The sequence below is a fragment of the Hypanus sabinus genome, chromosome 8 (genome assembly GCF_030144855.1).
Source record: "Hypanus sabinus isolate sHypSab1 chromosome 8, sHypSab1.hap1, whole genome shotgun sequence".
Classification (NCBI taxonomy): domain Eukaryota; kingdom Metazoa; phylum Chordata; class Chondrichthyes; order Myliobatiformes; family Dasyatidae; genus Hypanus; species Hypanus sabinus.
Genome location: NC_082713.1, coordinates 165,811,937 through 165,884,025, shown reverse-complemented (window position 1 = coordinate 165,884,025; position 72,089 = coordinate 165,811,937). Strand labels below are relative to the sequence as shown.

The 72,089-nt window shown below is 42.1% G+C and overlaps 1 protein-coding gene across 1 annotated transcript; it reads right to left on the bottom strand.

The window, feature by feature from the left end:
• Nucleotides 1-25,199: 25,199 nt before the first annotated feature.
• Nucleotides 25,200-61,921, bottom strand: LOC132398680 (tetraspanin-8-like). The gene is made up of 8 exons (XM_059978442.1): nt 61,763-61,921; nt 37,668-37,730; nt 34,108-34,242; nt 30,714-30,788; nt 30,514-30,609; nt 29,373-29,495; nt 27,361-27,444; nt 25,200-27,268 (listed from the first exon to the last, which is right to left on the bottom strand). The coding sequence occupies exons 1-8, from the start codon at nt 61,820-61,822 to the stop codon at nt 27,215-27,217; spliced, it is 690 nt and encodes a 229-aa protein (XP_059834425.1). The 5' UTR covers nt 61,823-61,921; the 3' UTR covers nt 25,200-27,214.
• Between the last annotated feature and the right edge of the window lie 10,168 nt (nt 61,922-72,089).

The window sequence follows — 72,089 nt, the reverse complement described above, 5'->3', positions numbered from 1 at the left end:
TTTGATATCACTGGCATATGCTGCGAAATTTGTTGTGGCGCAGCGGCAGTGCATTACGATACATAATAATAAAAACTGTAAATTTCAGTACATATATATTGAAAAGTTAAAATAAATATGTAGTGTAAAAAGAGAAAAACAAAGTAGTGAGCTGGTGTTCAAGGATTCAATTTCCATTCAGAAATCTGATGGCAGTGGGGAATAAGCTGTTCCTGAATCATTGAGGCTCCTGTACCTCCTTCCTGATGGTAGCAATGAGAAGAAGGCATGTCCTGGGTGATGGGTATCCTTAATGTTAGATGCTGTCTTTTGAAGTATCACTCCTTGAAGATGTCCTGGATGCTGAGGAGGCTCCATGATGGAGCTGACTGAATTTACAACCTTCTGCAGCTTGTTTCAATTCTGTGCAGTAGCACGCCTCCTCCATACCAGACAGTGATGTAGCTAGTTGGAATATTCTCAATGGTACATCTGTAGAAAGTTATGAGTGTCTTAGGTGACATATTTAAGCAAACTTCTAAGAAATTAGAGGTGCGTGGTGATGGCACGTGCGCTTTCATCCCAGGACAGAGCCTCTGATATGATAATGCCAAGGAATTTAAAGTTTGCAAAGTGACCATGAGACATTCTCTTATGCACCTGCCAAATGTAAGGCAATAGGGTTAATGACTGGTAGCCAATCATCACCTCTCAAATTATCGCACAAGGCTGATTCATTAAATGCTCCTGATTGTAAGTGGCAGCCCACTGACCAAACTGTTGACACTGGACACAACAGCAGATTATCAGACTTCTGGTGGCAATAGGTAACTCTAGGTGGCATTATCGGAAGTATATCCTATAGCTTGGGAGTTTGTATCTGTGGTAAGTGGGTGATTCAGAGAGTTAAAGCTATTTGCTGCTTTTAAGCAAGCTATTTTTCATCTTAAGTTTCATTAAGCAATAATCCAGGTTCCATATTATCCAGAAGCTTCAAAATAGCTTTTTAAACACTTAAATGTTAATATAGACCTCAACTGTAAAGTTACCAGCCAGTGACTTAACAGCTACAGGGAGTATGGTTACACCAAATTATTTTTATCGATTTAAATTTAAACAAATTTCCTGAAGCCAAGATTCAATTTGCATCAGCACTTACTCTAGACCAGCCCATCACAGCATTAGAGAAAATGGAAATTTTATGGTTGCTATGGTGACAATGTTGTGTGCTGATTAGGAGCCATTCATAATATATTTCCAGACAATGAAGTGGGAGGGGGCGGCGGACTAAATCAGTCTATCAATTGGTTTGCAGCAGTTCTGGAGGTGGGGGAAGAGTCTGAAACACGAGAAAGGCAAAGTTTGCCAAGGTAAGCACAGGCCCATTCAGAATGAGAATCAAGTTTAATATTATTGACATATGTCATGACCCAGTAGAGGTCTGACTCAGCCTGGGCACTGAACTGACTTCCCTGGAACTACACCAGCTTTGACTCTACCTCTCTAGAAGGGACGTCGAGGGCTGGTCTCGCCAGCTAACAGTAGGAATTTGTTTAGACCTGGCTTGTCCAATCTGCACTAGAGAACTTCATGGTCTTCTGGTCATAGAGAGTGTCAATTAGTAGATAATAACAAGGCACATTCTGTGCACATCCCAGCCAGTGAAACCCATGAGTCATGGCTGTTTCTTCATCACAACTCATTAACCAGAAGGTCAATTCTGCCAGGGATCTTGTCCTTGGTGAGCTGTTGATCACAAGTGGCTACAAGAGTTTCTCTGAAGCTACAAAGGTGGATGCTGTTCTACCTCAGGGGAACACAAACAAATGTAGTGAAGGCCACTGAGGATCAGAATCAGAATCAGGTTTAATATCACCGGCGTATATCATGAGATTTGTTGACTTTGCAACAGCAGTATGATACAATACACAATAAAGAAAAAACTGTGAATTACTGTAAATATATATAAAACAGTTAAATAAGTTGTGCCAAAATAGAAATTTTTAAAAAAGAAGTAAGGTAGTGTTCATGGATTCAATGTCCATTCAGAAATCGGATGGCAAAGAGGAAGAAGCTGTTCCTGAATCGTTGAGTGTGTGTCTTCAGGTTTCTGTACCTCCTTCCTGGTGGTAACAATGAGAACAAGGCATGTCCTGGGTGATGGGGATCCTTAATGATGGACACTACCTTTTTGAAGCATTACTCCTTGACGATCTCCTGGATACCATAGGAGCTGGTGCCCATGATGGAGCTGACGAAGTTTACTACTCCCTGCAGCTTTTTCTGATCCCGTGCAGTGCTTCCCCACCCCACCCCACTCCCTCCATATCAGATAGTGATGCAGCCAGTTACAATGCTCTCCATAGTACAGCTGTAGAGATTTGCCAGTGTCTTTACTGAAATACCAAATCTTCTCAAGGTCTTGATGAAATATAGCCGCTATCTTGCCTTATTTGTAACTGCATTGATATGTTGGGTCCAGGTTAGGTCCTCAGAGATATTGACATGCTGGAACTTGAAATTGCTCAGTCTTTCCACTTCTGATCCCTCTATGGGGACTGATGTGTGTTCCCTCGTCTTACACACAGGCTCCTTTTGAAATTAATAAAGGAGCCCCTGGAAAGATTAGCACATTTTGCCCTTTGGTAAGAAGTGATTGAGCTACCACTGTCTCTGGGTCTAAATCCCACATTGTAAGGGAGAGTGTTCCATGATTTAGATGCAGAGACAATGAAGGACTGATGATACATTTCCAAGCCAGGGTCATGTGCAGTTGCAGATGTTGTGTTTAGCGGTAGACATCAATGGCATGGGAAATATTGCAGGAGTAAACCAGGCAAAGTAAATGCATTGAGTTTTGTATGCAGAGAAGGAGTGCTTGAAGTTTAATCAGTCAAGGCCAGTACTTGTTGCCCCAGACATAAGAGGCACATTAAATGATCTTAAAAGAGGCCTCGGCAATTTTTTCATTAAGTTGTCTTTAAGGACTAAATGAGCAGGTAGCGGTTGAAACAAGATAGCAGAGGTGATCAGCATAGAATTTTGATGGGACATTGGTACCGTGTGAGAAGACAGTTTAGTTACCTGATAGCAATTGCCACGTCAAATTTCATACATCCGAGAGCTGTTCATTGTGATCTGCAGTTCAAGCATAATAGAGACAAAATGTGTGGCATAGGATCCTGAATTGTGAACTTTACTATGAAACGGCCTAATGAAATAGGGTTAAGAAACAGCCTTTATTATCAAACAAGCAGCTTCCACCCTGGGCTCAATTAGTGCTTCAGAACCACAAAAGATTCTTGAGCAACACAAACAAAAAGCTGGAAGAACTCAGCAGGTTGGCCTGAAACAACAACTGTTTATTCCCCTCAATAGATAACTATAAGACATAGGGTCATAAGACATGGGAGCTGAAATAGGCCATTCGGCCCATCGAGCCTGCCTCACCATTCAATAAGATCATGGCTGATCTGTCCGTAAACACAGCTCCATCAACCTGCCTTTTCCCCACAACCCTTAATTCCCCTACTATGTAAAAATCTATCTAACTGTATCTTAAATATATTTAGTAAAGAAGCCTCAACTGCTTCCATGCGCAGAGAATTCCACAGATTCACCAGTCTCTGGGAAAAACAGTTTCTCCTCATCTCCATCCTAAATCTTCTCCCCTAAATCTTGAAAGTTCAATCATTAATTTTCTCTCTCAACCCCATTCTCCTGCCACCTCCTCATAGCCTTGAGGCCCTTTCTAATCAAAAAGCTATTAAACTCCATTTTAAACATAAACAGTGAATGGCCTCCATAGTTGTCTGTGGCAATGAATTCCACAGATTCCCCTCCCTGACTACAGAATTTTTTTCTCATCTCTGGTCTAAAGGGACACCCTTCTATTCTGAAGCTGGGCTTTCTAGTCCTAGACTCCCCCACTATTGGAAACAACTTCTCCACATCCACCCTATCTATGTCCTTCAATATTTAATAGGTTTCAATGAGATCCCCTTAATTTTTCTAAATTCAACAAGTACAGGCCCAGAGCCTGTATGTTCCTCATACATGAACCCTTTCATTCCCAGGATCTTCCTTATAAACCTTCTCTAGGCCCTCTCTAATGCCAACTCACCCTTTCATAGTTAAAGGCCCCAAAACTGCTCACCATACTCCAAGTGCAGTATGATCAATGCCTTATAAAGCCTCAGCATTACATATTTGCTTTTATAGTACTATGCAAAAGTGCTCAACACATGTATGTAGTTAGGGTGCCTAAGACTTTTGTATGCGGTAATACTGTTAGCAATTTTATGTTTTGGGCTGTACCACTATCACAAAAAAAATGCATGAGTGTGTGAGTGATGGTAAACCTAATTCTGATATGGGTCTCTATTGTGGACTGAGAGTGGGAAGGGGGCAGGGAGAAGGGAATCACGATTGGGAAAACGGGAAGGGAGCAGGGGGAGCAGAAGGTATCAGAGAGACATTCTGTAATGATCAGTTGTTTGGAATTCAATTCAATGGGTGTGTCTGCACCTGCACTACATCCCCAACCCAACACTCCTTCTCTGCCACTTGTTCCACGACGCTCCACCCTCGCCACTTGCAACATCCTTTGCTCCCACCAGATTTACAAACTCACTCTCTGCTCCACATTGACAAATACAGTACCGTGCAAAAGTCATAGGCACCCTACCCATATATACTGTATGTGCCTCAGACTTTTGCACTGTATATTCTAGTCCTCTCAGAAATAAATGCTAACTTTGCATTTGCTTTCCTTACTACCAACTCAACCAGCAAGTTAACCTTTAGGGAATCCTGCACTAGAACGCATAGATGTTGCCTGACATGCTGAGTTCCTCCAGCATTTTGCGATTGTTTCAGAAAACATGTTTGGCATAAGTAGTGAAAGTGCAGCCAATGCTACTTTGTACTAAAGACACAGCCTTGGTTTTAACTAGCATCGTGCTCAAGTCCGAAGAAGTCTATTTATAGGATGGATGGTTACCTTCTGGCAAAAGTCTGGGTACCTCCCCTGACGTTACCTAGGTCACAGGAGGTTCTATGAAGCACAGACACACAGAATGGAGAAGAGCATTTATAGTTTTGGAAAGTTCCTGCTAAAGGTGTTTTCAAATATAAGCACATAATCTTTTTCCAGAGGTCAACATTGACCATAAAATCTGTTTCAATGGATATGCATTCAGCCAATCACCCAGAAAGTACCGCATAGGAGCAGTTGTTTGTGTGTGTCTTCCCTCATATGCATGGACAGAGATATTCCTTAACCTGTGCTCTCAAAACCAATAATACATTGACAGAATTATCTACCAGTTAACAAGTCTGAAGGACAAAATTCCTGAATTGTATGGTCATTTTAATTGATTAAGGATAAGTTATATCCATATGGAATGATATGTTTTATCAACAGTGCCAGAAACAAGGACCAATGTGTGAAATGGAACACAGGTGTATCCAGTAGGAGGGAAGCATTTTATAGGAATGGAGTTCTATCAAAGAGATCCAATTCCACATCAGGACTTCAGGGAAAAGTGACAGCTACAGAGACTGACTTGCTTTCAGAACAGTAATTATCTTACTGAAAATTATTTCAAGATGTAGATGCTTCAGAACTCATTACTTTTAAACAGCAGACTTAATAGCCAACAGATAATACTAAATTTATTCTTCTCTGTCATTGAGACGCATTGGCCCAGATTTTGTGGTAGAAGTGACCGGCAAGCTTTTTGATGTCTCCAATCTTTATTCCAAGAAACTCATGGCAATTCCCAGAGTTACAAACATGCAAACTTTAACACAGGAATCTCAACACTGCCATTAGTGATCTGGTGATCCCAGCCTGCTTTCCCACGGCTTTTTACTATAACTTTGCTGAATTATTTTATGCACTGGTCTCACTGTAAAGATCACTGAAAGTCTCAAGTTTTGTTGCACTGGATCAAAGCAACTGATTGTCTTCCTAACTGGAAGACCATATTCTTTGTGATCAGAAGCAACTGGTCCACCTCACTGGCAATTAACACTGGTGCACCCCAGGGATGTGTGCTTAGCCCACTGTTATACCCAAGACTGTGTGGCTAGGCAGAGTCAAATGCCATCTATAAATTTGCTGACGATACAACCATTGTTGGCAGAGTGTCAGATGGTACAGAGAGGGCACACAGGAATGAGATGTATCAGCTAGTTGAGTGTTGTTGTAACAACAATGTTGCACTCAACTTCAGTAAGACCAAAGAACTGATTGTGGGCTTCAGAAAGGAAGTCACTAGATATCGGAAGTGGAAAGAGTGAGCAATTTCCCGTTGCTGGTGTTACGAAATCCCATAACTGGTTCACTTACCAGCAAAGATAGAGAGGTCCGTTGAAGTCTGATGGGACTATTTTTAAAAGTATTTATTGTTAAAGGGCACAAAAATAAGATTAATGCAAACATACAGATAATATACGTCGTCAATACTAAATCTAAAGCGCGGGTATAATAATAACCAATAAGAAATAGCTCTATCGTTGTCTAGGGGATAATGTATTGTCCGATGGAAAGATAACAGTCACTATCAGTTCGTTCAAGCTGCAGCATTGTTGGGTTTAAGAGCGATGCGGTTTAAACTTGCCTGGTTCTTTTATGATGCCAATCCGTGGAGTCAGGGGAGCGGATTCCCCCGTTGTTAGCTACAAGCTGTTTTCCGTGGTTCCAGCCACCAATTCCAGCCACGGAATTGAATGCACGTGGCCTCCTTCAGATGACTTCCTGCTGTTACGTGGTCGCTTAACGTTTCTTCTGGTGCGTCTGAGGGGCTGTTCCCCAGACCCTCTTTTATCCTGACTCACAGGGTCGTAGATGTCAATCAGGTTGGAGTTGTGCACTCTCACCCTCAACAAGCCCACTTTGCCTGAGGGCATTCACGTAGTATAGTAGCTCAATCCACAAATTGGTCTCCAAGAGACAATGGCCATGTCCCGTAGCTTTACATCACCGGGGAAACGAGGCATTTTGCACGTCTCTTTCTCATTTCCTGGGTCCCTTGACCCAACCCAACAGTGATCTTGTGATTCTCACAAAGGAGGGGGCTACGGACGTAACACTGGGTACCAATATCTGTGAGGATAACATGGTCCCAACATATCGATGCAGCTACAAAGGTGAGAAGGCCTTGGCAGACAGGATTAAGGAAAACTCCAAGGCATTCTACAAGTATGTGAAGAGCAAAAGGATAAGACATGAGAGAATAGGACCAGTCAAGTGTGACAGTGGGAAACTGTGTATGGAACTGGAGGAGATAGTAGAGGTACTTAATGAGTCTTTGCTTCAGTATTCACTATGGAAAAGGATCTTGGCGATTGTAGGGATGACAAACAGCGGACTGAAAAGCTTGAGCATGTAGATATTAAGGAAGAGGATGTGCTGGAGCTTCTGGAAAACATCAAGTTGGATAAATCACCAGATGTACCGTAGGCTACTGTGGGAGGCGAGGGAGGAGATTGCTGAGCCTCTGGTGATGATCTTTGCATCATCAATGGGGATGGGAGAGGTTCCAAAGGATTGGAGGGTTGCGGATGTTGTTACCTTATTCAAGAAAGGGCATAGAGATAGCCCAGGAAATTATAGACCAGTGAGTCTTACTTCAATGGTTGGTAAATTGATGTAGAAGATCCTGAGAGGCAGGATTTATGAACACTTGGAGGGGTATAATATGATTAGGAATAGTCAGCATGGATTTGTCAAGGGCAGGTCGTGCCTTATGAGCCTGATTGAATTTTTTGAGGATGTGACTAAACACATTGATGAAGGTAGTACAGTAGATGTATTGTATATGGATTTTAGCAAGGCATTTGATAAGGTACCCTATGAAAGGCTTATTGAGAAAGCAAGGAGGCACGGGGTCTAAGGGGACATTGCTTTGTGGATCCAGAACTGGCCAGCACACAGAAGGCAAAGAGTGGTTTTAGACGGGTCATACTCTGCATAGAGGTTGGTGACCACTGGTGTGCCTCAGGGACCTGTTCTGGGACCCCCTACTCTTCATGATTTTTATAAATGACCTGGATGAGGAAGTGGAGGGATGGGTTAGTAAATTTGCTGATGACGCAAAGGCTGGGGATGTTGTGGATAGTGTGGAGGGCTGTCAGAGTTTACAGCAGGACATTGATAGGATGCAAAACTGGGCTGAGAAGTGGCAGATGGAGTTCAACCCAGATAAGTATGAGGTGGTTCATTTTGGTAGGTCAGAATTCATGGCAGAATATAGCATATAGAATATAGGATCAGAGGGATCTTGGGGTCCGAGTCCATAGGACACTCAAAGCTGCTGCACAGGTTGACTCTGTGGTTAAGTAGGCATACGGTGTATTGGCTTTCATCAACCGTAGGATTGAGTTTAGCAGCCAAGAGGTAATGCTGCAGTTATTTAGGACCCTGGTCAGATCCCACTTGGAGTACTGTGTTCAGTTCTGGTCACCTCACTACAGGAAGGATGTAGAAACCATAGAAAGGATGCAGAGGAGATTTACAAGGATGTTGTCTGGATTGGGGAGCATGCCTTACGAGAATAGGTTAAGTGAACTCGACCTTTTCTCCTTTGAGCGGCAAAGGATGAGAGGTGACCTGATAGAGGTATTTAAGATGATGGGAGACATTGATCATGTGAATAGACAGAGGCTTTTCCCCAGGGCTGAAATGGCTAACAAGAGAAGGCACCGTTTTAGGTGCTTGGAAGTAGGTACAGAGGAGATGTCAGGAGTAAGTTTTTTTTTTACACAGTGAGTGGTGAGTGCATGGAGTAAGCTGCCAGCGATAGTGGTGGAGGTCGAAACGATAGGGTCTTTTAAGAGACTCTTGGATAGGTACATGGAGCTTAGAAAAGTAGAGGGCTATGGATAACCCTAGGTAATTTCTAAGGTAAGGACATGTTTGGCACAGCTTTGTGTGACGAAGGGCCTGTATTGTGCTGTAGGTTTTCTATGTTTCTATGTTTCTAATTTACAGTGACCAATTAACCTACTAACTGGTACATCTTTGGACTGTGGGAGGAAACCGGAGCACTGGCAGGAAACCCACATAGTCATGGGGAGGATGTACAACCCTTTACAGGCAGTGGCGGGTATTGAACCCAGTTCGCCGGCACTGTGAAGCATTGTGCTAACCACTCTGCTACCGTGCTTTCCTAATATCTAATCACCACACTACCATGCCGCCGGAAGTTTATTATCCTCAACAAACATTTCTATGTGGCACAGTTGGTCTAGCAATAGTTGATCTAATGAAACATAACCAGACCCTAACCTGTATAAGCCCAGTAACATATCTCAGCACAAAATGCCTCTCAGTCCGTGTACACCCAGGATCTGTGCCAAGCCTGGAGCAGCCAGACACAAAGTTACTAAACTGATCTTGGGTAACTGTAGTGGGGAAAAGACTGCCAATGTGCATAAATGTGAATTTACAGGAAGCTGTGGTTTCTGGTGATATCACATCCTTCCTGCATGAACTAACTAAATATTTAAGTATTACCCTAGTAGTGAATTCTTTATAAATTCAATGAGCAATTCATTTCTTCAGAAGGTATTAGTTTACTTGTTCCATGATGTTTAATATCTTGCACATTTGTTTTGATCACTATCTATTGAAACTATCAATATGAGTCAGTTACAGAAGGCAGTTACAATCTCTCGTTGTCTTGGTGACTTCATTTATGTTGACATAATGTTTGACCTGTTCCCCATCTGATATGGTAGACAGGAGAGTACTTTGTAATCCAGGTCCCTCCTCTCAGTAACATACAACATTGCCATTTCATCCTTGTTATCAAAAAGATATTTTTATCAGTTTTAAATGAGAATTACTTGATGACACAGTGTATAACCACCTTCTGAATATTTGTGGAAGGGTCTATGACAGACGTACAAGGGCTGGACTGTAAAATTGTACTCTGGTGTAATTTATGCACTGATATGTCCATCTATTAAAACCACCCTTCTTCAAATTCAACCTTTTAACTTCGAATCAACATTGCATATGATTAATGCAAAATATTGAAATTTTTTTCATCACTGACTATTAGATAAAGACAGTTTGGTGCTCCTCTACGTTGCCGTGACTCATAAACTGGGGACTGCTTCAGTGAGCACCACTTCTCCAAAAGCAAAACTTTCCAGTGGCCAAACATTTTATTTCCAATTCCAGTTCCTGTTCTGACATATTGGTCCATGGGCATCCTCTTGTGCCACGGTGAGGCCAACCTCAGGCTGGAGGAGCAACGTCTTATGTTCCATCTGGGTAGCCTCCAACCTGATGGCATGAATAACAATTTCTCCTTTTGGTAAACCCCCCTCCCCCATTCTGACTTTTCACCTCTTCTCATCGACCTATCACTTCTCCCAGGTCCCCTCCTCCTTCCCTTCCTCCTTTGGTCCACTCTCCTCTCCTGTCACATTCCTTCTTCTTCAGCCCTTGACGTTTCCCACCAACCTGCCTTCATCTATCACCTTCTAGCTATCCTCCTTCCTCCACCCCCCCCCCCCACCTTTTTATTCTGGCACCTTCCCCTTTCCTTTCCAGTCCTGAAGAAGGGTCTTGGCCCGAAGTGTCGACTGTTTATTAATTTCCATAGATGCTGCCTGACCTGCTGAGTTCCTCCAGCATTTTGTGTGTGTTGTTTTGGATTTCCAGCATCTGCAGATGTTCTCGAGTTTAAATTAAAGGCATTTTCATAAAACTGATCCCCCTGAAGATTGGAATTGACACATACGTTGTGTGTGCAGCGTGATGACATAGCAGTTAGCAGAATGCTCTACGGCAGGACCTGTAAGATCAGGGTTAATAAATCAGCCGTGAAAAATCAGTAACTAATAAATCAGGCATGATGTAATGGTGGAGCAGACTTGATGGGCTGAATAGGCTGCCTCTCCTCTTATGTCTCAAGGTGTTATGGTTCAATTCCCTCCACTATCTGGTAGGTGTTCATAAGTTCTCCCATTAGCATGTGGATTTCAAAGTTCAAAGTCCATTTATTATCAAAGTATGTGTACCTTATACAACCTTGAGGTTCATCTCCTTACAGGCAGCCAAGAAACAAAAAAAATCCAAAAAGAACCTGTTTTAAAAGGCCGTCAAACAACTAATGTGCAGAGAGAGGGAAAAAACAAATTATGCAATTGATGAAAGTAAGTGAACAGCATTCAGAACTGAAGTTTTACAAAAGGCATGAAGCCAGGTATCACTGCAGCCAGAGCAGACCACAGCCTCAGTTCACTGAGTAAATGTCACAGAGCAGCAGGCTGCATGCTCCAGTTTCCTCACACAATCCAAAAACATACAGATTAGGGTTAGTGAGTTAAAGGACATGCTGCATTGTCACCAGAAATGTGGTGTTACTTGTGGGTTGCCCAGCACAATCCTTGTGATCTGATGCAAAACATTACATTTCTTGTTTCGATGTACATGTGACAAATAAAGTTAATCTTGAACCTACATTAATGCAACTTTTACACCCATTTTATGTTAAGTGCCTTCACTTATGTAAAAATACTCAAGTACAATGAAGAAGTAAAGCAATTTTAAATTATTACTATAATCTTTCTATGACATGACATGTGGACTAACCTTTAGGAGATGAGAATTATAACCAGATCTTCAGCTCTTTCATCAGAACACAGTGGTAAATACTAAAATAATTGATGAACTTTCTATCAGTTTAGCCTTTCCAATCCTTGTGGTAAGTAACAGAGAGCTGCAGTGCCTGCTCATGTATGTTCATTCCCAAGAAGAAAGCTATGGTTTATCTCGGGCATAAATGCTTCAAAGCCAGAGAAATTACATATGGCACCTGAGAACATGTGCATCCTCTAATTTGCTATATTTTATGCTGAGTGGACTCTGCACATTCTTGTAATGTTGATAAAATTCAATAGAGGAATACGAACAAAAGAGTGATTACTGAAAATCTTGCGCTGTCATTTGCCGATCTGATCTAAAAAAACAGGACTCTAATGACATATAATTAAATTTAGCACTGAATTTACCAATATTAGGCTGTCATTTACTGACAGCAGAACGAATGGCATAGCCAATGATAATTATGTTTGTATGACCTGTATAATACAAAATTTAATTGCCAGGTGATTTAAGACAAAACTGACACATAATTATAAACACAAGAGATTTCGCAGATGCAGGAAAGCTTGAGAAAAATACATAAAGTGCTGGAGGAATCTCAGCAAGTCAGGCAGCATTGATGGAGGAAAATAACTGTTCCTGATGGAGGATCTCGGTCTGAAACACCAACTGTTTATGCCCCTTCATTGCTGCTGCCTGACCTGCTGTGTTCCTCCAGCACTTGTGTATGTTGTTACACATAACTAACAAGGTGATCTGGTGTACAAATGTCACCAGTTCCTTTCTGTAACATTCCTCAGAAACCACTCAGTTCAGTTATTCCTGGGATCTGCTGATGTAGTTGTACAACAGCTCTGAATGTTAGTGCTTCAAATTAAAATTAAATAGATTTTACACTGGCAAAAGTCACCATCAGTGAGGCACCATGATTAAGTAAGTATCTATGCATTTACCCTTTAGCAGCTGTCAATTATAAAAACAGATGAGAAAATTTCAGCAACACGGGCATCACTTGATATACTTGGGGAAAAAACAAAAATAAGGCGAGGCCTTTTCCTGCCATAGCTGTAAACTAGTAAGATGTAGAAATCTGTCTCTTTTGAGGTGTACTTAGAGTTAGAATGCAGGAAACACAGTAACACACAAATAGGATGTATTGACAGCCAAATAATATGTCAACAACAAGTCAAGTCAAGTTGCTTTTTATTGTCATTTCAACCATAACTGCTGGTACAGTACACAGTAAAAATGAAACAACGTTCCTCCAGGAGCATGGTGCTACATGAAACAACACAAAACTACATTAGGCTACCTGAAATAACACAAAACTACACAAGACTGCCTAAAACAACACAAAACTACATTAGACTTCAGACCTAAACGGGACTACATAAAGTGCACAAAACAGTACAAGACAGTATAATAATTAATAAACAGGACAATAGGCACAGTAAAGAGCAAATTACAATATAATAATAAATGATGTAAAAGTAATTGTAAATGTAAATGTAAACAACGTAAACAATGTTTTAGCAGGAATTGAGAAAGAAATGAGCAAAAATTGCAAATGGAGTGGAGTTTAGGGTGTGTGTGTGTGTGTGTGTGTGTGTGTGTGTGTGTGTGTGTGTGTGTGTGTGTGTGTGTGTGTGTGTGTGTGTGTGTGTCTTAGCACAAATGACTGGGAGTTCTGAAAACTTGGCCTCATATCCTATATCTGAATCAGAAAGACAAGAAATAAAGCAGTCATTATAATGCAAATAACTTGGGCAACCAGTTCCCCTAATTTCACTGCAAGGGTTACTTGATGGTTAAACACCAAGAGATGTTTTCAAAAACCTTATTTGTATATCTCACCTAAAAGAGAGGAATCCCCAAAAGAACCCCAGTAAAAAGTGAGATTCCAATATGCTGTCAATCTTGGAGCAGAAAAAGAACTACACCTTTCTAAGGGGTACTGTAGCAAAGTGGCTTTATTACTGGAATGCTTAATATCCCTGGGTAATGAATAGGTTTCTTATTTAGATTCAAGATTGTTTTTCTTGTCATTCTTCAGTACATGACTGTAAAGGAGAATGAAATAATTCCTACTCCAGATCAGATGCCAATAAAAAACACAATAAAAATCACATTAAATATAATTACATAAGATTAGCTCACAGTATGTTGTTGATTGGAGTACTGCACAGATGCAACAGAAGCATTCCCCTGTGCAGGTCCAGCGAAGAGCTTTAAAAACCCAGTCTTTATAAGAGAGGTACAGCCTAGCAGAGCGGTCATCATGGGAGCTGTCATCGTCGGAGTAGTCTGAGTCAGAGTAGTAAGGCTTTGGCTCAACAGGGCTTCAGTGAGAAAAGCAAAGGCAAGGTAAATAACCATAAGACCATAAGACATAGCAGCAGAATTAGGCCATTCAGCCCATTGAGTTTGCTCTACCAGTCCATCAAGGCTGATCCTGGAGCTCGCTCAACCCCATACACCTGCCTTCTTGCCAAATGCTTTGATGCCCTGACTGATCAGGAAACATTCAACGTCCGCCTTAAATATACACGTTGACTTGGCCTCCACCAGAGTCTGTGGCAGGTCATTCCTTTTTTTTTCATGAGAGTATAGGGAAGAGTTGGTGTCAAACTAGACTCTGGGAATTGAGGAGTCTAATGGTTTGGGGGAAGAAACTGTTACTCATTCTGGTCGTGAGAGTCTGAATGCTTCGGTACCTTTTGCCAGATGGCAGGAGGGAGAAGAGTTTGTATGAGGGGTGCATGGGGTCCTTCACAATGCTGTTAGCTTTGTGGATGCAGTGTGTGGTGTAAATGTCTGTAAGGGCAGGAAGAGAGACCCCGGTGATCCCTTCAGCTGACTCACTATCCGCCGCAGGGTCTTACAATCTGAGACGGTGCAGTTTCCTAAACAGGCACTAATGCAGCTGCTCAGGATACTCTCGATACCTCCTCTGTAGAATGTGGTGAGGATGGAGGTGGGGGGGGGGGTGGGAGATGGACTTTTCTCAGCCTTCGCAGAAAATAGAGACGCTGCTGGGCTTTCTTGGCTATGGCTCTGGTGTTGAGGGACCAGGTGAGAAGCAGTATAGAGACTAAGAAATATTGTTAGTCAGGATCCCAAGATATCTCCCCTACTATTCCTTAAAAGTAGTGCCATGGGATCTTCTGAGTCCACTTATCAGAGGGAATGTGACCTCAATGTAGCATTAGTTTGCCATACTGCAACTCTCTGGCCCACTTGTCTTCACCTATCACCTTCTAGCTATCCTCCTTTCTCACCCCACCTTTTGACCCTGTCATCTTCCACCTTCCATTTCAGTCCTGAAAAAAGGGTCTTGGCCCAAAACGTTGAGTGCTTATTCACTTCCATCGACACTGCCTGACCTGTTGAGTTCCTCCGGCATGCTATCGGTGTTGCAATTAGTTCTCGACCACACTCTGCAAGCTCTACAACCTGAAAGGGGAGTGGGCAGCAAGGACAGAGGAACACTCTCTCTTGCAAGTTTTCCCTGCAAGTTGCATGCCACCCTAATCTGGATATAATCATTATTTTTATTAATACCATGCCTGAAACAGTCAACCAGCAAACTGGAATGCCTTTGCTGCAAGTATTGTGGCAAAAAAAAGCAGCTGCTGACTACCCAGAGGGCATTCAGTAAATGTAAAGGCCAAGATCCACCAGTGCAACTGAGCTTTATTGAGCAAAAACCTTTTTAAGTAGGGTCATAAAAGACAAAGCTTCATGCACAAACAGAACCTTGCACATGTGAAACAGAAATAAATTCACCTGTTTAAAAAAATCTAACAATGACTCAATGGAGTTATGAAGTTCAGAGTATAAAGGGCTTATTGAATTGTGTGCTAAGTCATAGTATTATTTACCCAATCATGTTGTAATCTTTGGCAAAAATCTGGCAACACGTCAAAAGACGGACAAACAAAGGAAATCATTCGTCCACTGAGTGTACAGAACTGATTATATCTGATAATAAATCTAACCATCGTACCAGGCACGGATGTACAAACTGGGAAAGAGCAGAATGTTGCATTGTACCAGAAGTTTCGAAATGAGCAAACAGCATTCAAATAACAAACAAATGTGCGCAAAAAAAAAAGAGCTGGAGACTGCAACGCATCACACTTCCATTTGAAATTTGATCTTCTTCCACTTGTGCAAATCTTAAGTATTACCTAAGGAGTAGATTGTAAAAAATGCACTTAGTGCCCACTTTATTTGGTATACCTGTACACCTGCTTGTTAGCGCAATCAGCTAATCAACCGATTTCTGAATGGACATTGAACCCTGACTACTTTTTTACTTCTATTTTTGTGCTACTTACTTAAGTTAACTACTTTATAAATATATACCTACTGTAATTCTTTTTTCATATTAATAAATATATTAATATGTATTGTATTGTACTGTTGCCACAAAATTTATAAATTTCATGACATATACTGGTGATATTAAACCTGTTTATTCCTTTCCATAGATGCTGCCTGACCTGCTGGGACTGTCCAGAGTTTTATGTATGTTGCCTTGGATTTCCAGCATCTGCAAATTTTCTCTTGTTTGGAAAACCTGAGTCTGATTCTGATGGGGCAGCAACTCAATGCACCAAAGCATGTAGACAAGGTCAAGAGGTTCAGTTGTTGTTCGGATCAAACACCAGAATGCAGAAGAAATGTGATCTAAGTGACTGGTCGTGGAATGATTGTTGGTGCCAGACTGGGTGGTTTGGGTGTCTCAAAAACTGCTGATCTCTTGGGATTTTCATGCACCAAAGTCACTAGATCAGGGGTTCCCAGCCTGGGGTCCACAGACCTCTTGCTTAATGTTAATGCTCCATGGTATAAAAATGGTTGGGAACCTCTGCTCTGGGGTTTATAGAGAATGATGAGGAAAAATTAAAAAAAAAGACCATTCAGTAAGTGGTACTTCCGTGGACAAAAATGCCTTGCTAATGAGAGAGGTCTGAAGAGAATGGTCAGGCTAGTTCAAGCTGACATGAAGGTGACACAAATAGCCACACATTACAACAGCGGTGTGCAGAAGAGCATCTCTGAACGCACAACATGTCGAACCTTGAAGTGGATGGGCTACAGAAGCAGAAGGTCACAAATGTGCAGAAATACCCTCTGTGGCTGCTTCATTAGGTAACTTTTGTACTTAATAAAGCGGCTACTTTACATTACAATGTAAATCTTCCATGAACCCAGGACCAGCTCTACAGTGAAAATGTTTCCAGACAATGAATTAGGGAAATTCAACATCACAAGGCCATTTTATCAATTACTTCTAAGTCAATGATCTTTATTCTAATTTCTTTCCCTAAATTTTAATAACGTTATCTAACCAGATTAAATCAGCTTCAGTCTATATAGTGTAACTTTATTCCCCAATATTTGTACAAATCACCTTTATTTATCAACTGGAGACTTAGATTTTCCTCTCCTCTCAGCTGAAATCAAACTTGTAAATTCCTCTCTCTTCCTCAACTCTACTCAGTACCTCGCCACTTGAATGATGCTCATCTCTCTCTAATAGCCTGGTGCCACTTGACTTTAACAGCATGGGCTTTCAACCATTAATTTTTATAATAACAAACAAACATTGTCAATTACATTTAGAGCGTTGGAACTTCTGTCAATAGGGCATTTGACCCGTCAGTGCTGTCCCACTCTGAAGCATATTCCTCTGAAACCCGTTGCCACGTGCTCATCAATTCCACAAAGAGGTTTTCCACCATTATCCACCACAGGGGTGTGATTTACAGCTAACAGAGCAATGTCAGAGACAAGTGGAGGACACGATGTGAGCCTATTGCTGGTGAAAAAGAACTACTGTGCACAAATCAGTGAATTTGAATGAATCAAGGACAGTGGAGGCAGCCAGACCAATTGCCTTTGTTCTTGCCGTGGGGGACTGATGCACCATCAATAACTCTCTGAGACGTGAGGCGAGATATCGGCTTTTATTGACTGGAAGAAAGAACAAGCAGCAATTGACCACCATACTACATCCTGGAGACTGAGAGGCAGGGCTCAGGCCCCAATCACCTTTATACCGGGGTCTGTGGGAGGAGCCTTGATCAGTCAGCGGGGGGGTGGGGGGCGAGTCCAGATAGGTATATGTAGTTCACCACAGGGAGGAGATGGAGGCTGCCATTTTATGCAGAGTCTGTCTGTTCTCCATTTTGTCAGTTAAAGTTGCTTGACTTGATCAGTGTTTTAAAGTCAACACAATGATGCACTGGATAATCTGCTGAACTAGGGTTCATTTCCAACTAAGAAGTTATTTGTGAGGTGTTCTTTGAATGGATGTAACTTCAAGACTTTTGGAGGCTGTGTCTGTTCTGTGTGGTTCAAGCTGTTTGCTGATTGAGAACAAAAGAGCCATAAATTACCTATTCTCACTTGCTGGGAAGAGGGCAATAAATGGATACTGACCTGGAGCAGAGCCAATAAAAAGATGTTAAAAGTCAGGCACATGACCTTTAGCCAATGACACTGGAATGTAACATTACAATTGGTAAGGACTGAACATAAAAACCGATGCTTCTAGTGTGCTGTCTCTTCAGAGGGTAAGCATTGCGGATGAGGAGGACCCCATGGACACATGGAGATCCAAACTGAAACTAGGAGCAACTTGTGGCCAGCAGCAGAAACTCCTCTTTAACTGGCATTGTCTTTTCTATTCTTTGACTGTTTATGTAAGGTCAGGGAAACTTAGTAGGTGAGCGCAGGTTGCGTAAATTCATGTGTTCTTCCATTGAGACAATAAATGACAGATTCTCTCTGTGCTTCCCTGATCATTATTACAAAGAGTGATTCTTGTGACATGACAGAGGTGGGGTGCAGATGTTCTGCTGTGTAGAACCTACTCTCTCATTGGCAGTATAGGGACTGCAAAGAAAAGAGCATCAAGAACTCCACAAAGGCTGCTAAGCAAGGGGTGACCCATGGATTAATGGTGCTGGGACACAAGCCGGGGCCTGATCAACCCTGGCTGCGTCGCCTGGGCAACGGTGTCTGATGTTGAAAAACCCGAAACAATGACCCCTAAGTTACATCATTGATGATGTGTCCCAGCGCATCCTAGGATGTACCTCAGCATCATAACTAGCCAACCCACCAACCAGCACGTCTTAGGGATGCTGGAGCACATATAGCAAATCCAGAGAGACACCCATTCAGATAGGACTAAAGACAAAGGCCACCCCCAAGTCAATGCAGCTGTGAAGCATCATCACTAGCTTCTGCACCACTGTGCTCACACTAAACCGAGAGTGTGAAGCTCACAAGCTATGTCCAAGTGGGAATAACTTTTATAGTCAAGTCAAGTCACTTTCTATTGTCATTTTGACCATAACTGCTGGTGCAGTACACAGTAAAAATGAGACAACTTTTTTCAGGACCATGATGCTACATGAAACAATACTACAACTACACAGAACTACGTAAAAACAACACAGAAAAAACTACACTAGACTACAGACCTACACAGGACTGCATAAAATGCACAAAACAATAAATAATAAATAAGACAATAGGCACAGTAGAGGGCAGTAAGTTGGTGTCAGTCCAGTCTCTGGGTATTGAGGAGTCTGATGGCTTGGGGGAAGAAACTGTTACATAGTCTGGTCGTGAGAGCCTGAATGCATTGGTGCCTTTTCCCAGATGGCAGGAAGGAGAAGAGTTTGCATGAGGGGTGCGTGGGGTCCTTCATAATGCTGTTTGCTTTGCAGATGCAGTGTGTGGTGTAAATGTCTGTAATAGCGGGAAGAGAGACCCCAATGATCTTCTCAGCTGACCTCACTATCCGCTGCAGGGCATTGCGATCCGAGATGGTGCAATTTCCGAACCAGGCAGTGATGCAGCTGCTCAGGATGCTCTCAATACAACCCCTGTAGAATGTGGTGAGGATGGGGGGGGGGGGGGGGGTGGCAAATGAACTTTCCTCAGCCTTCGCAGAAAGTAGAGACGCTGCTGGGCTTTCTTTGCTATGGAGCTGGTGTTGAGGGACCAGGTGAGATTCTCCACCAGGTGAACACCAAGAAATTTGGTGCCCTTAATGATTTCTACCAAGGAGAGGAGGACTTATGCATTGCTTTAAATGAGACACAATATAGGTTGGCAGTGTGGAGATATGTCTCTACCAAAGGAGGTTTAAGGCACTCCTTCCCTCCGCTAGGCTGCAAGTCACCCTTGGGACTTGCTTAGCTCCCTGATCAGGGTCACATGAAGCCATGAGAGCAGCTGGTGCATATCACAAGTCCTAGTTATGCAACCACTGGCGCCAGGTAGACAATCTCTGAAGAGTATTGATAATAGCTGGGGTCACCCATCTTGTAAAGACACTGCCCAGAAGAAGACAATAGCAAACCAATTCTGTATAAAAAATTGCCAAGAACAATCATGGTCAAAAGACCATGATCGCCCATGTCATATGAAACAACACCTAATGATGACAATATACCAAAATAAAATTCACTCCAAGTTACCACCAATGTGTAAATTCAAGGTATGAAGATTCAGGTCCACCCTGGCTGTTAGAGTGAGGTAAAAGACAAAATAAGGTGGCTTGGAATTCAGGTGGGCTCATTAGCAAAATTGACATCAGAAGGACAGGGAGATGCTTTTGAATAAGGCAAAAGCCATGAGTATGAAGATAAACTCAGAGTCCTCCCTATGATCCTCACAATAAAATTGTTAAGAAGACAATGAAGCAAGCAGATGAAGAGTGGCCCAGCACACTTTGGTGTAAATAATGTTCCTGAAGTGTTCAGATACTGGGGTCACCTGTTGTATCTGGTACTCTCAATGCAGCCTCCTCTACAGTGGTGACACTTGTCACAAATTGGGGGACTGTTTCATCAAGCACCTCTGCTCCAGCTGCCAAAAGTGGAACTTTTCAGTGGCCAATATTTTAATTCAGATTCCTATTCCTGTTCTGACATGTCAGTCCAGGGTCTTCTCTTGTGCCAAGGTGAGGCCACCCTTAGGGTGGAGGAGCAACACCTTATATTCCGTCTGGGTAGCCTCCTACCTGATGGTATGAATGTTAATTTTTCCTTCCGGAGAAAAAATTCCCTCCCCCTCCCCTCCTCTTCTGTTCTCCACTTCAGCCTTTTACCACTTCTCACCTCCCTATCACTTCCCCCGGGTCCTCCTTCCTTTTCTCTTACGGTCCACTCTCATCTCCCATCAGATTCCTTCTTCTCCAGCCTTTACCTTTCCTACCCACCTGACTTCACCAATCACCTTCTAGCTATTCTCCTTCTCATCCTCCCACCATCTTCCCCCTCCGTTTTTGGTCCAATTGTTTATTCATTTCCATAGATGCTGCCTGGCTATCTGAGTCCCACGGAAGGCTGCTGGACCAGACAATATTCCTGGTAGAGTGCTTAGAGGATGTGCAGACCAGCTAGCAGATGTTCTCACTGACATCTTCAACATCTCCCCGAGCAGCGCCACCGTTCCAACGTGCTTCAAGGCCGCCACCATCGTCCCTGTACCGAAGAAGTCTTCAGTGTCCTGCCTCAGTAACTACTGTCCTGTTGCACTCACATCCATCATCGTGAAGTGTTTCAAGAGGCTCGTCATGAGGCATATCAAGACCCTGCTGCCCCCCTCACTGGACCCCCTGCAGTTTGTGTACCGTCCCAACCGCTCAACAGACAACGCCATTGCCATCACCCTCCACCTGGCCCTAACCCACCTGGACAATAAAGACACGTACGTTTGGATGCTGTTCATAGACTTCAGTTCAGCATTCAACACAATCATCCCTCAGAAACTGATTGGAAAGCTGAGCCTACTGGGCCTGAACACCTCCCTCTGCAACTGGATCTAGACTTCCTGACTGGGAAACCTCAGTCAGTCCGGATTGGGAGCAGCATCTCCAACACCATCACACTGAGCACGGGGCCCCCCAGGGCTGTGTGCTCAGTCCACTGCTGTTCACTCTGCTGACCCGTGACTGCTGCAACACACAACTTGAACCACCTCATCAAGTTCGCCGATGACACGACCGTGGTGAGTCTCATCAGCAAGAACGACGAGTCAGCTTACAGAGAGGAGGTGCAGCGGCTAACAGACTGGTGCAGAGACGACAACCTGTCTCTGAATGTGAACAAAAGAATGGTTGTTGACTTCAGGAGGGCAAGGAGTGACCACTCCCTGCTGAACACTGACGGCTCCTCAGTAGAGATCGTTAACAGCACCAAATTTCTAGGTGCTCACCTGGTGGAGAATCTCACCTGGTCCCTCAACACTAGCTCCATAGCAAAGAAAGCCCAGCGGCCTCTCTACTTTCTGTGAAATCTGAGGAAAGTCCATCCCCCACCCACCCATCCTCATCACATTCTACAGGGGTTGTATTGAGAGCATCCTGAGCAGCTGCATCACTGCCTGGTTCGGAAATTGCACCATCTTGGATCGCAAGACCCTGCAGACATTTACATCACACGCTGCATCCACAAAGCAAACAGCATTACGAAGGGCCCCATGCACCCCTCATACAATCTCTTCTCCCTCCTGCCATCTGGGAAAAGGCACCGAAGCATTCAGGCTCTCACGACCAGACGATGTAAGTTTCTGCCCCCAAGCTATCAGACTCCTCAATACTCAGAGTTTGGACTGACACCAACTTACTGCCCTCTATTGTGCCTGTTGTCCTGTTTATTATTTATTGCAATGCCTGCATTGTTTTGTGCACTTTATGCAGTCCTGGGTAGGTCTGTAGTCTAGTGTAGTTTTTTTTGTGTTGTTTTACATAGATCAGTCTCGTTTTTACTGTGCACTGTACCAGCAGTTATGGTCAAAATGAGAATAAAAAGTGACAACTTGATTTTGCATGCATTGCTCTGGATTTCTGATATCAGCAGTCTTTCTGATGTTTAGGTACTTGATGCTTTCAGATAAAAAATATTCATTTTAATATCAAAAATGGGTTTACTGAATGATACGCACTTCCGTTGAGACAAAACCAGAAGCATTAAATAACTGAGTCTGGTTACAATGATATCCAGCAGTTATGGGACCAGATGGTAGAACCTGCATCTTTCTGCAAGTGACAAGCGTCACAGATCAAGCACTCCAGCACATCTGCACTGTCCTTCCACAATATAATGCTGGATCTGGATCAACCACTTTCTCCCCTCCCCCCTGCAGCCCCTCCCTGGGCCAGAATTGGAAGGAAAAACTTTCAGGCTCTGGATTCCAGTGACAAAGTGCCAAAGCACTATTCCTAACAGAAGGGAAGCTGGGGACAGAGTTTTGTCTTCTGTCAGAGTTGCTTCTGAATTCAGGTCTTTAAACACCCCAGCTTAATCAGTCAAGTAGAAATAAACACAGGAAAGACTCAGGGACACTTTACAAGATGAAAAAAACATTGGTTTTAAAGTAAAAACCACACAGCTAAGGGACCAGATATACAAGTATTTGGACTGATTAAGGATAGTTAGCATGGCTTCATGCATGATAGGCCATGTCTAACCATTATGTTTTCAAGGGAGTTACCAAGAAAATGGATGTTGCCTATATGGATTTCAGCAAGGCACTTGACAAGGTCCCGCATGGGATCAAGAAGGTTCAGTCACTCGGTGTTCAAGACGAGTTAGTAAATTGGATTAGATGTTGGGTTTGTGGGAGAAGTTGGAGAGTGGTGGTAAATGGTTGCCTCTTTGACTGAAGCCTGTGACTAGTGGAGTGCTGCAGGGTGGTGCTGGGTCCTTTGTTGTCATCTAAATCAATGATCTGGATGATGATGATTTGGTTAACCAGTTCAGCAAATTTACAGATGGCACCAAAATTGGTGTTGTAGTGGACACTGAGGTAGGCTGTCATGGCCTGCAGAGGGTTCTGCATCTGCTGGAAAAATAGCAGTTGGAATTTAATGTGGACAGTGCAAGGTCTTGTACTGCAGTAACCAACCAGGGTAAGTCTTACACAGACAACCGAGGAGCTCTGAGAAGTGTGTAGAACAACATGATCTAGGAATACAGATCGATAATTCATTGAAAGTAGCGACACAGATAGATAGGGTCATAAAGAAAGCTTTTGGCACATTGGCATTCATAGATCAATATACTGAACAAAGGAGTTGCAATGTTATGATGTGGTTGTAAAAGACATTGGTGAGGCCTAATTTGGAGTCATATCTGCAGTTTTGATCACTTACCTATAGGAAAGATGTAAATAAGGTTGAAAGGATACCGAGAAAGTTTACAAGGATGTTGCTGGGTCTGGAGAACCTGAGATACAAGGAAGGATTGAACAGGTTAGGACTGTATTCCTTAGAATGTAGAAGATTGAGAGGAGATTTGATAGAGGTATACAAAATTATGAGGGCTATAGATAGGGAAAATGCAAGTAGACTTTTCCATGAGGTTGGGTGAGGCTACGACCAGAGGTCATGGGTTAAGGGGGAGAGGTGAAATGTTTAAGCAGAACCTGAGGGGAATCGTCTTCACTCAGAGGGTCACAAGAGCGTGGGATGAGCTGCCAGCACAAGTGGTGCATGCGAGCCCAATTTCAAAGTTTAGTGGAAGCTTGGATAGGTACGTGGGTGGTGCAGGTCGATCGGAGGTGACAGTTTACAAGGTTTCAGCATGGACTAGATGGGCTGAAGGCCCTGCTTCCCTATGACTACTGTTACGTTCCCGTGACATGTGACAGTGGTGTTGAAGCTATACTGCACTGAAGGTAGTGGTCTTGTGATGGTGGAGTGACGTCATTTTCCCGCCAGTAGAGGTCATGTGACGGGTTGTTTTTTTTTAGATAAAAGGAGGACCCCTCCCTGTGAGGAGGGGCAGTTTGTGGCTGGATTTGCCGGTTTGACTCCATGCCATTGCGTGGTTCAATACTATGATGCAGTTTGGTTGAAAGATGGAGTTTTATTTAATGCCTAAAGTTTAAAAGGTCATTGCCGGCAGTTTCTTTATAATACTGCCAGTTAAAGAACAGTGGAGAGTGAAGATCGGAGTTTGGGAGTTAAAAGATCGAGGAAAGTCGATTTCAACGGTGAAACAGGTTCAACCTTGTTTGATCCTCATTCGGAAGGAATTCATTGGCTGTCCCCCTGGTAACCCCTGTGATTAGCAGAAAGGGTTTGGGTACAGTTTTGTCAAGGAAAGGTCAGTGCCTTTAAGCCGTTACATTTTCATCTTCATAACTTCTCTGTGGAAAAAGTATAGTTCGACTGGGAACCGCAGCGACAGGATGTGAAAGAGAATTTGAATCGTCTAAAAAGTCTCTCCTTTAATGGACTGTAAGCATTTTGAACTTTTGCAGTACTACTTTGAAGAACTGTTTTTGCAACATCGCTTTAAGAACTGTTTAAGCTTCATTGCTTTAAGAACTGTTTAAGCTGCCGCACAGCAGCTGACTTCCGGTTACATGTTAGTGGTTTGTTCACTTTTGGGGGGGTTTGTTTTTCAGTGTTTAATAAATGTTTTATTTGTTATAAAAACCCCTGCCTCACTTATATATTTATTGTTGCTGAATCCGTAACACTACTGTATCTTTCAAATGGCATATTATACCAGAATAAAAAGCAACACACACTTTTAAATTTTTCATACAGCAGAACTCGCTCAGAAATATTAACTTTTTATTCATATAAACACAATGTAAAGCAAGTGTTTTAACTTCAGTTTTGAGATTACAAGCTCATTTAAATTACATGCATAACCCAAATTACCTGTAGAATACAACAGTCTTCAAAGAACCTGTACAATTAAACAGCCAGAACCAATCCACATCTGGAAACCATCTCTGTTTGCATTACCATACAATTCAACCCATTAGAGCCTAAATACTGGATTCATTATTAAATAGGGTTTTGTCATAACACCAACTTGGTCAGGAGCCAAATAAACACAATACCCTAGATGAAATTTCCTTGTTGTTAGGTCTAAAACTGAAAAGCTATTATCTTTCCCAAATTACCCAAACTTTTTCAAAAGATAATTTTTGTTTAACAAATACACAAGAAAATGTCAAATCTTATTAGCAAATTCCCAACATGATAAACTCAGTCATGACTGAAGTATTTTTGAAAACACTAATTCAATGGCAATTTAATTAGAGAGATACCCCCCCAAAAATATTGTTTCAAACACCATTTAGTTTCAGGTAACCCCAGGCACATGATCACTGACCAGGAATACAATCTGCACATTGATTCAGCACTTAGCCTATTGAATAAGAATAAAAAAAACTTTACTGATACACTTGGTTAAAAACAAATCGTAGTTTCAAGTAGTTAACGCAATATAAAATCATGAAAAGATTGTTTAATATTTTGAAATCTCCAACAGTAATTAAAGAACCTGATCCCACATCTGAAATTTTTAAAGTTTTAAGACTTAAAAAGTTAGAAGTTGTCTTCCACGTGAATGCACAAGACTTACATACATCTGACACCTTCAGGGAGAAATTATCACCAGCTACTCTGATCATTTTTGTATTTCAATGAGGAACATCCCAGAAAGGCAATAGCTAAAGAGTCAGGCAAAGCAAATGATAATTTCATTGTTTTTGTATATGCGGACACTGGATTTTGTCCAACTGACTTCTTCAGTTAATACATGTAGTGCAGCCCATCTATACTTCTTGCTGCAGAATCCAGGTCAGCATTAATCCAAGTCTGTAGCTCCAATAAACTGAACAGCTTCACTGTTTCAAGTCAGTGGGAGTTAAAATGGTCTGTAACATTGTACCTAGTGTACTGTCTGCCTATCTTCACACATTCAGTCCCTTTCCAGATAAAAGAGGGTGCTATTATCCTCTACTTCAGTCACTGGTCAATTACACCCCAGCTTCTTCAATGTGATCCTCTGAGAGGGCCATAACCTTGTCGCAGGGTTTGGAGGCTTGTGTGCCTCAATGACCCGCAGAGCTGCGTTGGCTGGAGTCAGGGCTTTTTGCCTTGCCTATTAGTAGGGTCACTCATGCCAAACAGGTCAAAGGTACAGGCCAGACTAAGAATGGTCCACTGGTCAACTAGCCTCCAGATTCAGGAGCTCAGCCCAGAGCCAACAACCCTGATTGATTAAACAAAATTAAGGAAACAGCAATGAAGAATCTTTCTACATCTGAGTGTGACAGTATTCCTGAGTCTCCACCCGGGACTTGCATGAGTGACAGGAGTGAAAACTGAGAGGAAGTTACTAAGATGATGAAGGAAGCTGTGAATACCATCAGAAATGAAGGACCTACACTGCTGCCCTAAATACCAGTGCCGTAATGGTCAGTAAGTCTTCAATACGATGGTCCCTATCGTTTGATCAATTACTTTTGACAAGTTTTATTTTACTTGATTTGAAGTGGCATTGCTTGCGAGATTAAGCAACCCATCACCTTCCTAATATTACGACAACCCTTTTCTTCTACTGTATATTTACACAGACATAAAGCAGATAACTTTAAACTGGAAGACTACTAATCAGCTGGAGTCAGGAGATGGAGTGTGACTGAACTACATTTCAAAAGTTTAATTAAAATGATTTGAAATAAAACTCTGTTTGGCTATAATTTACATGCCAGAAGATGCAGCATTATACATTTGCACTTAACAACTCCAGTTGTGGGAAGAGTCCTTTCTCATTTCTTGCCAATTTGGCAGTACAGGATCATGGAGAAGATTAGGCCAAACAGCTGCAGAAAATCAGAGCAGATTTAACATTAGAAAATAATGTCCTGAGAACTTTTTAAATACTTTTTTAAAAATGCACACAAATTTTACCTACCTCAATCACTGCCAGTCCAAAGGCAATGCCAACTATTATAAGAAGATTGGCTTTGAAGGCATCTGTCATCAAAACAACACATGACTGGAAGGGGTTGAGGGTAAACAAAACACAAGAATTAATGTTGGATATTTGAGCTCAATCAATTAACAAATCATAAAACATAGGAGTAGAATTAGGCTATTCAGCCCATCGAGTCTGCTCAAACGCTCTCATACAATAGCCTAATCATCCTTGGAACTGTTCTCATGAAGTTCCCCCAGACCTCTCCAATGCCAGCACATCCTTTCTTAGATATAAATATTGTCACAATACTCCACGTGAGGCCTCACCAGTGCCTATTAAAGCCTCAACATTACATCCCTGCTTTTATTTCTAATCCTCTTGAAATTAATGCTAACATCGTGTTTGTCTTCCTAACCACTGACTTAACCTTAAGATGATAAAATCCTCTGGCGTTACAGGAAAGATAACGGCGTGGATAGAGGAATGGCTGACAGGTAGGAGGCAGTGAGTGGGAATAAAGGGGGCCTTTTCTGGTGCTGCTGGTGATCAGTGGTGTTTATCAGGGGTCAGTATTGGACCACAATTTTTCACATTGTTTGTGAGTTAAATAATGGAACTGATGGCTTTATTGCAAAGTTTGCAGATGACAGGAAGATAGGTGGAGGGTTAGGTAGTGCTGAAGAAGCACTGTGATTGTGGCAGGACTTAGACAAATTGGAAGAATGGGCAAAAAGTGGCAGATGGAATATAGTGTTGGGAAATGTATGATAATGCATTTTGATAAAAGAAACAATAGTGCAGATTATCTAAATTATTATTATTATTATTCAAACATCAGAGGTACAGAGGGACTTAGGTGTCCTCATGCAAGGCTCCCAGAAGGTTAATTTACAGGTTGAGTCTCTTGTAACGGCAGCAAATGCAATGTTGGCATTTATTTCAAGGGGAGTAGAATATAAAAGCAAGGAAATAATGTTGAGGCTTTCTAAGACACATCAGGCTGCAGTTGGACTATTGCCAACAGTTATGGGCTCCATATCTCAAAGGATGTGTTGTCATTGAAGAGAATCCAGTGGAGGTTCACAGATGATTCCAGGAATGAGGGGGTTAACATATGAGGAATGTTCGACAGCTTTAGGCCTGTACTCATTGGAAATTAGGAAGGTGGGGTCTCTCAATGAAACATACTGAATGTTGAAAGGACTAGATAGGGTGGATGTGTAGAGGATGTGTCCTGCATTGGGGGTATCCAGAACCAGAGGGCACAGCCTCAAAATTGAGTGGCAACCGTTTAGAACAAAGGTAAGGAGGAATTTCTTTTAGCCAGAGAGTGGTGAATCTGTGGAATTCGTTACCATGTGCGCCTGTGGAGGCAAAGTCATTGGTATACTTCAGGCAGAGGTTGATAGATTCTTGATTAGTCAGGACATGAAGGGGTATGGGGAGAAGGCAGGAGATTGGGGCTGAGAGGGAAATGAATCAACCATGATGAAATGGCGTAGCAAACTTGATGGGCCAAATAACTTAATTCTGCTTCTAGATTTTATGGTCTTATGATTGGGGATTCCTTGCTTCCACTCCAGTCATGTCTCAATATTCCATCATCTATGTGTCTCAACTAAGAATTTCTTAACCCACCCTATTGCAGGGGTTTGCAACCCCTCGGTTAATGGTAGAGGCCTATGGCATAAAAAGCCATAGAACTCCTGCCCTAATATATCTGCCTCTACCACCACCCCTAGCAGGGAATTCCATGCACTTACCACTCTCCCTGTTAAAAATAACTTGCCTCTGGCATCACTCCTATACTTTCCTCAAATCACCTTATGCCTCCCCCTCCATTGGATTGGCAGGGGAAACCTTGTATTAGACCGAGGGCTCCAACCTGGGGCGCTTTACGGAAGCAGCCAAACTTCACAAGCAAAACGCAACATGCGTTCATTGTTTAGCACGTGACTACAGCTGAACCTCTCTACTGCTCAAAATGAAGGCAACAGTCGATTTACCTTGGCCCAAACCGATCTGCCACCTGCCATAGTACACTGAGATTTGTCCTGATCAGTACAGTCACAGGATGCTGGAATAGTTGTCCAATCTTGGTAGCCTTGCAGAAGACCACAACATTTATACTGTAAAAAGAAATTTTAAAAAGCAATTGCTTCAATCTTTGTCACGAATATTGTTTGAGAACAGATCAAAGGACATACAGTATTTTATACACAAACACGGAAAAGCCTGCGGATGCTGGAAGTCCAGAGCACACACACAAAATGCTGGAGGAACTCAGCTGACTAGGCAACACCCATGGAAAAGACTAATGACCAGTGCACACGCAGCATCATTAAAGACCCATCCCATCCCAGATGGGATCTCCTGACTTCTGGTAGGAGATGCAGAAACATCTTAACCAAGACAGTAAAAGAGTAGGGTGGCACAGTACCAGCGACCCGGGTTCAATTCCTGCCACTGCCTGTAAGGAGTTTGTATGCTCTCCGTATGGCCATGAGTATTACCTCTGGGTGCTCCAGTTTCCTCCCCGAGTCCAAAGACGTACCAGTTGATAGGTTAATTGGTCATTGTAAATTGTCCTGTGATTAGGCTGGGATTAAACTAGGGAATCACCGGGAGGCACAGTTTGAAGGACCAAAAAGGCCTACTAAGTGCTGTGTGTCAATCAATCAATAAATAAAATAATAAATCAATCACAAAATAAATAAATAAATAAATAAATAGATAAATGTTCTTGGCAAATTTTTTTCTCCAGAAGTGCTTTGCCATTACCTTCTTCTGGGCAGAGTCTTTTGAAGACAGGTGACCCCAGCCATTATCAATACTCTTCAGAGATTGTATGCCTGGCGTCAGTGGTCACATGACCAGGACTTGTGATATGCACCAGCAGCTCATATAGCCATCCACCATCTGCTACAATGGCTTCACCTGACCCCGATCCGGGGGGGAGGGGGGGCCTAAGCAGGTGCTACACCTTGCCCCAGGGTGAGCTGCAGGCTAGCAGAGGGAAGGACAGAATGTCTTACACCTCCTTTGGTAGAGATGTATCTCCATCCCACCAACCCACCAGACTTGAAATTTACCTCTCAAATGATTTTCTGTAGAAAAGAACTACTGCAAATTTAGGAACAGGTTTACCTGTTTCTGTAATGCTTCCATGTCTTTCTTGAAATCCTCTGATTGATTATCCAGCGGGCCTATCCCTTTAAACTTTTCCTTCAATGTTGATTCAATCTGGAAAAACAATATACCAAATATTTAATTAATCTTTACTACATCATACTGGAATCTATTCACACTGCAATTACTTTTTTTGAAATAAACAGAGAAAATATTACCTGTGATTTATACACCACACCTAAAACACCAGCAGCTATCTGAATGATCAGAATAAGGAGCAGTCCGATGAAGAACTAGAAAGTGAAAGAGAATGTTGGATAATATAAAATCAGAGTAACATTCATGGGCAAATGCAATCCAAACACTATATGTAACATTCATCACATAAATCATTGCTTTTGCCTGCTCCTGGTAGCATTTTCTCAGATCTTTTTCCAATTCCAGCATAATTTTACTGTCTAAAACTCCAGGAAGATAATTATTTGTTTTGAAAAATGTAAGCTTTATTAATTTTTCCAAATTACTCATCAACATTCACATCTTTTTTTTTGCCTGTGTCAGCATTTTAATTCTTAAATGAAATGTTGACAGCACTTTCCTGACTCTTAGCATGGCATCTGATCCAGCGCAGTGTGTGGTTTGGGCTGGCGCATCATAACTAAAGCCACGCTAGTGGCTATACTTTAGAACGAGTTTGAGGGGATTTAGTTTTTTTTTTAAAGTTATTGAGATACAGTGCAAAACAGGCCGTTCTGGCCCTTCGAGCTGCCCAACAGCAACCTCCCAATTTAATCCTGCTCTAATCACAGGGCCACTTACATTCACCAATTAACCTACCAAATCGTAGGTCTTTGGGCTGTGAGAGGAATCCGAGAACCCAGAGGAAACCCACGTGGTCACAAGTGTTATCAACTCCCTAACAGGCAGCGGAGGGAATTGAACCCTGGTGCTGTATTGTAAAGCGTAGTGCTAACTACCACACTGCTGTGCCACTCATCAAAGACCCGCAAATTTCTACAATGGTACCATGGAGAGCATTCTAACTGGTTGGTGCCACCATACTAGGCAGGGATTCAATGCATAAGATCAACAAGAGGTTGCAGAGGCTTGTAGACCCAGCCAGCTCCATCACAGGCACAAATTGAGGATATCTTCCAGTGACATGCCTCAAGAAGGCAGTATCCATCATTAAAAGCCCTCACCATCTGGGAGGTACCAATCGGGAAGTAGACGAGCCTGCAGACTGGCACTCAACTTTTCAGGATCAGCTTCTTCACCTCTCCCAGCCCGTGAACCTCTGATCAGTCCGTGAAGTTTACAATTCCTCTTTTGCACTTTTTCCCCCCTCTTTATTGTAACTTATAATAATTTGTTTTGCCTGCTCTGAAATGTGGCCACTAAACAACAAATTTCATAATGTTTGTCAATGATAATAAACCCTCTTCTCATTCTTTTTAGTGAATTGTGAACTTCTACTGGTTAAAAGTTCACACTGCACAATGAACAATTTTGCTCCATGGATACGAAGCACAAAGTAAAACTACTATCTTCTGCAAAGTAGTGGATTTGGCCCAGTCCATTACGGGTAAAGCCCTTCCAGCTGCTGAGCAGCATCCATCATCAGTGACCCTCACCACCCAGAACATGTTCTCTTCTCGTTGCTGCTGTTAAAAAGGTACAGAAGAATCAGGACCCACACCACCAGGTGCAGGAACAGTTGCTAACCCTCAAAGGGGATAACTTTGCTCAACTTCACTGAAACTTTCCCACAACCTATGGACACACATTCAAGGACTCTTCATTTCATGTTCTTGATACTTATTGCTTATTTATTTATTTATTATTATTGTTTCTCCTTTTTTCCTTTTTGCATTTGCACAATGTGTTGTCTTCTACACACCAGTTGAATGCCCTCATTAGGCAGCCTTTCACTGACTCCATCAAATATTCTATAGATCTGTTGAGTATGCCACAAGAAAATTAATCTCAGGGTTATATATGTTGATATCTATGTACTTTGATAAGATCTACTTTGGACTTCAATGTAAGCTGACAGCAGGGAGTTATACTACTGGTTCCATAACAATCTGTATGGCAATGCAAGGCTTCCTAATGTGCACAAATGGCACGTGATGCAGAGGTCTGCTCACTAGGATGCCACTGGCCAACATTTTTAAGTTAATGATGAGCTGTCAGCTCCATGCTCAAGTTCACAGAGCTACAACTCAGTGGCCTCTTTATTAGGTACAGAAGACCGATGTGGTCTTTGCTGCTTAAGCCTGGTGGGTCCAGGACAGGTTCAACATGGAGTGCACTCAGAGATGTTCATCTGCACACCACTGTTGTAATGTGTGGTTATTTGAATTACTGTAACCCTCCTGTCAGTTTGATCCAGTCTGACCATTCTCCCCTGACCTCTTCCATTAATCGTGTGGTATTTTCGCCCACAGAACTCCCTCCCACTCACTGGATTTTTACTTTTGTTTTTTCACACAATTCTCTGTAAACTCTAGCTACTGTTGAGCATGAAAATCCCAGGAGATCAGCAGCTTCTGAGATACTCAAACTACCCCTTCAGCAACTATCAGTCATTCCACAGTCAAAGTTACTTAGAACACATTTCTTCCCCAGTCTGATGTTTGGTCTGAACAACAACTTAATCTTCTGACCATATCTGCATGCTTTTATGCATGGAGTTGCTGAAACATGATCGGCTGATTAGATATTTTCATTAACGAGCCAAATAAAGTGGCCACTGCGTGTAAATCTTCAGAATTTAGAGAGTAGCTTTAGATTCTCAGTTACTGAATAATGAGGTTTTTTTTTTGCTTTCCAATTCAGTGAAAAGCCTGAACTCCACTCTGCATAGGATCAGTAACAACAGTCAGGAAATCCACTGTTGTAATGTGAACAAAGTCACCAGGGAGACCTGAAGCTAGTGGATGCAGAATTTTCTTTTCAACGAAAACAAGCAGCAGGCATCGTGTTGAGACACTTTTTGAGGAAGAAGCCTGTTTGACCCAATACTACATGACATTTGACATGCTGAAGATCAAAGGACAATTCCATAGTTACAATGTATCTACAATGCTTCCTTTGAAGTACATATAATTTCCATACCTCCTTCACGCACCCACACACCAGACACCCAAAATGAATATTACTCACCACTGTCTGGTTTTTCAATTAACTGCTGTCCACAGCTTCAGGAAACTGTTGTCCAGGGCTGCATTTTTAAATCTACAATCCATGTTCAGGTCTGAAGGTAGGTTAATGTTTGCTATATACCCCAATCCAGAATACGCCCTAACTCCGCCAAATACAGAAAAGTGTACACAAAGCAGAATACCGAGCATCGCTATAGTCCCATGGGTGTAGCGCATGTCAAAATATCTTCATATCAGCAGAGGTGATAGGGATAATTTTAACTGTAAAACATAGAACTAAATGGGCAATATCTGATCTAACACTTCCTATTGCATGTTACTATTGATATTGATTTAAATGATCAGTATTACTAACCTACTCTATCACACAAAATTGAAAATTATATCTGACACTTGCTTATACGTATTGTTAAGATTCACAGAAATAAAACCTGTAAATACTTACTAGGAGTAGCATGCACTGGCTTTCTCTGATGGCTCCACAGCACCCAAGAAATCCAAGCACCATGATGATCGCACCGACAGCAATCAAAACATTTACTGCAGTGTAAAACTCTGAAATATCCATCTCACCAATTTGCTGAGAAAAGACACGATGCAAAGTTATAAAATGTACATCAGACAGTTCAACAGTAAAACTTACTTTCACTACAGTTATGCTGTTGAGGCATATAATAGTTCACTGGACTGTATACTGTTTCTTAGTAATACAGCAGAAAAAATCTGAAATCTCAATAATAATGAAATCGTAAACTGCTTCTGGATTTAGCAGAGAGCTGCTAAACTTCAGAGCATCATTTTCAAAAGGTTACTTCACCTTGAGTCAATGTGTCACAGAATTTATTTCACCCATAATATCCTCCATCATGAAACAGGAAGATACCTTAAAGTGCCCCTTCCTGGGCAGGTCATTTTACCAAAAGTAAAAAAAAAATAAATTTAAATAGGTGCTCCAGAAACTGGTCTCCAGATCTAGAGCACCAGGTGATGGGAACAACATGTAGACCCAACAGTAGAGATCATGGGCTTTGATCTCCCTCAAAGATAATTAATTTCATCCACACAAGGATTGGAGAGTGCAATACCTGCTCCCAAAGTAGTACAAAGGTGGGGAGTTCAAGAAATGTGAAGTGGAAGTGTGGCTCCCAAACCATAGAACATGTTAGCTTAGTCTACTACTACAGAAACTATCTTACAAATCTATTCATCAACAAGAGTGGTAGTAACTATTACAATTATAATAGTAACTGAGTGTTACTATTTCAGAGGACCTGTCCTGGACCCAGCACGTAAATGCAATTACAAAGAAAGCAAGGCAGCACCTCTGCTTCCTTAGGAGTCTGCCGAGATATGGCATGACATCAAAAGCTTTGACAAACTTCTATAGATGTGACATGGATAGTGTATTGACTGGCTGTATCACGGTCTGGTATAAAAACACCTGTGCTTTTGAACAGAAAATCCTGCAGAAAAGTATTGGATTAGACCCAGTGCATCACAGGAAGAGCCCTCCCCACCATTAAGCAGACCTACATGAAACACTACTGTAGGAAAGCAGCACCCATCATCAGAGATCCCCACCACCCAGGCCGTGCTCTTTTCTCACTGCTGCCATCAGGTAGAAGGGTACAGGAGCCTCAGGACTCGCACCACCAGGTTCAAGAACAGTTACTACCCCACAACCATCAGGCCCTTGAACAAAAGGGGATAACCACACTCACTTGCTCATCCATTGAGATGTTCCCACAACCAATGATCACCCTTCAAGGACTCTTTATCTTGTTATCTCATGTTCTTGTTATTTATTGCTATTTATTTATATTTGCATTTACACAGTTTGTTGTCTTCTGCACTCTGGTTGATCTTTCACCAATCCTGTTATAGTTACTATTCTATGCTGAGTATGCCCGCAGTAAAATGAATCTCAGGGCTGTATGACGGGACATACATGTACTCTGTTAATAAATTTTACTTTGAACTTTTTTTTTTAAATGGATTGCTAAACTATGTATCCCATTACAAGCTTTCCCAGTTACACAATAGGAGTATAAAACAAATCAAACCACAACATATTCATGGATGATATACATCAATTGCCCTACATGCCGTAACGTTTTTGTTTACAACATTCAGTGAAGTGCAAGATGAGCCTTGCATGAATGCAATCAATAAAGAACAAACTATTGCCTTTCAGAACAAGATAATTTATTTTAAATTTGGGACACTGCACATTGGTCAATGCACTAACATTCTTAACGACTTCATGCATTAGTGTTAAACACAAGAAACACCGCATATGCAGGAAATAAAATCATAAAATGCTGCAGGAACTCAGCAGGTGAGGCAGTGTCTATGGAAGAGTAAACAGTCAACGTTTCGGGCCAAGACCCTTCTTCAGGACCAAGAAGGAAGGGGGAAGACACCAGAATAAAAAGATGAGGGGAGAAGAAACAGGCTCACTGGAAGGTGATAGGTCGAAGTCAAGTGGGTGGGAAAGGTCAAGGGCTGGAGAAGAAAGAATCTGATACGAGAGGAGAGTGCGCCAGAGGAGAAAGGGGAGGAGGGGACCCAGGGAAAAGTGATAGGCAGGTGAGATGTAAAAGGTCAGAGTGGGGAATAGAGGAAGGTGGGGGGGGGGGGGGGGGGGGCTAGGATTTGATCTCCGGAAGGAGAAATCGATACTCGTACCATCAGGTTGGAGGCTACCCAGATGGAATATGGCCAAGTCAGGGTCCAGAATTCAATCCAATTGAGAAATTGTGGCAGGACTTGAAAAGGGCTGTTCCCTCCTGATCCCCATACAATCTGACAGAGCTTGTGCAGTTTTGTACAGGATAGGAGAACACTGCAGTGTCCAGATGTGCAAAGCTGATAAAAACCTATCTACACAAACTCAACGCTGTAACTGCTATCACAGGTACATCTACTAAATACTGACTTGAAGGGGGTGAATACTTACGCATTTAATTATTTTGTGTTTTATATTTGTAATTAGTTTAGATCTCTTTGTAGTGATCTATTTTCACTTTGACACAATAATCCTCTTCCGTTGATCAATGTCAAAAAGCGCCAAATTAAAAATCCACTGTGATTCAATGTTGTAATACAATAAAAGGTGAGGACTTCCAAGGGGGTGGGGGTGAATAGTTTTTATAAGCACTGTATCCACTGTGTACATCACTAATTTTTCCCCAATATATAAATTGCAGCATCAGCTACTGCAGGGGTTCCCAAACTGGAATCCACGGACCTCTAGCTTAATGGTATTGGTCCAAGGTTTAAAAAATGGTTAAGGGCCTCTGGGATAAAAGGAGAGGTTGGACCAACTTGGGCTGTTTGCCCTGCAGCCTCAGAGACTGAGAAAAGATCAGATAAAAGTTTCTAAATTTATGAGAGACATACATAGATAGGGTTAGCAGCCAGAAATTTTCTCCTGGGCTAAATATGACAAATAGAAGAGGGTATAACTTTAGGCTTTGAGATGGAATTTAAAAGGAGATGTGAGGAGTAAGATTTTATTTATTTATTTTTACGCACACGAGTGTGGTAGATGCGTGGAATATGCTGTCAGGGTGGTGGCAGATAGTGGCATTTAAGAAGCCTTAAACTACATACATGAATATGTAGAGAATGGAGAGATATGCATCAGTTTAGTTTGGAATAATGTTTGGCACAGACAGCATGGGCTGAAGGAACTGGTCTTGTTTTGTCCTGATCTATGTTTTAAGGCCCCTCTTAGTCACTGCAAGTAAATATAAATGTATTCCAAATAGGAAATCTGACTAATCGTACCCTGTTGAACGTTTCCCTTCAAAACGGGAACAGTCCTGTTTATCATTAGCCGAGAACAATTAGAGAAAGTCGATAGAGAAAATAGCATCACCTCTTCAAAAGATAGCACAGCAACAACAGCAAAATGCAGCAGAACACTTAAGTACAATTTCATTCTTTTGGCTTACGTTATTATTCTTGAAATACTTTCAGCTAATGGCAAAATCTCATTACCTTCACAGCTTCTTTGCTCACCCGCAGCCATATTGACACTCCAAGTATAATCGAGCCACACAACTGAAAAATACAGATTGAACATCATTAAAATATATTTTTTTTAAAAAGCTTTCATGTTGGTCCTGTTTTAAGTTGGTGATGCGCAATCCAAGGTCTGCGGACTCGACCCTGTCAGCTGTATCACCACCGAAGACTCTCCCCTGACACACCCTTACCTGAAGCAGCACCTTAGCCCCAAAGAACAGTTACTGATTAGCAAAGTATTGCACAGTATACAGGTTTTGGGCTGAAATTAACTGCTCAATTTCAGATCGCATGCTGGGCCACACTCAACAGCCGTCATAAGACCTGGAATGTCTGTGAGCATCAAATATTCCAAGGCAAAAACTATTCAAAATCCCAACTTCAAAATAACCTAATTTCATAAGATAATTAAAACACAAAAAAAGCAGCAGAAGGAGCTAGAAAAGACGGCGCAGAGGTTTTTGCCAACCCGGGCCATTTCTTCCAGTCCGTCTGTGAAACAGCTTATTAATGTTTTCCTTTTCCTTTCCAGGTGGCTGGGGTCCTGTCAGAGTCTGCGATCTACAGCCGCAGCTGAAACTACGGTTCTCCACAAGCGGGTGCTCTGACTCTCCATGCGGCCTGGAAGACCTGCGCCATCGGGACATGGCCCGGTTTCCCGCTGATGTTGCTGACTGACGTCCCGAGAGAGACCGAACCAGAGAGACAGCAGGCGGTGTGCGTTGCTGCTCAAGATGGCGCCCGTACTCGAGTGATCTCTCTCTTTTTGATGGCACGTGAGAGCCCGTTGGTCCTCAATTCGGGGGGACTCAGAGAAGCGAAGCAGAAAATTGTGTCAGCAAAACAGCAAGCTGCTGGTCTCCCGCTCTCCTTATTGAGGGAGCGATGTCCCTTTCCCTCACAACTGACAGGGCCTGTTTGAGACACAGAAGTGTTGGGGTGGACTGTAGTTTTGATGGAATCTAAGTCATGGTCTCTTTGGGGGCTTTGCTATTGCTTGCACGTGAGGGGAAAGGGGGAGGGGATCAGTGTTTTTGCTGGTGCAGGTGGGGGGTGGAGGGTTGATGTGTTTGTTGCTGCTGGTATGTGGGCGAGGTCTCTGGAGTTCTGATGCTTCTGTCATTCATTCTTTGGGTTTTCTTCAGTTGCAGGATGTCTGCAAAGAGTAAGAATTTCAAGTTGTATGCTATGTTACGCCCGTGGCCACCTCCTTTTTGAGAATCGCAAGATCACTATTAAGTCAGGGCAGGAGACCCAGGAAATGAGAGAGAGACACACGCAGATTCCTCAATGTTTGGAATGTGTCCTGGGCCTCCGAGAGACCAAGCCACGGGAAGTGGCCATTGTCTCTTGGAGACGGAATTGTGTATTGAATCCTGTACGATTCATCAAAGCCCCCAGGCAATGAACCGGGGGGGGGGGGGGGGGGGGGGTTGGTGGAGGGATTGCATCATCCCAACCTGATTGACATCTGAGACCCTGTATCAGGGTAAAAGAGGGTCTGGGGAACTGCCCCTCAGACACACCAGAAGAAACACTAGAAATCCTGTAACAGTGTAATAGCGAAAGCCGGTGGAAAGCCACGTGCGTCCTTTTCCATTTGCCTCGGAACTGGTGGGCCTTGCCACAGAAGGACGGCTTTAGCTAACAAGAAAGGAGAAATCAGCCCCAACGACTCTTAAGGATTGGCATCATAAAAGGAATGGACAAGTTTTAATCCGTCTCTCTCTCCAACCAGAAGCTGCAGCTTGAATGAACCGAGTGAATTTTATATTTCCCTCGGACAATACATTATCCCCTAGACAACGATAGAGCTATTTCTTATTGATTATTATTATACCCGCGCTTTTAGATTTAGTATTGATGATGTATATTATCTGTATGTTTGCATTGATATTATTTTTGTGTATTATCATCAATAAATACCATTAAAAATAGTACCATCAGACTTCAACGGACTTCTGTATCTTTGCTGGTAAGTGACCCAGTTACAGGGTACGTAACAACTATGAGAGGTGATTGGTAAGTTCGTGGCCTAAGGTAGAAGGAGTCAATTTTAGAAAACCTAGTACATTTATTTTTCAACATAGTCCCCTCCTACATGTACACACTTAGTCCAGCGGTCGTGGAGCATACGGATCCCTTCTTTGTAGAAGTGGTCCACAGCGGGAGTGATTGATAAGTTCGTGGCCTAAGATAGAAGAAGATGAGTTATACAGCTCTCGTTCCATGCACGTGCAGTTCACCTCTGATTGAAAATGCAGGAAGTTTGAAGTTAATAACTCATCTCCTTCCACCGTATGCTCCACGACCGCTGGACTAAGTGTTTATTATGTAGGAAAAATAGATGTGCTAGGTTTTCTAAAATTGACTCCTTCTACCATTGGCCACGAACTTATGAATCTCCCCTCGTATATACATTCTCTGATATTCAATTGAGCCATTGAACAACATATGTAAATATATTTAAGTTACCTTCTGGAGCCACTAAGCAACGAATTAGCCCATCGGGTCAATGAGTACTAATCCTATATGCCAGTGCAAGGGTTATAGTAAAGTTCAAAGCTCAAATTTATTGTCAGAGTTACTGGATACACACTTTCTTACAGCATTCACAGTAGTACAAAGGAATACAATAGAATCAAAAACTCCCTTTTTTTATGCTATTTTGGCTGACACAGTGGTTAGCACAAAACTTTTACACGACTGGGGTTCAATTCCCGTCGCTGTCTCTACAGAGCTTATACATTCTCCCCATGACTGCTCCAGTTTCCTCCACAGTCGTACCCGTTGGTAGGTTACATCGTCAAAAGCGGATCGACCCGATGCAATGGCACGAGGTACCACGAATTCAATAAAACCATAAAACAAGCGATACTTCATCAAACTTCACTGTGTATTCATAGCATGCTAAGGGGGAATTACAGACTGATCTCCCAAAGAGACAGTCTGGACACTGCCCATCCCCCGAACACAATTCCACACAACTTATTACATTGATCATTACAGGAAATATTACAATTACTCGAGTTAATACAGTTTTAGAATAGTTTTGATCACAAGCTAAGATACAATTAGATGTAAAATCATTATTGGTTAGTTATAATTATTTCTGTCAATACTAGCCTAGTTACAACTTAACTTCTTCAGATTGGCATCTCCCCCTGCCACTTCCCCTTCTCTCAAACGTTCTGTCCCATATTTAGTCATGCCTTGAGATACCCCCTCAGTCATACCATACCCATGTTTAGTTATGCTTAGCACTTTTAGCGAAAAATGCCTAGTGCGTCACCTGTTGCCGGGTATTGTTTCTTTCTGACTGCTCAGTAACATAAGGTTCTCAGTAGCTGGGAATTGCTTGCTCTGGACCGCCCAACCTGGTGGAGCAGGACCGCTAAAGAAGCGTATGCAGCAGAAATCAGACGCACCGCAGAGGCTCAGAGGAAAGATGCCACGCGCAAGGCTCGAGCTACCTCCACTTCCACTGCAGCACCTACCCTCATGTCTCCCACATGTGGGCAAGCTTTCAGAGCCTGGATTGGCCTCACCAGTCACGTCCAGACCCACAGTCACAAACCCTCCACCTGACAGAAGTCGTGGTCATCTTCGACTCCAAAGGACGATCAACAACAACAGTAACATAAGGTACCTATAAGACAATTGATCATAAGCTAATCATACCCCTTAATCCATTCCCCCATCTGCCTAACCCTCTACCTTAGTTTACCTTTCCCTTCATCAACATGGGCATTGTGAACTACCCTGTGATTAAGCTAGCATTAAATCAGGGGACTGCTGGACAGCGTGGCTCACATTGTCAGAAGGGCCTGTTGTATCTCCATAAATAAATAATTAGGTAAATAAACAAAGCTGAACTAAATATGAATTTCTTCAATTTTATTCTGTGTTTTTCAGTCATTTTTTGTTGCCGCTTGAGCGATCTTTTTTGCATGTGGTGGGGTTGATATTTTTCTTTAAATGGATTCCTTGGTTTTTCCTTGTTTCTTGGCTGTCTGTGTGAAGACAAATCTCAGGGTTGCATACTGTACACATTCTTTGATCATAAGTGCACCTGGAATCTTTGCATCAATGCGCAAAAGAAGACAATATGTGCAAATACCAAAAAAAAAAATCAATAAATAATCTTGAATCCATAGGTTGTGGATTCAGTTCAGAGCTGAGGTGAGTGAAGTTATCCATACTGGTTCAGGATCCCGATGGTTGAAGGATAATAACTGTACCTGATCCCGGTGGTAAGGGACACAAGACTCCTGCACATCCTTCCCAATAGCAGCAGCGAGAAGAGAGCATGGCCTGGATGGTGGAGGTCCTTGATGATGGATCCTGCTATCTTGTGGCAGAGCTGCTTGTAGATGCGTTCAATGGTGGGGCAGTATTTGCACATGATGCACTGAACTGTATCCACTACTTTAACCAATTTAACATTATTTAATACTTTAAACTAATTAAGTGACAATTTAAAAGTGTCTTATGAAGAGCTAACTTTCTGACATTTTCCTCTCTCCCTCAATGATTCAGAAATAAGCTTCTTCCCCTCTGCCATCAGATTTCTGAATGGCCATCGAACCCATGAACACTACCTCACTACTTTTTTAATTATACTGCTGCCACAAAAACAACAGGTTTTACAACACATGCCAATGTTATGAAAACCGATTCTGATTCGTGCTACTCTTTTAAAATGGAGCCGGTCACTACGCACCTAGTTTAACTAGATACCACTGTAAGAGCCGGGAAGCAGCAGGAAGTCACCACCCCACAGCTGGAGTCGATCAGGAGCTCAGTGGAACAGCAGTTGGAACAACCTCACACCACCTTAAAACTTCCTTCCCCCAGACAGTTTATCTGACCAAATATTCTACTTAGCACACACTCCCTCTATCACCCCTGAACGGCACTGCTCTGTAAAAACTTTAAACCCCTTTTAAATAATGCTGTTTGTAAACACATACTAATACTTAGAAATATTATTCATCATCTGTACTTTAACCTCTGTCTTTATTTTTCGTGTAATTCTTTATGAGTGTTAAACGTTGAAGTTTTGTTTTTGTTGCAAGCCGTGCCAAACACAGCAAATTTCTAATACATGTAAATGTGTATGGTGAATAAAGGTGACCCTTTGATGACAGTAGCCTTCAGGAAGCACGGAATTTTCTACCGACTGGGCCTCAACTTTTCCAACCACCCTTCCCATGCAAAAGAATGTCGTGCGCCTTTGATTTCAGCAATACTTATAGAGAAAGGAAGATTATAGCCAATATCTTGTAGTTGTGCTGTATGACCCACTCAAAATATTTACTCCATTTCATGGTCAATGGGAAAATGGATTGTCAAATTATTGTTATCAACTCCAGTGTGTCATGCAATGAAAAGAACAAGAAATTAGAGAGCTCCAAGAAAAGGCACAGATTTATTTATTTATTGACATCCAGTGTGGAGTAAGCCCACCCAGCAATCCCCCAATTTAATCCTAGCCTAATCACGGGACAATTTACAATGACTAATTAACTTTTGTCTGTGGGCTGAAACCGGAGCACCCAGAGGAATCCCACGTGGTCACGGGGAGAACGTACAAACTCCTTACGGGCAGCGTTGGGAATTGAACCCAGGTCGCTGGTACTGTAAAGTAGCGTGCAAACCACTAAGCTACCCTGCTGCTCATATTTCTATGTTTTCCCGGTCACAGGATACTTCTTTCAGGACAATAAATTATTAAAATTTTACACTGGTAATTCTGATAGTTAAATCAGGGGTTTCCAACATGGTGTCTGTGGCCCCCTCAGTTAATGGTAGGGGTCCATGGCATAACAATAGTTAAGAATCCCTGATTTAAGTGGATGGATCCAAAGAGTTAAGGAAATGGTCTCTACAACCACAATACAAAATAGTTCACACAATTTTAGGAAATCAAATTTAAAGAAGTCACATTGCGGCTATGTTAGGCCATGCTTACAGTATGGCGTGCAATTTCAGTCACCCCATTAGAGGGAGGAAGGAATGAACGCAGAAGGGATCAACCAGGATCCTGTTTGGACCAGATGATGTTTACTTGGAAGGAGAAATTGGACAGACTTGAGCTGTTTTCCCTGGAACACAGAGGCTGAGGGGAGAGCTGACCGAAGCTTATAAATAGCAAGCGGTACAGATCCAGTAAACACAGTCTGAAACTTCTGCCCACACTAGGAATGTCAGGTACAAGACGGAGTGCATGTCACTTGGGGAGGGGGTGTTTTAGAGAGATGTGCAGGACAGATTTTATTTAAAGACAGAGAGTGGTTGCCTTTTCTCAATGTTTTAAGATTCTTCCATCCTGTCATTAGATAACATGCTTCCTACAGTGGGGGAGTCTAGGACCAGAAGGCACAGCCTAAGGATAGAAGACTGGCCCTTTAGAACAGAGATGAGGAGGAATTTCTTTAGCCAGATGGTGGAGAATTGGTGGAAAGGTGGAATTCATTGTCACAAGGGTCAAGTTGTTTGTTGTATTTAAAGCAGAGGTTAATAGGCTCTTGATTACGGTAGTCAGTCTGACAAAGATTACTGGGAAAAGGCAGGAGATTGGGGTTAAGAGGGTTAATAAGTCAGCCATGACGGAATAACAGAGTAGACTCAATGGGCCGAATGGCCTAATTCTGCTTCTATGTCATATAGTCTTACGGATATACAGAAAGCATTAAGTATGCAATCTTCTAGTTAGCTTTATACTAAAAAAATCATGAAGGTGGGTACACCTTTGATTAGTTCAGATAAGGCCTTGGGAGATTTTAGCTGTAATTTTACCATATTAACTTACTGAGTTTTCCTAATTTGTCAGTTTGAGTACGTAATTGCAGCAAGTTTCTGTTAATTTATTTACAATAATATTCAATGAGAACTACAGGCTGCTGTGGGAAGCAAGGGAGGAGATTGCTGAGCCTCTGGCAATAATCTTTGCATCATCATTGGGGACGGGAGAGGTTCTGGAGGATTGGAGAGTTGTAGATGTTGTTCCCTTATTCAAGGAGAGTAGAGATATTCCAGGATATTATAGGCTTACTTCAGTGGTTAGTAGGTTGATGGAGAAGATCCTGAGAGGCAGGATTTATGAACATTTGGAGAGGCATAATATGATTAAAAATAGTTAGCATGGCTTTGTCAAAGGCAGGTCATGCCTTACGAGCTGACTGAAATTTTTGAGGATTTGACTAAACACATTGATGAAGGAAGAACAGTAGATGTATGGATTTTAGCAAGGCATTTGATAAGGTACTCCATGCAAGGCTTATTGAAAAAGTAAGGAGACATGGAATACAAGGGGACATTGCTTTGTGTATCCAGAACTGGCAAAGAGTGGCACAGAAGGCAAAGAGTGGCTGTAGACAGGTTATATTCTGCAAGGAGGCTGGTGACCAGTGGAGTGCCTCAGGGATCTGTTCTAGGACCCCTACTCTTTGTTATTTTTATAAATGGCCTGGATGAGGAAGTGGAGGGATGGGTTAGTAAATTTGCTGATGATACAAAGGTTGGGGGTGTTGTGGATAATGTGGAGGGCTGTCTGACGTTACAACGGGACATCAATAGGATGCAAAACTGGGCTGAGAAGTGGCAGATGGAGTTTAACTCAGATAAGTGTGAGGTGGTTCATTTTGGTAGGTCAAATAAGATGGCAGAATATAGTATTAATGGTAAGAGTCTTGGCAGTGTGGAGGATCAGAGAGATCTTGGGGTCTGAGTCCATAGGACACTCAAAGCTGCTGCACAGGTTGACTCTGTGGTTAAGAAGGCATACAGTGTATTGGCCTTCATCAACCATAGGATTAAGTTTAGGAGCCGAGAGGTAATGTTGCAGCTATATAGGACCCTGGTCAGACCTCCACTTGGAGTACTGTGCTCAATTCTGGTCGCCTCACTATAGGAAGGACGTGGAAACCATAGAAAGGGTGCAGAGGAGATTTACAAGGACACTACCTGGATTTGGGAGCATGCTTTATGAGAATAGGTTGAGTGAACTTGGCCTTTTCTCCTTGGGAGTGACAGAGGATGAGAGGTGACCTGATAGAGGTGTACAAGACAATGCAAGGCATTAATCTTGTGGATAGTCAAGAGGCTTTTCCCCAGGGCTGAAATGGCTAACACGAGAGGGCATAGTTTTAAGGTGCTTGGAAGTAGGTACTGAGGAGATGTCAGGGTTAAGTTTTTTTTTATATAAACGCAGAGTGTGGTGTGTACACGGAATGGGCTGCTGGCAGCCGTGGTGGAGGCGGAAATGAGAGAGTCTTTTAAGAGACTCTTGGATTGATAAATGAGCTTAAAAAATATAGGGTTATGGGTAAAGCTTAGGTAGTTCTAAGATAGGGACATGTTCAGCACAGCTTTGTGGGCCAAAGGGCCTGTATTGTGCTATGTTTTCTATGTTTCGATGAGAATTTTAAATATTTGAAAAACGTTCTTTGATGTTGGAAAACAAGGGTCTTTTCTGTTGATCTTTCTAATTTCACTATGAAATTAGAGGATGCGCCATCAATAATGCTTCCTGTTTGTCAGTAGCGGTATATTGCTTTTGACAGGCTATTCTAGGAATCAGCTCTGTTGGGAAGAACAAGGAAAGGGAACGTTGGCTGAGGAGAGTGGCTGTGAAGAGTCAGAAAAAGAAAGAAGCTTGCGCAAGATTTAGGAAACTCAATTCAGATGGAACCCTTGAGAAGTATAAAAAGAAAAGCAGGAAATAACTCAAGTTGGTAACAAAGAAAGCCAAGAACCATCCTTGGCCAACAGGATTAGAGGGAATCTGAAGATATTTATTGTTGCATTATAAATGAGGATAGCTAGGGAATCGACAGAATCTCTCAAGGATAAAGACAGGAACTTACGTTCGGAGTGAGAGGATGTGGATGAGGTACTAAACAAGAATCAGATTCAGACTGATGTACCATAGCCCATGATAGCGTAGCAGTTAGTGCAACATTATTACAGCTCAGGACATAAGAGATGGGAGTTCAATTCCGCTGCCTTCTATAAGAAATTTGTACGTTTTTCCCATGACTATGTAAGTTTCTTCCCTCAAGCTATCAGACTCCTCAATACCCAGAGACTGCAGTGACACCAACTTACTGCCCTCTACTGTGCCTATTGTCTTGTCTATTATTTATTGTGATGCCTGCACTGTTTTGTGCGCTTTATGCAGTCCTGGGTAGGTCTCCAGTCCAGTGTAGTTTCTCTTTTTTCTGTGTTGTTTTTACGTAGTTCAGTGTAGTTTTTGTACTGTTTCATGTAGCACCATGGTCCTGAAAAACATTGTCTCGTTTTTACCGTGTACTCTACCAGCAGTTATGGCCGAAATGACAATCAAAAGTGACTTGACTTGACTTGTGAGTGCGAGGGTTCCTCTGGCTGCCAAAGAGAGCAACACGGTAGCATAGTGGGTAGCACAACACTTTACAGTACCAGCAACCCAGGTTCAATTCCCGCTGCTGCCTTTAAGGAGTTAGCACATTCTCCCCATGGGATTCTTCCGAGTGCTCCGGTTTCCTCCCACATTCCAAAGATGTACAGGTGGGTAGATTAATTGGTCATTGTAAACTGGCCCATGATTAGGCTTGGATTAAACCAGGAGACTGCTGGGTGGCATGGCTAAAATGGCCAACTCTGTGATATTTGTTAATAAATAAATGTAATGCCCTGATCCACATCTTTACTGTTATGCTGTAGTGTAGGTATTTCATTTAGAAGGTCTGTTCTGTTTTCAGCCTGTTTGGGTTATTATTGAAGATAAGGGATGATGTGGAATGTGTGCCATCCATTTAGTGGGAGGTTTTCTTGGTGAGGGGCAATGAGGTTTGGCTTGAAGCTTTTATTTGCGAGGAGATGAAGAGAGAAGATGCTGGGGAGAACCGGTCGTAGCATATGATCCAGTGGGAGACCCATTTGCTCGAGATGGATTGGGAGCAATGTTCGGAAGGTGATGTGTGCTTTCACGTTGACCGAGGGCCCAGCGATGAACTCCAACTTGCGCACATTTGACTATTTAATTAGAATGGGCCTTTTTCTTTTTGCTATTCTTTACTAACCCTTTAGTTAGGATTCATAAATATAATTCCTTTGATCATATGCAGTGTCCTGTCCGTTATTTCATGGCATTAATTTGTAACAGGGTAGCAAATTATACAGCAATCCACACAGAGCGAGGTTTGGGGTGGGATCAAACAAGCCTCAATCTCACAAGTTTGGCAGAGCCGGAGGTTGTCTTCTCTAGACTTACGCAGCCAAGGGAACCGGGGTGTTTCATTCTGGGGATATCGTCTGGAATCAACTTCATTGGATGCTATTTGATTGACCTGAGCATTGATTCAGTGGGTTGTGTGTTAAACTATTGTTCAGTAAAGTGGTTAGATGGTTATGGATGCTGCAGGGGTGGAGCGCAGGTTTGATAAAGTGGCGGGCAAAATCTTTGTCCTAGTTCAGACGAGCACTAACGTAACAGCAGTAGGACTGCCTGGTACTATTGGGGCACTGGCGGGGCGGCGTGCTCTGGGCTATAACATTGAAACATCAAGTGGTCGGTCTCTTCTCTCACTGTGGAAGGAGTAATACCTCTCTCTAACAAGGGAGAGAGCTGTTAGGTGAAAGGTGGTTTTTGATGGTCTGGAGATCACTCTCCCTTTGGGAGCTTTTCTGCTGCTTGCGCGGTGGGGGTGGACTGAGGCTTTCTGCTGGAATAAGAGGGGGAGGGGGAGCTTTGGGGTTCTTACATTTTTTCTGTCATTGGGGTTTTTGCTTCTGTTTCGTGGATGTCTGTGAAGAACAAGAATTTCAGGTTGCATTTGTCTACATCCTCTGATATTAAATTAGCCACCTGGCTTGGTCCAGCCACACAGGTACTAAGGCAAAGCACAGCTATGCCTCTACTTCTTCTCCATTAATTTTGATACACCACAGCTTGGTATGGCCACGAGAAATGCTAAAACCACACTTGCACCCCATACTTGACTGCAAACCAATGCAAGTAAAATGTGAGTGGATTTGCTCCATTTGTGCTCTTTCTCCACTTAATGCAAACAACTTGCATTATTCATATCTGCTTCTTTCAGAAAACTGCACAAATACCCTGGATTATAATTAGTTGACTATGATGTAAGTGTGGTCACGTCCAACCCACTTAGATCACTTCCTTAAATTTGCTGGAGGGCTATTCTTCACCTCTCTGTGTTCAAATTCTATTCCACGGGTTCCAATAGATTCCTCAAATTCTTTTTCCCATAATTTTGAAGAAAGGGTAATTTAGCGGGGGGGGGGGGGGGGGGAGAAGATTTGGCCCACATTTTGAACTTGGTTTCACTTATGGCAAATTATTCCACTACTTATTAACCACATGTCAAGTGCTCTACTAATTTCCTTTGATGTAATCTTGAGGTTATTGACCTTCACGGTTGAGCAGTACTTCAAAAAAAAAGTTAATGTTCTAAGTCATGCCAGCTCAATATGTTTGGCTTTGTGCGTTTTAAAAAGAATATTACTTTCCCCAAAGTTTGGGTCTGAATCCTGGAAAGTAGAACCATTGAGCAGAACAACAGGCCCATCAGCCCACAAAGTCTGTGTTAAACATATTGTCAAATTAGACTAAACTACGACTGACTGTGTACGTGATCTACATCCTCTGTGACATGCATGTTCATTTCTCTAACAACCTCTTCAACACAAGAGATCAGTTATCGCTATTTATGTTTGGGTTTTTTGTTCTAATTGTGTTTTTTGCATTATCATCATTGTGGTCCATGTCATATGACATGGGTGATCGATCACTGTTTTCCATCTGTCTTTAATCTGAGAAGTTCTAATAATCTCTTCAAAACTTTTGCCTCTCCATCCCCGATGTAACTCATGGATGCCATGCGTTGTTGACTGCAACTTTTTCTTCCATCAATTTCACTTATCATTGAAAGAGCTTCTCTTTCCTCTGTACATGTCCCAGAAATTCCAGCTTTCATTTCCAGATTGGTGATATCAGCTCTCTTCTTATTCCAATTTTTTGCAACACTTCATTTGTTATTCTGTTCTTCCACGGTATTGTCATCATTCTTCTCAAAAAGCACATTCCTACACTTTGAGCCTTCCCCCACCTTGTCCAACATTTGCTTCCGTATGTTAGTGAGGAATGAATGGAGCTCTGTACAACTGAGTTTCATAACCATAAAAATTGTTATTCTTCAGTGTCTTGCTCAAATTCTCGAATGTACAACCTAGTCTCCTAATTTCAACTTCGGCCCTGCGGTCAGATGATATTGCACTCCCCTATTAATTGAATTGTTTCATTGCCACTTTCAGTTCACATTTCTGTATTTCTTTCTACTTTGTAACAACCATACATTCAGTCTTCTTGCGGCTGATGGTCAATTCTCTGCTTGCTCTTTCTTCAATGATTTATTTAGTATTTCCTGGAGCTTCTTGTTGGATTTACATTTTTCTCATAAACACTTGGTCTCTGATTTTATGTGCCTGTGATGCTGCAGAAAGGACATTTCTCATTCGACCTGTGGACGTATGCGCTTGTGCATGTGACAATAAACTTTGATATTTTGACTTCCACTCAGCAGCACAAGTACAACTCAAACCCTAGGCTATTTTAATCATCACAATAAACCTACTCTACATCTCCTGCAATTGTGCATTTCATCAGCAGGCAGGGGAACAAAAATGTATTACAGATATGGCCAAGCAATGTGTTGTTATGTACCCCATAACTGGGTCACTTACCAGCAAAGATAGAGAGGTCCGTTGAAGTCTTATGGTACTATTTTTAACAGTATTTATTGATAAAAATACACAAAAGTAATATCAATGCAAACATACAGATAATATACGTCGTCAATACTAAATCTAAAAGAACGAGTATAATAATAATCAGTAAGAAATAGCTCTATCGTTGTCTAGGGGATAATGTATTGTCCGATGGAAATATAAAAGTCATTCAAGTTCATTCAAGCTGCAGCTTTTTGGTTGGAGAGTAAGACAGATGTTTAACTTGCCCAGTCCTTTTATGATGTTAATCCTTCGAGAGTCCTTGGGGGACTGATTTCCCCTTTGTGGTTAGCTAAAGCCATGCTTCTGTGGTAAAGACTCACCAATTCGGAGACAAATGGAAAAGGACACACGTGGGCTTTTCTACTGGCTTTTGCTATTATGCTGTTACAGGAGTTCTAACGTTTCTTCTGGTGCGTCTGAAGGGGTTGTTCCCCAGACCCTCTTTTATCCTGACTCACAGGGTCTCAGATGTCAGTCAGGTTGGGATGATGCAATCCCTCCACCAACCCCCCTCGGTTCATTGTCTGGGGGCTTCGATGCATCGTACAGTAATCAATACACAATTCTGTCTCCAAGAGACAATAGCTGTTATCAATGGTTCTGCCTTTTGGAGGCCAGGACACATTCCAAACTCTTTGTGGATTCTGCAGGTCTTTCTCTCATTTCCTGGGTCTCCTGAACTGACTTAATAGTGATCTTGCGATTCTCAATAAGGAGGGGGCCACAGACGTAACAGTGTAAACCCAGCAACCTCTTATTTACGGTCCCTCACAAAATCCATTTATCTTTAAATGTTCTTTTCATGACACCCCCTCCCCTTCCTTTGCTTTTCTCATCATCATTATGACATGGGGGATCATGGTCTCACAACCACAATTGTTCTTTGCAAATTTTTCTAAGAAGTGGTTTGTCATTGGCTTCTTCTGAGCAGCATCTTTACAAGACAGGTGACCCCAACCATTATAAATACGCTTCAAAGATTGTCCGCCTGGCGTCAAGAGGCCATCATAAAAATATCATTGTAAAGAAAGCACTACAGCGCCTCTACTTTCTCAGAGTCTGTGGAGATTCGGCATGTCATCAAAAACCTTAGCAAAATTCAAAATGTGTGGTAGAAAGTGTACAGACTGGTGGCATTACGGCCCAGCTTGGGAACACCGCTAACAGCAAAAAATCCTACAAAAGATAGTGGATCCAACCCAGCACATCATGGGTAAAACATTCCCAACCATTGGTCACATCTACATGAAACATTGCCGTGGAAAAGCAACATCCATTATCAAAGATCCTCACCACCCAGGCCATGTTCTTTCCTCACTGCTGCCATCAGTTAGAAGGTACATGAGCCTCAGGACTCGCTCCAACAGATTCAAGTACAATTACTATCCCTCAACCATTAGGCTTTTGAAAGAAAAGGGGAATAACTACACTTACTCTATTTCTGGTGTTCCCACAGCTGATGATCTAACTTTAAGTACTCTTTAGCTTGTTATTTCATGCTATCTTTATTCATTACTATTAATTTGTATTTATATTTGCACAGGTTGTTCATTGATCCTGTTTACAGTTACTATTCTATAGATCTTCTAAGTATGCCCACAGGAAAAGAAGAATTTCAGGATTGTGTGAGGTGACATGTATGTACTCCGATTGTAAACGGCGACTCCTTTGCTTGCATCTTCAGAAACGGTTCTATTTCTGATCTCTTTTTTCTCCTCTTCAAGGTTCTTTTGAAGACCCTGACCTGGAGTTACTCTCCGCCTCTGGTTCTTTGCGGGAATGGGACCCGCTCTCAGGGCCTCACGACCGGCTGCTTTTTGACATCCCAAGGACTCGTCCGTCCTGGAAGACCAGTGCGCCTTCTGGGTGCTGGATTTCCAAGGTTCTGGAGATCGGCTGGTTCAAAGCCAGTGCCCCTGACTGCGGCATCACGGGAGAACGTGGAATATTGAGAGCAGTGGGCTGGCTGCTGGCTGTGTGCCCAGACCTGAGTTCTTTGGGCACAGAGCTCGGAAAAAGCGACGCAGGGAACTTTTGACACCATAAATAAGCAAGCTGTTTGTTTTGTCTCCCCTCTTGCTGTAAAATGGGTCACCTCGTTTTCCCTTATTAGACAGAGCCTGTGGTATGTTGAATTACCGGGTGAACGAGTAGTCCTTGGGGTACTCCAGCTCTGTGTCTTTACTGATGCTTTGCTGCATGCTTGAGAGCTCAGTGGAGGGCGCCGATGCTTTTTTGCTGGTGGGTGGGGTGGGTTTGGTGCCTTACTGCTACTGATGCGCGGGTGGGGGAGCTTGGGGGGCTTTAGGGTTCTAACTGTTATTCATTCTTTGGGGAATTTCCGTGGATGTTTGCAAAGAAAAATAATCTCAGGTTGTATATTATGTACATTTACAATACAAGTACTTTATTGTACTGTGATGATTGTATTCATTCGTCAGGGCCTGACGAAGGGTCTCGGCCCAAAATGTCGACAGCGCTTCTCCCTATAGATGCTGCCTGTCCTGCTGTGTTCCACCAGCATTTTGTGTGTGTTGTTATTTGAATTTCCAGCATCTGCAGATTTCCTCGTGTTTGAACTACTCTGCTGCCTGCTTGCTCTGATTTGAAAAAACCATTGAAGATTGCTTCCCTTTTTAAACCTTCCATGCTCTGAGGTCACACACCTGCAGTCGTGCTTTTATCCCAAGTAGTTAAAAAAAATCTATCTGAATTTTCTCCTAAAAATGGCGACTTACTCCGCAGCCTGCTTGCTGTGAATTGAAAAATTCATTGAAGATTGCTTCTGAGGTCACCACTGTAGATATACCCAGTAAATAGATGGGATAAATATATCGTAAGACAAAGGAGCAGAAGTCGGCCATTTGGCCCATCGAGTCTGCTTCGCCATTTCATCATGAGCTGATCCAATCTCCCCTTTAGTCCCATTCCCCCACCTTCTCACCATAACCTTTGTTGCCCTGACTACTCAGATACCTATCAATCTCTGCCTTAATGACTTGGCCTCCACTACCGCCCGTGGCAACAAATTCCATAGATTCACCACCCTCTGGCTAAAATTTTTCACATCTCTGTTCTGAACGGGCATCCTGCAATCCTCAAGTCATGTCCTCTCGTACTAGACTCCCCCACCATGGGAAACAACTTTGCCACATCCACTCTGTCCATGCCTTTCAACATTTGAAATGTTTCTATGAGGTTCCCCCCATTCTTTTAAACTCCAAGGAGTACAGTCCAAGAGTGGTCAAACATTCCTCATTTGTTAACCCTCTCATTCCCAGAATCATTCCAGTGAATCTTCTCTGAACCCTCTCCAATGTCAGCACATCCCTTCTTAAATAAGGAGCCCAAAACTGCACACAGTATTCCAAGTGAGGTCTTACCAGTGCCTTATAGAGCCTCAACATCACATCCCTGCTCCTATACTCTCTTCCTCTAGAAATGAATGCCAACATTGCATTCACCTTCTTCACCACTGACTCAACCTAGAGGTTAACCCTAAGGGTGTCCTGCACGAGGACTCCCAAGTCCCGTTGCATCTCAGAACTTTGAATGCCCCTTTCTAAATTGTGAAGAAGTGATGAGACCATAAGACCATCAGGTAAAGGAGCAGAATTGGGCCATTAGGCCCATCCACCATTTCATCATGGCTGATCAATTTCCCCCTCAGTTCCAATGTCCTGCCTTCTCCCCATATTCCTTCATGCCATGACTAATCAAGAATTTATCAACGTCTGCCTTAAGTATACCCAATGACTTGACCTCCATAGCCATCTGTGGCAACGAATTCCACAAATTCACCACTCTCTGGCTAAAAAAATTCCTCACCTCTGTTCTAAATGGACATCCCTCTTTAGGGATTCTGTGGCTATGTCCTCTGGTCTTAGACTCTCCCATCTTAGGAAAAGTCCTGCCTTTCAACATTTGCTATGTTTCAATGAGATCGCCCCTCATTCTCCTTATCCCCGGTGAGCTCAGGTCCAGAGCCACCACATGTTTCTCATATGATAAGCCTTTCAGTTGCAGAATCATCGTCATAAAGCTCCTTTGGACATTCCCCAATGACAGCACACCCTTTCTTAGATAAGGGGCCTAAAACTGCACACAGTATGGCAAGTGAGGCCTCACCAGTGCCTTTACAAAGCGCCGTCAGTGTAACCTTGCTCACTTCCACATGCATGCGCTCTTTGGCTGGCGCAATGAAGTCAGAAAGAGAATTGACTGTGATGTTTTTTCCTTTCTGGACTGGGTAATATTACTCAACCCAAATGAATTCTGAGAAGTAATCAACATATATTTAGAAATACAATCCACATGCTTTTGCATAAAATCATAATCTCCTTTCTTTCTAAATCTTTTTATTAATATTAGTAATATGGACAGAATACAGATGATATATTGATAAAGAAATTACCAACATACACATTCCATTACATATGAAAAAAAAACATACATAATAGTTACAATATAAATGAGTTTACCAAGACATAAGCCATAAGATATATGTATGGACATAGTAAATCTAAATATTTCATAATGTATAATATAAAAAAACAGAAAAAAGGAAGAAAAAAAACAAAAAAAATTTATATAATGCAAAACTAACTAATCTAATCTAATAACTATAACTAATAAGGAATATAAAAGAAAAAAAAACAAACAAAAGAGAAGGAAAAAAAAAAGTGGGCTGTTTATAATATCTCACAAAAATAAGTATTCATCAATGCCGTCACTTCTGGTCCTCTCAACATACATAAGCTAAAAGCTGGGAAATCAAATGTACTTGGCACAGGGTCATATTACATCATATGAAAATGTTGAATAAATGGTCTCCATAACTTTTCAAATTTAATAGAAGTCTCAAAAGTACCACTTCTAATTTTTTCTAAATTTAAACATAACATAGTTTGAGAGAACCAATTAAATACAGTGGGAGGATCAATTTCTTTCCAATTCAACAATATAGATCTTCTAGCCATCAGAGTTAGAAATGCAATCATTTGACGGGCTGAAGAAGATAAATGCTGTGAATCTAACCTTTTCAAAAAGGGCTTATTTCAAAACTTTATAATATAATTATGAAGATACGTTCAGAGCCCCTTTATAAGACTAAACAGGATTGGGAAAGAGAGCTTAGTTTTAGTATTTCTAGTGAGAATTGGGATAGAATTCTTCAATTAGTTAATACATCATCGTTATGTGCCAAACATTCACTAATACAATTTAAGGTTGTACATAGGGCCCATATGTCCAAGGATAAATTAGCTCATTTTTACTCTCATATAAGTCCTATTTGTGATAGATGTCATTCTGAAATTGCGTCTTTAACTCACATGTTTTGGTCGTGTTCATTTTTGGAGAAATATTGGAAAGATACTTTTGATATTATTTCTGCGGTTTTGAATATTGATTTACAACCTCATCCTATTACCGCAATTTTTGGTTTATCAATATTAAAATCATAATCTCCATACATCTGATAATATCATAGATGCCTCTGTCACTTTTGACCACATGGTACAATTGTATTTCTATGCTATATCGACTGTCCTGTTGTACATACTATTTATTACAAGTTACTATAAGTTACACATTTAGACAGAAACATAATGTAAAGATTTTTACTCATGTGAGGGATGTAAGTAATAAAGTCAATTCGACTCAACCCATTTTCAATTTTCTGTTAAAAAAAACTCCTGACGTGCAGGAGGACATCACACAACAGAACCATTGATAAAACACTTTAACAGGACCATAAACTGATGTTAACTGTGTGGATTAGAACTGAGACTGGCCAAAGTGCCACTATAAACAGCGGGTTGGGTTGATGAATGGCTTGTTCTGAGAAAACATTGGAATTTTGGTCAGATTAGATTAGGACCTGCCTGTTGGCTCACTAGATCATTCAAATCCACATGCCTTTCTTAGTGAGAAAGCAACTTTTTAGGCAGCAAGAGATGCAGGCACATTTATTTAATATCCTGTCTTCAAACAGATCAAACATCATGTTTGGGGCTGTAATGTTTAAGGCATTCAGACTGGGTCAGGGACAGGAAAATGTCATTAGCACGTGGGGTCAGATTAGGTCTAGGTTCTTAATTTACTCCTAAACAAAGCTCTTCTGCGGATATCTTCAAAGAACTATTAATGGCACACCTTTTCCCTGCACATGGGGAAACAAATTATCTATTTATTCTTGTATTTCAGCCAGTCTGGCTCCTGGATGATATTTGAAACATACTGCTAGAGGAGGAGGTGGAACCAGACATATTGAGTATGTTTAAGAGGCATTCAGACAGTCAGATAGGCTAGCTGCAGGAGGAAATATAGCATTGAGGTGTTAAAAGGCATTGGTCATAATGCACGCAAAGAGAATTGAGAAGAGCTTTGGGCCCTTTATCTAAAAAAGGACATGCTGGACTGTAGAGGATCCTGAGGATAATCGCAAGAAATGAAAGGGGATAAAGTATGAGGAGCATTTAATGGCTCTGGACCTGTATTCACTGGTGTTTAGAAGACTGAGGAAGGATCTCATTGAAACCTATTTAATACTGAAAGGCCTCAATACCGCTGATGTGGAGAGGAAGTTCTCTACAGTGGGAGAGTCAATGACCAGAGGGCACAGCCAGAGTACAAGGATCGGTTTAGAAAAGAAATACTGTAAAAAGGGATTTCTTTAGTCGGAGGGTGGTGAGTCTGTCAAATTCATTGCCACAGATGAAGGCCATGTTATTGGTTATATTTAAACCATGATTAGCAGGCTCTTGATTTGTAAGGGTGTCAAAGGTTATGGGGAAAAGGCCGAAGAATGTGGATAAGAAGAATAAATCAGCTGTGATGGAATGGCAAAGCATAAAAATGCTCCTATGTTTTATGGTTATATGAATATAATCCTAATGAGGGCAAATGGAATTACTGTCAATGAGAAGAAAGACTGGCATGACTGTGATGGCCACATAGCCAGTTTTTGTGCTGTATATCTCCATAGTGTCAAGATTTAATGAACATTCAGCTAGGTCTCTCCATCCGACACATAGAAACACTACTCTTTGATTCAATCTGTCTCTCAGAACTGTAGGGAAATACGGAACTAACATCCCAGTACTTTGGGAGCCACCTCAGGATAGTCATCGTTTCCAAAATGGACAGCTGTTGTAACTTGAATTGACGCAGCACTCTGACACAAGTGTTTGAAAGAGCTACACAGGCATATGCAAAAAAAAAGAAAATCAGGAGCAAGATACATTACAAGAGTGATTGATTTACTTAAAAAGAAGAACATGTTTTTAAGGTAAGAAGGGATCTGCTGAAACAGAGGTGGTCATTGCTACAGAAAAGAACCAAGCACTGGAACTCCCAGCTGACAAAGAGGATGAAGAGTGCACAAGGCTAGGCACAAAGAGAGTGTAGCTGGGAGAATAACCATAGAAATGGGAAGAATCAGAATTCAGTTTACTATCACCAGCATACGTCATGAAATTTATAAACCTTATGGCAGCAGTACAATGCAATACATAATAGAGAAAAAGTGAGTTACATTAAGTATATATATCTATTAAACAGTTAAATTAAGTAGTGCAAAATAACAGAAAATAAAGTAGCGAGGTAGTGTTCATGGGTTCAACGTCCATTTAGACAGAGGGGAAGAAGCTATTCCTGAGCCATGGAAATAGCAAACAATACTCCAGAATTGTGAATATTTTTTGAGATATTAGGATTCGAGAATGGGAACCAAGGTCAACTGATAGGAACAGTCCAGTGGATAACAGTAGCTCTCTGTGAAATATCGTGCTGGAGTTTAAAATGTACTGAAATTCTTGTGTGTTTAATCAGCCAGGAAATTACTAAAGCACTCATGCATTAGAAAACTCACTTTGATACATTCACAAAACCACAGATTAGAAAAGCACTCAGCCCCTCTAATTCATCAACATAGCATTCCTAATACTTATTAATAACCCCAATGTTTCAGCATCAATCCAGTAATGAATAATTAACTTTCAGCACAGTCAAACTGGTGGGTGCAGTACAGTAGCATAGCAGCTAACATAAAGCTTTACAGCATCAGCGATCACTGATCCGAGTTCTATTCCCACCGCGGTCTATAAGGAGTTTGCATATTTTCTTTGAGATTCCTTTGGGTTCACCAATTTCCTCCCACATTCCAAAAATGTATCGGTTAGGGTCTGTAAGCACCAGCATAGCATGCTAACACTTGCAGCCTGTACCCTACATATCCCTGGAATGTATTGTTGGTCTTTGATACAAAATTATGCATTCCACTGTATGATTCAATGCTTCAATGTACATGTAACAAATACAGCTGGTTTTATTTTAATAACCTTGCAAAATTTTCATAGTCGCTTGTCAAAGTTACTGATGCAATCTTCAGTTTTGCTTTGGGAGATTCAGCTTGTCTCTTAAAGCACTCAAAAACTTCCGAAGGTGTACCATGGAGAGCATTCTGACTGGCTGCATCACCATCCTGTACTGCACGGGATTGAAGTAAATCGCAGAAAGTTGTAAAATTTGTCAGCTCTATTGTGGGTATTAGCCTCAGTAGGATTCAAGACAATTTCAAGGAGTGGCGTCCATTATTAAGGACCCTCATCACCTAGGACATGCCTTCTTCTCATTGTTACCATCAGGTAGGAGGCACAAAAGCTCGAAGGCGCACATTCAGTGATTCAGGAACAGCTTCTTCCCCTCTGCCACCCAATTTCTAAATGGACATTGAACCCGTGAACAACATTCCCTGTAAAGTGTAATGACCAGTATATGCAAAAATCTTGTACTGTGCAGTTTCTTGCCCAGTGGTAACAACATGTACACAATGAATTTTTTTAGGTAGGTAAACCCAAAGCAGTTTCTACTGTTTCATTAAGCCATTCCACTTTAAATGAACTAGCAGTTCTTTTTGTTTCAGGCCCTCCGCTTCTTGTAAGTTTGACATCGTGAATCAATAACTTCAATTAAAAACAGCATAAAAAAGCCAGCTCGAAAATCTGCAAATCAGCGCAAACTCCACGCTGTTAACGCCATCCACATCAGAAACCGGAAAAAGAAATATGATTGTGTGTGATCTTAACATGCCTTCAAGGTAGAGGGTGACAACCTTTTGTATGCAGTTTAAATTCCTTTGTGCGCGAATGCATGCGTGTACACATGCACACACACCACTCCCCCAACCAGGAACATTGCCCTTGAAAACTACCTTACTACTTTTTCTTATCTATTTCTGTTTTTGCACCGTTTATTTTAACATAACTCTTTTATATATACATACGCACACACACTTTCCATAATTGCATTTTTAAAAAAATGTTTATCAGGTATTGCATTGTAATGCTGTCGCAAAGACAACAAATTTCACAACATTTGCTGGTGACATTAAACCTGGTTCTGATTCAGTTCTGTCTGATAAGCAGTTTGTCAAAATCACAATGACCCCAACATTCAGTATGATACCGACGATAATGAATTCAAACTTAAAAACTAACAATAATGAATTTACCTATTCAAGTACAGTATATACTACAAATTGCATATATGGGTAGAACAGAAATTAATGTGGAAAAAAAAAATCAGGGAATTCAAGACTATAGGGAACTGATAAAGAAGACGAAGGAACTGATACAGATTAGTCATGATTTTGTTAAAGGCAGGGCAGATTGATGGGCTAAATAGGTTACTTATGCTCCTGATTTTCAAAGTTCAAAGTAAACATTATCAAAGTATGTATATGGCACTATATGCGACCTTAAGATTCATTTTCTTGCAGGTATTCACGGGAAATAAATACAATAGAATTAATGATTTTGAATCAGTTTTAATAACACTGGCATATGTTGTGGCATTTGTTGTAATGCAGCAGCAGTACATTGCAATACATAATAAAAACCATAAATTACAGTAACTATATTAAAAAGTTAAATTAAATCAATAATGCAAAAAGGGCGGGAAAGTAGCGAGGTACACATCCATTCAGAAATCTGATGGCAGAGGGGAAGAAGTTGTTCCTGAATTGTTGAGTGTGTGTGTATGAAAAACTATACATGAACAAAGATTGACAACCAATGTGCAAAGGAAGACAAATTGTGTAAATAAATAAATAAATAAATACTGAGAACATGAGTGATTGCAATTTTTTGCCTGGGAGTTTTTTTTCCATAGATGCTGCCTTGGCCTGTTGAGTTCCTCCAGTATTTTGTGTGTGTTGTTCAGCTTTCCAGCATCTGCAGATTTTCTCGTTTGTGACATGAGTGGTAGAGTCTTTGAAAGTGAGCCTGCAGGTTGTGGGATCAATTCAGTGTTATGGTGAGTGAAGTAATCCCCACTGGTCGGGAGCCCAATGGGTGTCAGTTAATAAGTGTTCCTGTATCTGGAGGTGGGGGATCCAAATGTCCTTATATTAATTTTACAGTCAGAATCAAGCCAAATTCTATTTCAAGCTGAATACTTAAAAAGTAATTTTTAAGAAACTGAAACAACAGAGAAAAAGTGTATGATGAGACTGCCGTTTTAAACCAGGTGCATACCTCTCGAATTCATCTTAAAGCGCAAAGTATCAGAGTGCAGCCAGGTGAGTAAAATGGCCCCTAAGCAGAAAATCCCCTTGGGTGAACACCTTGTCCACAATCTCCACCCACCGTCAAAATTAGCACAGAACGCTGGGCAACGCGGCAGAGGCATTTGGCGAGAACTTGGCCAATTTATATTAAATTTTACTTCGAAGTGGGAGCAGAAAGAGGGCGGGGCGGCGGTGGTAGAGGTAACGCAAAACATTGGCGAAACGTCTCCATTTTGAGAAATTTGTCGTCTCAAATCACTCACGTGGATCTAGCCAAACACTCTCCAGACGATAAACATAATTTCATTGCTTTGATCTACTTTTTTTTTAAAAAGTTCTCAAAAATTACTAGAGAAACGAGTTAACGGCGCAGATCAATACACATACACAAATAGACACATGTACTGCCCAGGCTGCGATCTTTAAGGCAGAGACCATCAAATTGAATTGTATTGTGCCATCTAAACCTAAAAGCCTTTCCGTGTAATTTATCAACAGGATTCACGTGAATTCTCTCAACAGATTGTCGGCACCAGGTTTGAACGTGTTCTTCGACTTTAAAGTTATCCAAACGAGAGTAAATAAACGTGCCTCCTACCCACAAACGACCCAAAACACTACATGTAGAAGTTGAAACTTGAGACGAGGCGCAATGTTTATCGGGTTGTTTCTTAAGCACCATATAAAGTTCGCTGCTTACCCAAAACAGGAAATTGAAGATGAACATAGAGTACTTGATACATCCGCTAACACCAGCCATGGTCCTGGTCTTAAAAATCGCCCGCTCCGTGCAATTCCAAAACTGTTTCTGTACTTGCCGAGCAAACTAATCGCACTCCGCTCGCTGGACACACCTACCTCCTGCGCTTTAGGGCGAGGCTGCGACGTAATGCGAACCAGTCCAGCAGCCGCAACCCGCCTCCCCAATTCATTCCAGTTCTGCAGCAGAGTTTCGGTCTGAGATCTTGACCGCACATTTCCCCGGCCTGATCAGTTCCTCCAGCATTCTGTGTGCGTTGTCCAAACACATTCTCCTGACAACTTGTATCAGATCGAGATTTATTTGAGGATTTTACTTTTAGGAGTGTTATTAGCATTGTTAAATACTCAGCGCTTTTGATTTATTTTTTTAAAAAAAACTAGGCAAAATTTAAAATGAGTTTTAGTTAAATTGACAAACACAAGACATTTTGCAGATGCCGAAAATCCGCAGTAACACACCCGCACACAGAGAAACTCGGCAGAGCAGACAGCGTCTATGGAGAGGAATAGACAGACAGACACGCCGTTTCGGGCCGAGACCCTTCTTCAGGCCTTCAGCATTTTGTGTGTATTGCCCCGAGTTAACAGCGTCTGCAGAATCTCCCGTGTTTATCACCTATCACCTGCCAGTGTGTGCTCTTTCCCCCGCCCCACCCTCTTATTCTAGCTTCTGCCCTCTCCAGTCCTGATGAGTGGTCTCATAGAATGTCTATTCCCCTCCATAGATCCTGTCTGGCGTGCTGAGTTTCCCCAGCATCCTGTATGTGCGCCACTCCTGCGATCTGCTTTTATATTTCTAACTTAATTATTCTTCGCTGTTTCTTTTAAATTGCATCCAATCTGATCTCCCACCCATTCTCACACAGTCGTTAAATATTGGTTTTTTAGAGTCCTGGAATCCTGCTGCCCATGATGAGTCCTTTTGGCCCAGCATCTCCTTACTGACCCTCTCATCTCATTCACCAGTACAGTTCCTGGCCATTTTTAAGAATGATATAATCTTTTAACTTTTTAGTACAAACTAAAGAACCTCCCCATAAGAACATTTATTTCCTTTCCAAATGTACCGTAATGTAAATGATACTGGTGATACAAATCGGGAGTATCACTAAATGGATTATTGATAGATATCAGCTGATCGAACTGTTGGCAACATGATACATCGCTTTACTGATGATTGAGTGTACATGGATGGCTGAAATTGGATTTGTTGTGCGTTTTGCAGAAGAGAAACTTGGGCAATTTTCCAAACCCTTTGTTAAATGTTTGACATGGTGGCATGAAGCAGACGATGCCCTTTCTACAGGGTAATTACACGTATCAAAATGCAGCGCCAGTCAGCGGCAAATGGACAATGATAATGTCTCAGATAACAGGGAAGACATCAGTCATTTCAATTCAAGACCCTTATACTGCTCCAATAATAGAAAGCATTGTCTTTCAACTCACCCTGCACTATCATCTACCACTGTATGTCCTCCGAGAGTCTGCACAGGTTTTTCTCTGGGTGGTCCAGTTTCCTCGGACCGTCCAAGGATGTACCAGTTGGTAGGTTAATTGGTCACAGTAAATTGTTCAGTGATTAGGCTCGGATTAAATTGGGGGGTAGCTGGATCGCATGACTCAAAGGGCCAAAAGGCTTATTGTGTGCTGTACCTCAATAAACTGTAATAAACCGTGACTGTAACCCATTCATTTCAAGGTCTGATCTATTGTATGTTCAGAGATGCTTTTCTGTGCACTACTGATATTGTTAGGAAGTATTCTGGAGTTATGTGAATATAACAGTTATTAATTCAAACAAATCCAGCCTTCAGATCGTGATGCAAATTTAAATTGCAAGCAGTAAATTAAAGCTGAAAGCATGCCTTTGCCAATAAACAATAAGAGATATGATTTGCAAAATGGTGACCATGAGACATTTCCATATGCATCAGCCAAACTTTAAGACAATGGGGTTGTGTTAATTGGCCGGCGTCAATCCAAGCAGGCAACTCTGGGTTTCATCTTGCTCTCTGTCATCAGAAGTTTTTAGAATATCAGTGCTAATTATTTTCTCCCAATAAAGATGTCTTATCAATTGCAATGTCCCTCAAAGAAACCGTTTGTCAACCGAAAGTATTGAATAAACAATGTCTTTGTGACTATTGAAATTGTATTGAATTACCCACTGTTAACTTTGATCTTAAGGGTGTAAAAATGTGATGTACTTGAGGGTTTGTGAATCTCTACAAGTGTCTCCATGAGAGTGTCTGTCTGTCAAGATAAATAAATATTTCTATCAGCAGCTTCATTGCCATTCCAGTGACTTTCAAACTTGTTGGTCACAACTGTTACACTTGTTTTTTTAAGTTACTGATTCCTTCCTGTCAGCTTGAACCGGCCTGGTCAATCTCTTCTGACCACCCTCATTAACAAGGCAAATCTGACTACAAACTGCTGCTCATTCAATATTCTTTTTTGTTTTTTGCAGCATTCTCTGTAAATGCTAGAAACTATTGTGCATGAAAATCCCAGGAGACTGGTAGGTTCTGAGACATTCAAACCAACCCATCTGGTGCTAACATTCATTCTGTAGTTAAAGTCACTTAGATCACATATTCCTTCCCCCTTCTGGTGTTTGGTCTGGACTCTGAACAACAACTGAACCTCTTGACCATGCCTGCATGCTTTTATGCACTGAGTTGATAGCACATGACTGGCTGATTAGGTATTTGCATATATATAACAGGTGTCCCTAATAAAGTGGCTACTGTGTGTACTTCAGGCAGACATGATATGAAAGAAGGAGAAAATCTATTGTGAGTGGATAGAAGTGCAGAGTTGAGATTGCTGTCAGATCAGCAATAATCTTATGTAAGGATGGAGTGGGCATCTCAGGGTCCTACATCTATTCATGTGGTTAAGTTCAAAAGTTCAAAGTAAATTTTTTTATCAAAGTATATATATTTCACCATATACAACCCTGAGGTTCATTTCCTTGTTTACTACTCAATGAATCTATAGAATAGTAACCACAGCAGAATCAATGAAAGCTGCCCAACAAGGGCAGTACCTCCAGAGAGGTTTGCTCAGATTGTAAAATGGGAAAAACATTTGATTGAGAAACATTGGAAAACTGAAGTCTTCTCTTCCAAAGAAGGTTTAGATACAGGGTTAATTGGATCTTCAAAGACAGATCATTTTTTAGTCTTCAAGGAATGCATGTAATGATGAAGATCCGAGTTTCCCACCGTCTGTTCTGTTTACTTTGGGAACTTACCAGTTACCAGTCATCGGCCAGCTTACCGGTGTTTCTTGATCTTGTTACCAAAAGATTCTCCCTTCTCCCAACCAAAGGAAACAATCTCACCACATCTAACCTATCAATTGATTGACATTTTAAATAGCTTGATTAAATCATGTCTCAGTTTGTTATATAGAATACCAGTTTATGCAAGATTTTCTCATAATTTATTCCACAAAATTTATGGTGTTTTTAAAGCCAAGAATGGTAGAGTGTTGTAGACAGTGTAAAGGATTATCAAGGATACAGTGAAGGGTAGGGTGGAGATGCCCCTAGCAAAGGAGTGTAAGGCACTCCTTCCCTCCGCTAGGCTGCAGGTCACCCTTGGTCAAGGTGTAGCACCTGATTAGCCCTCAATCAGGGTCACATGAAGCCATGGAACCAGGTAGCAGATGGTCACGTGAGAATCTGGTGCATGTCATAAGTCCTGGTTATGCGACCACTGACAGCAGACAGACTATCTCTGAAGAGTATTGAAAATGTCTAGGGTTAGCCATCTTGTAAAGACACTGCCCAGAAGAAGGCAATAACAAACCACTTCTGTAGAAATGTTTGCCACAAACTACCATAGTTATGTAAAGACCATGATCGCCCATGTCATGCAACACGGCACATAACAAACGAACTTATAGATCAGTTACAGACATGGACAGAGAAGTGGCAGATAGAGTTTAATCTGGGAAAGTGTGGAGTGTTGTACTTTGGAGGAGAATGTATACAATTAATGCTAGGCCCTTTAGTAGCACTGAGGTACAGAGGCATCTTGGGGTCTGTCAATAGTTCACTGAAGATGACTATGCAAGTGGATAAGGTGCTAATAAACACATAAGGTATACTTGCCTTCATTGGGGGGGTGTTGAGTACAACAAGGTTCAAGGTAGATTTATTAACAAAGTGTGCATGCAGTGTACAACTCCCACACTTGTCTTCTCTGCACAGCCACGAAACAAAACAAAAACAATAAAAGCCATTCAAAGAAAAAACATCAACCATCCCATTCACCAAAAAAAAAACCCTCCTCACCCTCAAGCATAAATAAACAAGTTTTGCAAACAGCACCAAGAAAAGAACTGGCGAAAACATACAACATACAGCACAAAACAGAAAGACTCTAAATGAGCTATAATCCAGTTCCTCAGTCATAGACCCAGAAGCAGAACAGTAAGAAGGTCACGCTTCCACAGTATAAATGTTGTGGGCCGAATGGTCTGTCAATTGTTGTACTGTTCTCTGTTCTATAAAGTCCTATTGTAAGTCTGGGTCATATTTTCTCTTGAACTGATTGATGATGAATGTGATACTGAATGTCGCACCCAGCTTGATACATTGGTGACTCAACCTCACTGCGATGTGGTTGACTCTGAAATGCTTTTCTTAGAAAACTGCTCAGTTGTACAGTAATTAGGGCTGGACTACTCAGCAGTCACAAGCTCTGAGGTTGAATGATGAAGAAAATTCCAGATGAATACAACCAACTCTTTGGCAACACGAGTGAATCTGCAGATGCTGGAAATAAATAAAAAACACGAAATGCTGGCAGAACTCAGCAGGCCAGACAGCATCTATGGGAGGAGGTAACAACGAAGTTTCGGGCCAAAACCCTTCATCAGGAGTGAAGTAACATGGGATGGTCGAGGGGCGATAAGAAGTGGGGGGAGGGATGAAGTAGAGAGCTGGGAAGTGATAGGCTGGAGGGAAATGGGCTGGGGGAAGGTGGAGAATTATGGGAAATAAAAGAGAAAGAAAGGTAGGAGAGGTTATAGTGAGGGGGGAAAGAGAGAGAAAGAGAACCAGACTAAAATAATAGATAGCGATAGGGGTAAGGGTGGGGGGCAGGGGTATCAATGGAGGTCAGTGAGTTGGATGTTCATGCCGGCAGGAAGGAGGCTACCTAGGCGGGAGATAAGGTATTGCTCCATCGACCTGCGTGTGGTCTCATCTTGACAGTAATTTTCTCTCAATTCCTCCACCGCATCTGCTCTCAGGATGAGACCTTTCATTCTAGGACAAAGGAGATGTCTTCCTTTTTTAAAGAAAGGGGCTTCCCTTCGTCCACTATCAACTCTGCCCTCCATCGCGTCTCCTGTATTTCACGCACCTCTGCCCTCACCCCATCCCCGCACCAGCCCACCAGGGATAGAGTCCCCCGGTCCTCACCTATCACCCTACCAGCCTACAGATCCAACGTATAATCCTCCGTAACTTCCACCACTTCCTATGTGATCCCACCACCAACCACATCTTCCCCTCACCCCCACTCTTGCTTTCCGCAGGGATAGTTCCCTAAGCGATTCCCTTGTCCATTCATTACCCCCCCATCCCTCCCCACCGACCTCCCTCCAGGCACTCATCCCTGCAAACGGAAGAAATGCTACACCTGCCCCCACACTTCTTCCCTCACCACCATCCTAGGCCCCAGACAGTCCTTTCAGGTGAGGCACCACTTCACCTGTAAGTCAACTGGGGTGATGTACTGTATCCGGTGCTCCTGATGTGGCCATTTATACATTGGGGAGACCCGCCCCAGACTGGGAGACCGTTTCGCTGAACACTGGCGCTCAGTCCTCCAGCAGTGGCGGGATCTCCCTCTGGCCACTGTTACGAACCCCGTAACTGGGTCACTTACCAGCAAAGATAGAGAGGTCCACTGAAGTCTGATGGTACTATTTTTAACAGTGTTTATTGATAAAAATACACAAAAATAATATCAATGCAAACATACAGATAATATACATCGTCAATACTAAATCGAAAAGCGCGGGTATAATAAGAATCAAGAAGAAGTAGCTCTATCGTTGTCTAGGGGATAACGTATTGTCCGATGGAAATATAAAAGTCACTGTTAGTTCGTTCAAGCTGTAGCATTTTGGGTTTGAGAGAAAGACGGGTTAAACTTGCCCAGTTCTTTTATGATGCCAATCCTTCGAGTCGTTGGGAGTTGGTTTCCCCGTTGTTAGCTAAAAGCCGTTTTTCCGTGGTAAAGGGCACCGGTTCCCGGGGCAAATGGAACCGAACACACGTGGCCTCCCCACCGGCTTCCGCTATTATGGGATCGCTAGCATTTCTTCTGGTGCGTCTGAAGGGGCTGTTCCCCAGACCCTCTTTTATCCTGACTCACAGGGTCTCAGATGTCAATCAGGTTGGGATGATGCAATCCCTCCCTCAACCAGCCCACTTTGCCTGAGGGTTTCCACGTAGCACAGTATTGTAATACACAAGTCCATCTCCAAGAGACAATGGCCGTTTCCCGTAGCTTTATATCGCTGGGGGGGGGGGGGGACAAGACATTCTGCACGTCTCTCTCTCATTTCCTGGGTCTGCTGACCCAAATCAATAGTGATCTTGCAATTCTCACAAAGGAGGGGGCTACCCTGCACCCTTCGGCCCCTCAGAGCTGTGGTACATTCATAACACCCCCTTTCTTCAAAGCGTTTTCACCAGCGGTGAAAACGAAGTAGTACAGAGTTCTACAGGATTTTAGCATCTAACACAATACAAAAGCTTTTCCTTTTCACCACAGAGTGATACAGTTATAAATTCAATTCAGCATCTAAACAGTTAATGATTACAGTGTCACTTCCTTTAATATCTTAACATCTTGTACCTTACTAAAGTCTTGTAGCATCAGACTTCAATTTAATAACCACCTATTTTTATTTCTTTCCTTCAGCAAACAAAAACTAAGGAGTTGTGATCTTAGCTTACATGTGTCTACAAAAGTTCATGCAAATACTAATCTTTCTCTTGCATTCAAACTTAACAGGCAGGCTTCCATGGGGTTGTCTTTATTAATCACATTCTTTGTCAAAATCCCGTAAAACCGGCTTTTGCTATTTAAAAATAGCGTCCCCATTAACCGTCGCCTCTTTTCCGGTTAGTTCCCATGTGGGGAGCTTGGGTACCCTGGCGAAATAAGCTCTCGCCCGCTTCTTTCATAGGAGTTATTTTATCAACACCGTGTCCCAAACTTAGACCATCTTCTGAATTTCCACCCAATTTTTTAATTTTACACAGGTTGCTAGCCCTCTCTTCAGGACCCTTCAGGCTATTAGTTTTCAGTTTGAACTCTTTGTTCAAGCAGCATTTCAAATTCTGCCTTTTCACACCACACTCTGGAATAACAATAGCATGCCCCCCCCCCCCCCTGTCATCTTCCAACTTAATCTGTAAGCGATCCGCAGGCTTTAAATTTTCTTCATTCGATTTGGGAACTACATATTTCCCGTTTCCTTCAATAATAATATTTATCTCCCCACTTTTGGTCTCTGCATTAACTTTTAACCCACCATCGAGCACAAACACCTGGAACTCTCACTTCCCACTATTACCAAGATTAACCCTTTCTTCACTGAACCACATCTATCTGACCCACAAGGACGGCCTTCCCTTTCAACGGAATCAAATACCTCAGACTTTTTCTGAGCTCCAGTACTAGGTTCAGTACCACGTGCATCCACATCTTGGACACACTCAAACGGGACATTTGCCTCTTTCAGGCTTTCAATACCTGTACCCAGTCCAAATTCTAATTTCCCCTGATTCTCCCAGCTACTCTCTCGGAAACTCCATTCCGGAGTAAACTCAAGCCTGCGGTCTGAAACAACCTCATCTGCCAACCCAGCAGACCTCTTCAAGGTAAGGGCACCCTTTTCATCTAGGACTGCCCTCATTTCATTATCGGGAACACCTCTAGCATTTTCAACTTCCTCAAACAGTTCTGCCAAACCAGACAGATCATCCAGGTCCAACCCTGGACATTTTAACAGCCCTAGCTGTTTCTCATCTTTATCTTCTGCCTCTAAAACTTTTCTCCTTGCTAAGGGCAGGTCTACCTCCTCTCCCTTACTCTCTTTCACTTTACTACTCTTCATTTTACCACCTTCTAAACCCTCTTAGTACGGGGTCAGTAAAAATGTCTCGGCCAAATCAGAACTGGCCGGATTTAAACTGCTTCCTTTCTCAGCTGCCTCTCTCGACATGCTGCGAGTAACCGTGCATGCGGGATAGATCTTGGAATCTAGGGGCGGGGCCGCAACACTCACTGGCCGGCTGGTCTTCGTCATTGCTGCCCAAACCTTACCACCTGCTAAATCATTCACAAGAAGGACGTCCGCGTCAGTTCTCGGGAATTCTGATCGCACCCCTCTTTCAACTAGTCCAGATACCAGCTCATAATCCATAATGACCTTATGTAAGGGCACCATTTCTGTCCCTTTGCTTATTCCTTTCACAGCTACCATTCCCGTCTTGCAACCAAAATCTAGTACCTTACTGCTAATCAACGATAGCTCAGACCCCATGTCTCTCCAGATCCATATGGGAACTGGTGTGTCTCCCTCCCTCACAGACATGGTTCCGTTTGACATACAAGACTCAGATCCTTCTCATACTCTGTCTACCCGAGGCTCTCTTGTCGATTTACTGATTACCACGGCACATCCGATAGGGACTGCTGCTGTCCCTTTTCCTGTCTCTTTCCTCGGAGCAAAGCACCTAGATGCAATATGCCCCCCCCCCTTTCCACAATTAAAACAGGTCAAGTCCGGAAATCTCTGGCCATCTGGCCTTTCCCCCTCAACCTTACCACTAGCTCCCGGCGGGACCTCTGCCTCAGCCGGCGGGCTTTCTCGGTCATTCCCTCGGTCTCTCTGGGAACTTTTATTTGAGGAAAACTTTGTCTTGTGGGTTAGGGCATATTCATCTGCAAACCTAGCAAATTCAGGGATGGACTTATTCGGCTTCTCATTCAAATACATCTGGATATCCGCCGAAACACAATCTTTAAATTCCTCAATCAGAATTAACTCCCTGAGACGCCAATAATCCTCCTCCACTATCTCTGCTGTACACCAACGGTCCAAGAGCACACCCTTCTCATAAGCAAACTCAGTATACGTCTGATTCCACCCTTCATTTAAAGTTCTGAACTTTTGTCTATATGCTTCAGGTACTAGCTCATTACTCCGGAGAATGGCCGCCTTTACTTTGTCATAACTCTCCTCCTCCTCCATGGCCAACGCCGTATATGCCCGCTGTGCCTTCCCTTTTAACACACTTTGTAACAGCGCCACCCACTGATCTCTGGGCCACTTCTGATTCACTGCCATCTTTTCAAAAAGCAAGAAATAACTATCAACATCCATCTCCTCGAACGGAGGTACTAACCTCAACTCTTGACTAACATTGAACTGCTCCTCTCGGTCTGACCCTTGATCTCTTCGCCCTTGCCTTAACTTCTCCATCTCCAAGTCATGTTTCCTTTCGGCTCTCTCTTTCTCTTTCTCAGCTGCTTCCAGCTGTTTTAACTGAATTTCATGCTCTCTTTGTTTCTCAGCTCTTTCCTGCTCCCGTTTCACCTCTAACACCTTTAGCTAGAGTGCATGCTCCCTCTTTTTCTCCCTCTCAGCTCTTTCCTGCTGCTTTACCTTAATTGCATGTTCCAACCTTAATTTCTCCAACTCTAACTGAGCCGTCCCACTGGCTGGTACCTTTTCAGGAATATTTTCCAATACCTCAGCTGCAAACACATTCTTCCCAATATAATACTGAGTTATTGCCCTTTGCACCTCCTGCTTTTTCATTGACAACCTCACCTCTGCGAGGTTTGACCCCTTTGTCAAATTTATCAAGTCTGATTTGGTGGCCGCCTCTAGCGCCTCCAGAGTCGGGTTTTCTATAAATTCACCCACGTCCATCTTTGCTGGTTTCCCGTCTGGCTACCTGCATAACCAGATCCAAGTTTTGGACTTACAAGCCCGATTCACGGGCCTCCAAATTTGGTGTCAAATCCCGGACGAGCCCCCAATTTTGTTACAAACCCCGTAACTGGGTCACTTACCAACAGAGATAGAGAGATCCGTTGAAGTCTGATGGGATTATTTTTAACAGTATTTATTGATAAAAATACACAAAAATAATATCAATGCAAACATACAGATAATATACGTCGTCAATACTAAATCTAAAAGCGCGGGTATAA

Coding starts and splice junctions, on each gene's coding strand:
- LOC132398680 (XM_059978442.1), bottom strand. CDS start 61,822: ATGGCTGGTGTTAGCGGATGTATCAAGTACTCTATGTTCATCTTCAAT. Junction 34,243..37,667: donor TGAGCAAAGAAGCTGTGAAG/GTAATGAGATTT, acceptor GTCTTTTCTCAG/CAAATTGGTGAGATGGATAT. Junction 29,496..30,513: donor TGGAAGCATTACAGAAACAG/GTAAACCTGTTC, acceptor TTCTTTTTACAG/TATAAATGTTGTGGTCTTCT.